Genomic DNA, 72089 nt, shown 5'->3' with positions numbered 1-72089 from the left:
ACGCCACATAGTTTTATTGTGTCCAGAGTTTGCGAGCTCAGGCTGAACTCAAGCAGGATTTACCAATGAACCACTCTAAGCGATCCATTATTCGCAAACACAAAGCAGCGTACTCTGTTACGATCCGTTCTACCTTAAAATGGACCGCAGCGGACGCTACGAGCCATCGGAGGTAAATCAGTTCCGAGTGTGTGACACGTGACATGCGCTGAGTATGGCACGAGGCCAAATGAAGCGCTCGCAGCGCTGCATTGGCTGGAACGACCTGCAGCGTCCGGTGTGGTCCATCCCTGGGTATACAGAACATAATCTTGTACCAAAGCAGTATGTCTGACTTCTCGGATTACCCCGAAGACATCTCCAAGCAGCTCACAAAAGTGTCATTGTATATTGTCAGAATGTCGAACCGGACAAAACCATTATCATGGAGTACCTTCCGCACAGGACAAGGCGAGGGGTTAAGTGCTCGCTCAAGCGTTGTGAGAGCCAGTCCTTTGAAGACAGGATATAAAGCTACGACCCTCGTGAGCCAATCGGGGCATCGGAGCAAAGCACTTGAGGATGTGCCATAGAAACACGATCCTCCCACGGATAGCTGTCTCGTGCGTCGCTCCCTTGCTCTGATTGGCCAACGGGGATCGTAGCTTTCGCCGTTTACCAAGTTATGGTGAAACGGAGATACACTCAGTCCGTGTAGCTTTTCTATCTGATCGTTTTTTCTGTTCCACGTATTTTTAAAGTTCAATGTCACGGTTTGAGCGGAGAACGAAACGTGGCTTTTCGAAGCTACTGGAGAATCCAGTGTATGTCTGTTATCTGTTTCAACGGTCGTTTACTTACAAAAGCAAGCCGGGTCTTCCTGACAGAATAAAGTGCTCCTCGCCGACATTTACGATTCTGCCCCATTCCATGATTAGTTTAAGAAATAATCCAAATCCGAAAGCCCCGTTTCCATACCCCTGCCGCAAACCCCCGCGTTTTGTCACACATCTTCAAGATCCCCGGCTTTTAAAAACCAACGCCCGCTTAACAATTTTCCAAGCTTCTCCCCTTATATTGCTATCACCGCGTTTCTTCCTACGCATTGTATACATGATTAAGCAAGGAATGGAGTTGACAACGCGACCACAATTACTACTTTTGTGTACTTGTTTATCAAATGCGCTCTCGTGGCCCGAAGTCGTTATAGAGCGGAAGGTAAATACACTGCCAAAATAGTCTGTACATCTGTAACAAATAATTACTAATAATAAACAGAAACAAAGAAGCAGGTCACGGGCCACCGCAAAAACGTCACTGATAGCATTTATAATAAAGTTAGGTCATTGATATTAGCAACCAACCAGATGAGGTGGTTTTATCCGTGGACTGAGCAAGGGAGGAAAGCTTAACTCGTATTTCAAATTAATGCTGGTGATTGGGTCCGGACACTTCATCGAACGCCGTCTCATCGAAGCCATTTAATCGAACGTTATTGAATCAAACGCCATTTGATCAAAGCCGTTTAATTGAATGCTTTAAAATAGTATTTGGAGATCGTTTCTCGTTTTCGGAAATAGTTCCTTTTGCATCGAAGGACAACTATATTCTATGCCATATTTTCAATTAAATGTCAGGACCAAGAAAAGAACTGCTTTTCTCCGGCAATATAATGGTAGTCGCATGAGGACAAACACGCGTACACTATGCAGTGCTGACTACCCCGCGACAACCAGAAAGTTTCTGGCTCAGTGACTTGGTGTGCGCCGCCTATTTGTGTCACACTTGTGCTACTAAGCTTGTCTAAAATAGGGAACACCCAAGATCAAAATTGTTTTAAAGATGTCATTTACGCACGAGAAAACCAGAAAGTTTTAGATGAGGCGATGAAAGGGATAAAAAAAGGGTACAAATATTTTCGGACATTTCATTATGCACGTAGTTCGTAGCTCAGGCTCAAATCAATCACGATTTGCACAAGAAGCTGTCTGGTTTTCGAAGCTTTCTCCCAAGCCTCCCCGTTATTTACAGACTTGGGCTGGAAACATTGAACCCGAACACAAGAAAGAACGCAGTGGCGACTCCTCTCCCCCCCTTCCCCCTCGAGCGCCTTGATACCATGAGACATTGGAGGTGACTCAGTGCTGGGAAAAATGACACGTGGCATTCGGATTTGGTGCAGCGATGCGCGCCAAGGAGCGAGAAGTCGTATGAAACCCTCACAGCAGTGCATCTGCTGGAACAGCTTGTTGCGTCCGGATGTCCTACTTCCATCAAGCCCCACCTCAGCGACCCGAAGGAATTCCGCAAGCAGGCTCTAAAGCGACCCATTGTGCGTTTCGAAAACCTTGAACGGGCAATAACGTTATCACAGAGTTCCTGGTATACTGAACAAAGAAGAATGATAAGTGCACCCCTCCCCCCCCCCCCCCCCCCCCCCCTTCCTCGCTTTCAGCATGAATCACACACACCCCGTTCCAGTATTGCTTCTTTCTTTTTTTTTCATTCAATATTTTCAAGCGCGGGAGGCATGGGGTAGTGCGAGAGCGCCCTGTTTCAACGACTGCTCTTGTGAAAGATTGCATAAGTTTTGTTTTTATATATTATTATGAAGCCGCCAGTCGCTGCAGTTATGGCTTAAATCTCTGATGAACCCGGATACTTGGCGTTTTACAAATTTAGAAATATACAAGGAGAGTCAAATGGCTCTGTCTTTATTCGCAAGGTTGTTGGATTCTTCATACTGGGGATCCGAACAATTCAGTGTAGGAAGTTTCGGTGTAGGTCGTTTCGGTGCCGACATTTCGGAGCACGGACTTTTCGGTGCAGAGACTTTTTGCTGCATGGATATTTTTGTGTAAATACACGTTTGGAAGTTCAAATAGCTGAGCTTTCCAGCAGGCATTGCGGACGGCTAGCGGACATTTCATCGAACACCGTTTCATCGAACACCGTTTCATCGAATGAATGGACATTTCATCGAACGCCATTTCATCGAACGCCGTTTCATCGAATTGCTTAGGGCCGTTTCATTGAATTTCTCTGTATCGAGTTTTGAGGCATAACAGTGCTTTGTAGATGTTTTACCTTACATTTGTTAAGACTAAGGTAGTCACTTAAGAAACAGTCTTTAGGGTGGAGCCAAATTACTAGAAATAAAAACCATTGGTATAAAAACAAATGGGTATGCGACTTACTGAAAAGTTTTACTCATGTACCTGTCAGAAAACATGGTACTGGACGTAAAGGACCGGCAGTTAAAACACTTTTGAATGTCTGTCGTTTTTTTACCGGCTGTCCGGGGGTTTCGGTAATGTGCCATTCACACCAGCTCATTGGCACACTTACGCTTAGTTGAAGGTTTATTCACGAAAAGCATTTAACTGCCAGGGCAGCACGCTTATAATAAAACGATGCTCTGCCAGGAGAGCACACGAAATAAAATATAATGATACTCTGATTATCAGCTTTATGCTCAGATTGAACGTTTCTGTTTTTTTTGTTTTTTTTAGTTTTCAAACTCTACAGAGTCAAAAGCTGCACAAAGTGTCAGCCAACATGGTTTGGGGCTACACCTGGACTGGAACCACCTCCCCTTCACTGTCAACTTTATTACCGACCCTTTTGCCTATTATGAATCATCTTCAGGACGCTTTCTTAGAAAGGCCAACCCGCACCAGACAATAGTAAAGCCCTGGGTGAACTCTGTCACCCTTTCGGATCCTCACATAACCCAAGGTTACAGGTACACGCTGTCAAACAATAAAACACTACCCGCTTCCCAGAAAGCACATCGTGCTTTCTGTTTCTTTTTTTTTTTTTTTTTGTCTCATTTTTAATTGTTTCATGTGACATGAAGAGGGGTCATTGTTTTATGGAGGCTTTCTTCTCGAAGCAGGACATGTTCACAATGGAACTTATCTCGTCACTGCATACTGTGATTTAAATAAATGGAGAATTAGATGACGTTGTGTATAAAAATCAAAATAAATTGCAAAAATATTGCAAGCTGTAACAGCGTTCGATGAAAAGGCGTTCAATGAAACGGCTTCTATGAAACGGCGTTCGATAAAACGGCGTCGATGAAACGGTGTTTGATGAAACGGCTTCGATGGAACGGCGTTCGATGAAACGGCGTTCGACGAAATGTCCGGACCCAATATAAGGGATGTAATTATCGAGATGTCTTATTTGACTATGTTTTTCCCTCTAATGAAAATATACGATAGGTGTAATCAAGCAATTATTGGCCTGTGTGATCCTGTGAGGACATGTTCATAGAAGACGTAAGGTACACGGATATTTCGGTGTAAACGGCCCGTCATTTCTCGCAATAGCATGCTTTAATATTTTAAAGGTTAGAATATACGTCTAGGACACCTTTATTAAGATTTGTCATAATTATGTCCGGATGATAGGTATGTAACGTGCATAAGCATACGCATATGAAGTTATTCGCATGTGTGGCTTGATAATAATATATTCCCGAAAGAATGCCAGTTTCTAGCCCTCCCAAACACTATAACGGCCACGTATCACAAGTGAGTTGTCGTATACGTAATAAAGTCTGAGGCCAGCTGCCTTCAAAAGAAATATAATCATGCACAAAGGGTAATGTGGGCCCCTTTTATTTACAAAACGCGTGTGCTCACTGCTCTGTGACCTAATCGGCGTTGCTAGCAACGCCCCTGAGGAATCGTCGAGCACCATTGCAGTCCCTGATCCTAGCTTCCCAAAAGACGCTACACGGGGATGCAAGTTTATTCATTGTGGTCGGAGGCGAGAAACACATTCTCTAACCCCCGTGGGGCGGTGGTGTCTGCTAAAAAGTCGAGCAGAAAGAGAAGATGACATTTTTTAATGAAGTTCGGGCAAAAAATAATCGTAAAATAAGGACAAAAGCGACTCTTTGCGTCGCTTTGTGTTCCACGACCATGCAACAAACACTCCGCACACCAAATATTTCGAGCCCCGAAATGTCCTAGACTCTTCAGACTGCTAGATGAAGCCTAAAACAAACCATTGTACTATACATGGGCTGCACCTACGCCACAGAAGAACGTCGCACGCCGGTTTCGACCATGCTGGTGGTTGAGACGACCGTGATTTGCAGCGGAGCTATGGAAGACGGTGGTGCGTTGGGCTGCAGCAAGCGCTCGCGCAACAAAAAAGAAGCGGAAACTACACGGCCAGCTTCTACCGTACTCCGGCGATCGCAACATCGGTGTGCACTGCGACGGAGATGCTGTCCAGAAAAAGAAGGCACGAATGGCATGCAGATCCGGCTCAGGACAGACGTCGATGATGCGGCCGCTCATTATTGAGCTTGCGGGGCGCATTTATTTGTTAGCGGTGTGTGACGCACTTTCATAACGTGTTTGTGAATGCTCTCAGGGCCTATACGACACCGACGCGCTAAAGTTAGTGGCCCAAGTGATGACTTTCCACTACACCACAAGTTTGTGTGGTAGAAAGAAACAGTCTAGTGAGGTGAACCTTGTGTTGTTGAGCAGCGCTTCGCAAATATGGAACTCAGAAAATGTGGTTATGGTTGAGTTGGAAGTCACTTCCTAATGTACACAACTTCACCATTCGAAATAACATTCAATCTCGGCTCCTGCACCCAGCCGATCGATCGTCAAGTGGTTCTGTGTGCTTTAAAGTGTTTGCGTACAATAAAGCTTCTTTTTCGGACAAGGTAATCAATCTCGTGACATGCGCTCTACTGGTCATGCGCTCTTGTGACGTGCACTCTAATGGTAAGCGCGCTCCTATCGCAGCGCTCTCGAGTCGCGCGTTCTAACGTCGGCGCTCTAGTTACACTGAACTAGAATATAGGGGCAGTGGAAAAAATATCGGCGGCGTCCCATCGGCCGTGTGAAGCCAGAAGTGCAGACTGCCGCGAGTGGCGCTGTTGTCGAAATCCGGAGGACATGGCTACTGTAACATGGGATATGGCGTCGCGTACGTTCTCGGATGGTTTCTGTAGTGTCTATGGTCGTTTTTGCAATTTGTTTTTGTGATTATCAAGTGCTTGGCATTGTGATTACATAGGTTCGAGTTTTGTCGCTATGCAATGAAAACGAGGAGAAAGAAGACGGATGCGCAGCGCTACGCGCCAGCATGCAAGACTGGTTGCCCCAGTTTTCACTAAATTGCGGAAGTAAGCTTTAACCAATTTATTCATACACGTTGAAACACCCATGAAGCATTCAAGGGCCACACTAATGAACCGCTAATATCAAAAACAGCTACGCTTGGCGCGAGCTTCGCTGGCAGGAGTGCTGCGGAATCGAACACCAGCGCCACCTGGCAGGTTCTACAGGGTGTCACAAAAGAAAATTTACACGGTCTTTTTTATCGCAAAAATAAACTAGGCATCGCCGAACGTTCATTCTCCGCCCAAAGTTAGAGCTAGAGGTCACAACCAGATGCCAAAGTTTCAGGCCGATCCGACAACTTAATCAAAAGTTATAAGCGATTTTCTGAAAATTTCAATGGGAAAATGGCGGCCGACGGAGTTTTCAAACACATGGGGCTCTATGGCACCAGAAACCGAAAACGGGCAAAAATGGGCTCCATTTTCCCATTGAAATTTTCAGAAAATCACTTATAACTTTTGATTAAGTTATCGGATCGGGCTGAAACTTCGGCATCTGGTTGTGACCTCTAGCTCTACCTTTGGACGGAGAATGAGCGTTCGGCGATGCTTAGTTTATTTTTGCGGTAAAAAAGACCGTGTAAATTTTCTTTTCTGACACCCTGTACACGAAGCGCCTCACCTGGAGGCCGGCTAGTGTCGTGCGCTCGAAAGGGCCTCTCCCGTCTGAGTCCACCTTTGGAGAGCGATAACTAAATAAATTCTGGGCCGCTTCAAAAGCACTCGGGCATACGCGTCATAGACCTAGAGGAGATTCTTTGTAATGAATTACAGACTGCTGAGTGTCGCCATTGATGGTACAATTGACGGCGCGTATGCCCAAATTTGTGGGGAACGCCCCCTTTTTGGCCGATTTTGACGTCTGAGGCAACATTTGGAGAGCGATAACTAAACAGATTCTGGGCCGCTTCAAAAGCACTCGGGCATACGCGTCATAGACCTAGAGGAGATTCCTTATAATGAAGTACAGACTGCTGAGTGTCGCCATTGATGGTACAATTGACGGCGCGTATGCCCAAATTTGTGGGGACCGCCCCCTTTTTGGCCGATTTTGACGTCTGAGGCAACCTTTGGAGAGCGATAACTAAATAGATTCTAAGCCGCTTCAAAAGCACTCGGGCATACGCGTCATAGACCTAGAGGAGATTCCTTATAATGAAGTACAGACTGCTGAGTGTCGCCATTGATGGTACAATTGACGGCGCGTATGCCCGAATTTGTGGGGAACGCCCCCTTTTTGGCCGATTTTGACGTCTGAGGCAACATTTGGAGAGCGATAACTAAATAGATTCTGGGCCGCTTCAAAAGCACTCGGGCATACGCGTCATAGACCTAGAGGAGATTCCTTATAATGAAGTACAGACTGCTGAGTGTCGCCATTGATGGTACAATTGACGGCGCGTATGCCCAAATTTGTGGGGAACGCCCCCTTTTTGGCCGATTTTGACGTCTGAGGCAACATTTGGAGAGCGATAACTAAATAGATTCTGGGCCGCTTGAAAAGCACTCGGGCATACGCGTCATAGACCTAGAGGAGATTCTTTGTAATGAATTACAGACTGCTGAGTGTCGCCATTGATGGTACAATTGACGGCGCGTATGCCCAAATTTGTGGGGAACGCCCCCTTTTTGGCCGATTTTGACGTCTGAGGCAACCTTTGGAGAGCGATAACTAAATAGATCCTGGGCCGCTTCAAAAGCACTCGGGCATACGCGTCATAGACCTAGAGGAGATTCCTTATAATGAAGTACAGACTGCTGAGTGTCGCCATTGATGGTACAATTGACGGCGCGTATGCCCGAATTTGTGGGAAACGCCCCCTTTTTGGCCGATTTTGACGTCTGAGGACATTTGGAGAGCGATAACTAAATGAATTCCGGGCCGCTTCAATAGCACTCGGGCATACGCGTCATAGACCTAAAGGAGATTCCTTATAATGAATTATAGACTGCTGAGTGTCGCCACTGATGGTACAATTGACGGCGCGTATGCCCGAATTTGTGGGAAACGCCCCCTTTTTGGCCGATTTTGACGTCTGAGGCAACATTTGGAGAGCGATAACTAAATGAATTCCGGGCCGCTTCAATAGCACTCGGGCATACGCGTCATAGACCTAGAGGAGATTCCTTATAATGAAGTACAGACTGCTGAGTGTCGCCATTGATGGTACAATTGACGGCGCGTATGCCCGAATTTGTGGGAAACGCCCCCTTTTTGGCCGATTTTGACGTCCGAGGCAACATTTGGAGAGCGATAACTAAATGAATTCCGGGCCGCTTCAATAGCACTCGGGCATACGCGTCACAGACCTAGAGGAGATTCCTTATAATGAATTATAGACTGCTGAGTGTCGCCATTGATGGTACAATTGACGGCGCGTATGCCCAAATTTGTGGGAAACGCCCCCTTTTTGGCCGATTTTGACGTCTGAGGCAACCTTTGGAGAGCGATAACTAAATAGATTCTGGGCCGCTTCAAAAGCACTCGGGCATACGCGTCATAGACCTAGAGGAGATTCCTTATAATGAAGTACAGACTGCTGAGTGTCGCCATTGATGGTACAATTGACGGCGCGTATGCCCGAATTTGTGGGAAACGCCCCCTTTTTGGCCGATTTTGACGTCTGAGGCAACCTTTGGAGAGCGATAACTAAATAAATTCTGGGCCGCTTCAAAAGCACTCGGGTATACACGTCATACACCTAGAGGAGATTCCTCATAATGAATTACAGACTGCTGAGTGTCGCCATTGATGGTACAATTGACGGCGCGTATGCCCGAATTTGTGGGAAACGCCCCCTTTTTGGCCGATTTTGACGTCTGAGGCAACCTTTGGAGAGCGATAACTAAATAAATTCTGGGCCGCTTCAAAAGCACTCGGGCATACGCGTCAAAGACCTAGAGGAGATTCTTTATAATGAATTACAGACTGCTGAGTGTTGCCATTGATGGTACAATTGACGGCGCGTATGCCCGAATTTGTGGGAAACGCCCCCTTTTTGGCCGATAATGACGTCTGAGGCAACCTTTGGAGAGCGATAACTAAATAAATTCTGGGCCGCTTCAAAAGCACTCGGGCATACGCGTCAAAGACCTAGAGGAGATTCTTTATAATGAATTACAGACTGCTGAGTGTTGCCATTGATGGTACAATTGACGGCGCGTATGCCCGAATTTGTGGGAAACGCCCCCTTTGTGGCCGATTTTGACGTCTGAGGCAACATTTGGAGAGCGATAACTAAATAAATTCTGGGCCGCTTCAAGAGCACTCGCGCATACGTGTCATAGACCTAGAGGAGATTCTTTATAATGAATTACAGACTGCTGAGTGTCGCCATTGATGGTACAAATGACTGCGCTTATGCCCGAATTTGTGGGAAACGCCCCCTTTTTGGCCGATTTTGACGTCTGAGGCAACCTTTGGAGAGCGATAACTAAATAAATTCTGGGCCGCTTCAAAAGCACTCGGGCATACACGTCATACACCTAGAGGAGATTCCTTATAATGAATTACAGACTGCTGAGTGTCGCCATTGATGGTACAATTGACGGCGCGTATGCCCGAATTTGTGGGAAACGCCCCCTTTTTGGCCGATTTTGACGTCTGAGGCAACATTTGGAAAGCGATAACTAAATAAATTCTGGGCCGCTTCAAAAGCACTCGGGCATACGCGTCATAGACCTAGAGGAGATTATTTATAATGAATTACAGACTGCTGAGTGTTGCCATTGATGGTACAATTGACGGCGCGTATGCCCGAATTTGTGGGAAACGCCCCCTTTTTGGCCGATAATGACGTCTGAGGCAACCTTTGGAGAGCGATAACTAAATAAATTCTGGGCCGCTTCAAAAGCACTCGGGCATACGCGTCATAGACCTAGAGGAGATTCTTTATAATGAATTACAGACTGCTGAGTGTTGCATTTGATGGTACAATTGACGGCGCGTATGCCCGAATTTGTGGGAAACGCCCCCTTTTTGGCCGATTTTGACGTCTGAGGCAACATTTGGAGAGCGATAACTAAATAAATTCTGGGCCGCTTCAAGAGCACTCGCGCATACGCGTCATAGACCTAGAGGAGCTTCTTTATAATGAATTACAGACTGCTGAGTGTCGCCGTTGATGGTACAATTGACGGCGCGTATGCCCGAATTTGTGGGAAACGCCCCCTTTTTGGCCGATTTTGACGTCTGAGGCAACCTTTGGAGAGCGATAACTAAATAAATTCTGGGCCGCTTCAAAAGCACTCGGGCATACGCATCATAGACCTAGAGGAGATTCTTTATAATGAATTACAGACTGCTGTGTGTCGCCATTGATGGTACAATTGACGGCGCGTATGCCCGAATGTGTGGGAAACGCCCCCTTTTTTGGCCGATTTTGACGTCTGAGGCAACCTTTGGAGAGCGATAACTAAATAAATTCTGGGCCGCCTCAAAAGCACTCGGGCATACGCGTCATACACCTAGAGGAGATTCCTTATAATGAATTACAGACTGCTGAGCGTCGCCATTGATGGTACAATTGACGGCGCGTATGCCCGAATTTGTGGGAAACGCTCCCTTTTTGGCCGATAATGACGTCTGAGGCAACCTTTGGAGAGCGATAACTAAATAAATTCTGGGCCGCTTCGAAAGCACTCGGGCATACGCGTCATAGACCTAGAGGAGATTCCTTATAATGAATTACAGACTGCTGAGTGTCGCCATTGATGGTACAATTGACGGCGCGTATGCCCGAATTTGTGGGAAACGCCCCCTTTTTGGCCGATTTTGACGTCTGAGGCAACCTTTGGAGAGTGATAACTAAATAAATTCTGGGCCGCTTCAAAAGCTCTCGGGCATATGTGTCGCAGAACTGGAGGAGATGCATTATTATGGCTTATAGAGTACTGAGTGTCGCCATTGATGGTACAATTGGCGGCGCGTATGCCCAAATTTCTGGGACACACCCCTTTTTTGCCTGATTTTGACGTCCGAGGTTGTGATGACTTAAGAGATACTGGGCCGTTTCAAAAGCTCTTGGGCGCACGCGAAGCAAACCTACATAAGATTGATTAATTAGCAGTAACAGCGTGCTAAATGTCGTTATAAATGGTACTCTTCATGTCCCGTTTGCCAAAGTGTCTGGACCACGCCCACTCATTTTGGAATTTTTATTTTTAATACCATTCTTGGAAGTGGAATAGCTGGTGAAATGAAATTCGGACACTTTGTAAAAGATAGTTCGGATCAAAAAACGCTTTGACTCCTTAATTATTCAGCGCTTAAGTATAATGTATTTGAGCTAATTACGCGATAAGAACAAAAAAAAAAAAAAACAAAAAAAAACCTGCATTTAGGTTTTGTGTTTATCAATTAAGAAAATATTCAGTGTAGTTGCCGTTTTGTTATACATTACATATGTTGCTAAAAAAATGTATTTAGGAACGCAACAACGTCACTGAATCCTCGAGTCTCCTCACCAACTGCGGATTCTTTTTGGTATTTAAAGCCCTGGGGAACCACTTTAAATTTAAGTAATTTGAAAATAAAAACTGTTTCCATGGAGCTAGAGACATTGGCTATATATATAGCAAAATGCAACAAAATTGATCGTGTGGTTTTCTTAGGGTTTGCATCGAATGTTGAAAAGACGTATGATTTTTCTGCGGTTCGCCATAGGAACCAATGAGTAAAAGTTTGGTTGCATTTTGGCCAGACTTAATATAAACCCAGGACCACGAAAATTCTCGTGGAGGTTGAGGGCAACGTATTAAAACGTGACACAAAAGTGCAAAGGGATTGAGTGATTAGTTTTTTTTGTATAAAAAAAGATCGCTTTGGTCCATTGAGTTACGGGCGCCGGCGCAGCGGCGGCCGATAGATGGCGTAAGTAGTAACGGCGCTCGCCTGTCCGAGAATCTTGGGGTTGGTTGTTCTAGGCCTTTTCTGGACACAATATCTTTCCTCGAGATCAGCGCGACCTATAAATTGATTAACTAGTCAATATAAAAGAAAACTTAAATCGAAATTATTTTAATTGACGCCAAGCCCTACTCCACTATAGTGACAGTAAGTGGTCATTTAGTTAATATATATATATATATATATATATATATATATATATATATATGTGTGTGTGTGTGTGTGTGTGTGTGTGTGTGTGTGTAAACAATCATTGTGTACAAATTCATAGCGCATAAATGTACTTTTGTAAACCAGCAACACTGTCCATTCGTTGTTTATTTTTCAGTTGCTACAAGACGTTAAACTGCCGTTCGGCAAAGACATCCGGAGGACATGGGAGCCAAGATTGAGGCATTTACAGCTTCTACACAGGTGCTCCTCAAAGGAAAAGAACGTCACTCTGAACCTCGAAGAGCTGTTTGAAGGTATACTTTAGTTGGTGTTTTTGTAATCTAGCACAAGTTTCAGACTGCGACGACGCAGAGGTTTACCTTCGTCCACCATAAATATGCTGGGTTAACTTACTACATCATTACGAACTGATGACCGCTTATCGGGGCCATTCGTTTAAGACAGGGTTAACTTATACTCAGAAACAACTTCTGTGGCGTTTCTGAAGTGAAGAGTGCGTGTGCATAGCCTTGATTGCTTAAGATGCGCGGGCGTTTTTAACTTCGACTACACATTGCCAAAAAAGTTGCCCAAGTCACCCCCGAGTATAGTGCATTGTCACAGATGGTAATGCAAACTTGTCAGGGTTATATCTTCAATATACGAGCTAGTAATATAAAACATATCCTTGCTTTATTTTCTAAAAATAATATAGAGAAAATATAAGCGACTAAAGTCAATGACAGGTTAAGAAAAATCTAAAAGAAGAAAGCCGATGGACGCTTGAAATGGAGAGAAGGTTTCTCCTCTCCCCTACAAGCTTCTGTCCGCTTCCTCCTCTCCAGCTCGTAGATTTTTTCTTAACCTGTTACTGACTGTAGGGCAAGAAGGATTAAATATGGGTAGAACCAACGTTTCTAGAAACATGCTTAAAATTCCTGTGCATCTACTTCCCGCAGAACACTCGAGAAGCCAATCACACCAATCCACGAAGAGAGCTCGGCGAATAAAAAGGCCAAAGCATGTTTAGACATATGAATGAAGCGAGAGATGTCACTGAGCATGGCGGTTCACGTACTGACTTCATGCTCAGTGTCACGTTACAGACTTCATTTTTAAGTCAAACATATTTTCAGCTTCTCCATTGGCCGAGTTTTCTTCGTAGATTGCATTGATCGGCCCCTCGAGTGGACGCACGGGCATTTTTAAAAGCAGAGAAAATTCGGTGGCACGTTGGGCATTGTTTTACGTGTGTACTGCACATATATTGTAATTCATTGACTTCCGATCTTCTTCCTTTTCTACTTCTTGGATGGAAAGGGAACGCTTGATGCTGCGTACCATTTTTCGCTTTTACACATTGTTGTAGCGAAGGGGGCTTCGAAGGGGACGCTTCGTCATCCGCTGGTCGCGCTCTCTAGATCCCACTGATTGACCCACTAAATGTTTTGAAGGAAATCATATCTGCGGGTATGTTTTAGAGCGTAAGGCTAAACGAGAAATAAAATGCTTAGTGAAACCTATACAATTATAATTGATCTGAAAGCGCGGCGAATGAGCAACTCGCAGCATAATAATACAGAGGAAAATACATGTGTTCATATTCTTGCTTTTTTGTTGTAGGAAGTCCGGACACTGATGCCACTCATCCATCTCCAGGAAAATGAATTTGACAACTTTTTGGACGGTGTCCTGACAGTGAGCGACATCGGAACGACAGTAGAAGCTGTGTGCACATTGCTGGCAGTGATACCCGTCTCGTCTTGAAACTGTTTCGAATTTTGTTAGCTTTTTTACTGCGAACAGAAGAATCAATTTTTGCTACTCCAATAAAGTATATGATTGGACATGATGTTTACTGTTCTGTCTGTCACCTAGTTAATTACGTACAGGAATGAAGTGTGTTGACTCTGGCCAGACTGATGTTTGTCAACCTGTCGAAAAGGCCCAGTGCTAGCGATTAATGAACAATCTAAAGACACTTTGGTTGGTAGAAAAAAAATGCACCTTGTAAAGCAAGAAATACGAAATACGATTTACTAAAAACTAACTAGGAATGTAAAAAAAACTCATTTGTCATAAGAGAGGGTTAGAAGTACAAAATATGGTTTACTAAAATAACGCCAACATAATCTAAAGAACTCGGGATTTATTAAAAGAACCAAGGAGGGTTCCAAATAAAACATGAAATAGGGTTCATAAAGAAAAACCAAAGAAGGAACCGTAAAGAACCTCGAAATAAGGTTCATTAAGAGCACGAAAAAGGGTTCTGGAAAGAACCCAAATGGGGTTCATTAAGAAGAACCAATAAAGGATACGAAAAGAACCCTGAAATAGGGTTTATTTAGAGCACCAGAAACGGTTCTGGAAAGAACCTGAAATAGGGTTCATTAAGAGCACCAGAAACGGTTCTAGAAAGAACCCGAAATGGGGTTCATCAAGAGTACCAAAAAGGGTTCGGGAAATAACCCGAAATAGGGTTGATTAGGAAGAACCAAAAAAGGATCCTAGAAGAACCCCTAAATAGGGTTCGTTAAATAGAACCCAGAAGCGTTCTGAAAAGAACCAAAAATAGGGTTCATTAAGAAGAACCAATAAACGATCCGAAAAGAACCCCGAAATAGGGTTCATTAGAAAGAACCCTTTTTGTGGGTTCTTTTCTGCACCTTTAAGGGTGCCGCCCATTGGACAAGCGAAAGAACCCTAAAAGGTGCTAGTTGGCACGTTTTTTTCTTAGAGTGCAAGGCAAGATTCTATTCTGTCGCTATCAGATACGGTGCAGTTCCACCGGACCTACAAGGTGTGTTCGGCTCAGCAAGACCATCCCAACATCATGCCAGGAGGGTCTGCAAGATCGTCCGCGCTGAGCTGTGGAGGCAAGTACGGTTTTACCGAACGTGCCTCTGGGTGCTTGCTGGCGGTGGGGATCCTGGCGGTGGCCAAGGGCGACGACACAGGTCCTTCCTGGATGCAGCAAGTAGGGCGACGGAATTCCTGTGGTCGTCTTAAGTACCACTCATAAAAGGCCTCCGAGTACAAAACACCAAACGGAAAGGAGAAAGAGTGACCTTGGTGGGAGACACCATTCTACCCGTAGAATTAAGCAAGATACTTGAAAAAGGACCGAAGTTTTGCACAGCCCCAAAACGCCAGAGAGTTCAGCTGTTGTCTAACATCCACGACATAGCTAATAAGGCTCACGAAAGTGAAAGAACCCGATGTATTGAGGACAGTGTCGACGTGCTCTTACGATCTATGCCAGATAGCAGTCGAAAGAAGATGAACATGTCTCGTTTAGTTGAATACTTCATCGCAAACGACTTAAACCTGCTGGTGTCTGATAAGGAAGGGGGCTTTGTGGTTATATCGAGGACAAACTACCTGGAAAAGGCAGGAGTAGCCATAGACAAGAACTTTAACCATCTAGAAGTCAAAACCAAAAAGGTGAAGGCCATGGCGCTCCAACTGTGCACCAGGCTTGAGTTGATGCAAATGAAGAAGCTAATATCGACTACCAAAAAAGATCATTTAGACATGTTTTTCACAGCCAAAACCCACAAGGACGGTTGTCCTTTTCGGGTCGTTGTCACTGAAAAGGGTTCATGGCAAGGGTTCATGTCACGCTTCTTACTTCGTCACCTTTCTAACCTCGTACTGAATGATCCATTTCTGATACCAAACTCCGAGGAAGTTATACAGTACCTTCAGCAGGATACATCGACAGTCAGGTACGGATTTTCGCTCGATGTTGAAGACCTGTTTTATTCGATCCCGCATTCAAAATTATTTGCAGCCGTCAAAGAGTCTATTGAGGCAAAGGGAACCACGTCCTTTCAAAACGACTGTGGAATTTCGGAAGAATCATTTCTAGAACTTTTGCAATTCTACCTTTCTGCCACGGTCGTTGCGTTTGAGGGCAAGACTTACCTGCAAAAGAAAGGAATTTGTATAGGGTCGTGCGTGGCTCCGGTCCTCTGCGATATTTTTCTATCGCAGTGTGATCGGGCAATTGCTAATGCCCTCCCCGTCGGCCAAGTCTCCCGTATTTTTAGGTACGTGGACGACTACCTGGTTCTCCTCACACAACGTCCGGCAGACAACGAATTACAAATATTTGACACCATACAATCCACCTTCTTTGAAAAAGGACAAGGGCTCAAGTTCACACATGAGTTACCTGTTAACACCGTCCTTCAATTCTTGGATCTACGACTGTCTTTCTTTGAACATCATACTTGTTGGAAGTACTCCCCAAGGTCCAAGAAAGGCCTCCTGCAATACGATTCGGCACATTCGAAGATTATTAAGAGAGGAATTGTAAAAAACTCCCTAAATGCGGCGCTAAAGAAATCCTGTGTACATTCAGCGGGGGAAAGCTTTCAGGATCAAGTGCAACGTCTTCAAGATTCTGGCTACCCGAGTTCCATCTTGTATGACGTCGCCGAGTCTATTATCACCACACGGGGACGACAGACGATACAAAGGGACACAAATATCCGACCGGCTGTGCTTCCATACATTCACCACATTTCCCACAACCTTAAAAAGATTGCATCGAAGTATAACGTCAAAGTCGTGTTGTCTGCACCGGACAAACTAAAGAAGTTGTGCCCGAAAATTAACAACAAGCAGCAGCAGCAAGATGGGTGCGGAGTTCAACATCAACAAAGATACGTCGAATGCCAATGTGCGGTCGTTTACGAAATATCGTTTACTTGTGGGAAAGTGTATGTGGGTCAGACAGGAAGGTGTGTCAACGATCGTCTAAGAGAACATGCCGTGTCACTAAAGTCGTCGCCATCAGGCCACTTTGCCATACATGTCAGGGACTGCCAGTGCTCCGCCTTGTTCAGGAAAACAAAAATCCTGAAACGTTTAGGGGAACGACGAACTCGCGAGCTCTACGAGGCACAGGTTATTCTGTCCTGTGGGGATGCCTGCGTAAGCGCGCCGTCCGTGGCCTTGTCACAAAAAGAACTTTACTTTTTAAGTCGCGATCTTTAACGGTCCTTAGATTCGGTGAATATTTTAAACGTAAACTTCCTCTTTCTTTTTTCTACCAGAATTTCTATTCACGTCGTCCCAGGACTCACTCGATTTTAACAAGTCATTTAAGCGACCAGCTTAAAGCTTGGTATTCTTAGCAATTCATTTTCAGGCAACTCAAGCTATAGCATATGTTTTTGCGGGTTTTCATTATGCATGTTTTAAAAAGCATTCTTCGATTCTTCTTCCTCTTTCTCTTTTTATTAAACGTCAGTTGTTAGTTCAGCGCTCTATCCTGTCTCCCTTATCTCTCCTTCCTGTCGTATTTGCGCTGTTAATTCAACAATATGATCAACCAACTAGCCCACCAGATGATCGTGATGCAGTTTCTTTCTTCTTCAATGGGCCCTTTTCCGTGTGTTTCTCCGATAGACTATGTTTCTTTTTATATCAACCTGATCGCCATCTCAACATGCAAGGCAAGATTCTATTCTGTCGCTATCAGATACGGTGCAGTTCCACCGGACCTACAAGGTGTGTTCGGCTCAGCAAGACCATCCCAACATCATGCCAGGAGGGTCTGCAAGATCGTCCGCGCTGAGCTGTGGAGGCAAGTACGGTTTTACCGAACGTGCCTCTGGGTGCTTGCTGGCGGTGGGGATCCTGGCGGTGGCCAAGGGCGACGACACAGGTCCTTCCTGGATGCAGCAAGTAGGGCGACGGAATTCCTGTGGTCGTCTTATGTACCACTCATAAAAGGCCTCCGAGTACAAAACACCAAACGGAAAGGAGAAAGAGTGACCTTGGTGGGAGACACCATTCTACCCGTAGAATTAAGCAAGATACTTGAAAAAGGACCGAAGTTTTGCACAGCCCCAAAACGCCAGAGAGTTCAGCTGTTGTCTAACATCCACGACATAGCTAATAAGGCTCACGAAAGTGAAAGAACCCGATGTATTGAGGACAGTGTCGACGTGCTCTTACGATCTATGCCAGATAGCAGTCGAAAGAAGATGAACATGTCTCGTTTAGTTGAATACTTCATCGCAAACGACTTAAACCTGCTGGTGTCTGATAAGGAAGGGGGCTTTGTGGTTATATCGAGGACAAACTACCTGGAAAAGGCAGGAGTAGCCATAGACAAGAACTTTAACCATCTAGAAGTCAAAACCAAAAAGGTGAAGGCCATGGCGCTCCAACTGTGCACCAGGCTTGAGTTGATGCAAATGAAGAAGCTAATATCGACTACCAAAAAAGATCATTTAGACATGTTTTTCACAGCCAAAACCCACAAGGACGGTTGTCCTTTTCGGGTCGTTGTCACTGAAAAGGGTTCATGGCAAGGGTTCATGTCACGCTTCTTACTTCGTCACCTTTCTAACCTCGTACTGAATGATCCATTTCTGATACCAAACTCCGAGGAAGTTATACAGTACCTTCAGCAGGATACATCGACAGTCAGGTACGGATTTTCGCTCGATGTTGAAGACCTGTTTTATTCGATCCCGCATTCAAAATTATTTGCAGCCGTCAAAGAGTCTATTGAGGCAAAGGGAACCACGTCCTTTCAAAACGACTGTGGAATTTCGGAAGAATCATTTCTAGAACTTTTGCAATTCTACCTTTCTGCCACGGTCGTTGCGTTTGAGGGCAAGACTTACCTGCAAAAGAAAGGAATTTGTATAGGGTCGTGCGTGGCTCCGGTCCTCTGCGATATTTTTCTATCGCAGTGTGATCGGGCAATTGCTAATGCCCTCCCCGTCGGCCAAGTCTCCCGTATTTTTAGGTACGTGGACGACTACCTGGTTCTCCTCACACAACGTCCGGCAGACAACGAATTACAAATATTTGACACCATACAATCCACCTTCTTTGAAAAAGGACAAGGGCTCAAGTTCACACATGAGTTACCTGTTAACACCGTCCTTCAATTCTTGGATCTACGACTGTCTTTCTTTGAACATCATACTTGTTGGAAGTACTCCCCAAGGTCCAAGAAAGGCCTCCTGCAATACGATTCGGCACATTCGAAGATTATTAAGAGAGGAATTGTAAAAAACTCCCTAAATGCGGCGCTAAAGAAATCCTGTGTACATTCAGCGGGGGAAAGCTTTCAGGATCAAGTGCAACGTCTTCAAGATTCTGGCTACCCGAGTTCCATCTTGTATGACGTCGCCGAGTCTATTATCACCACACGGGGACGACAGACGATACAAAGGGACACAAATATCCGACCGGCTGTGCTTCCATACATTCACCACATTTCCCACAACCTTAAAAAGATTGCATCGAAGTATAACGTCAAAGTCGTGTTGTCTGCACCGGACAAACTAAAGAAGTTGTGCCCGAAAATTAACAACAAGCAGCAGCAGCAAGATGGGTGCGGAGTTCAACATCAACAAAGATACGTCGAATGCCAATGTGCGGTCGTTTACGAAATATCGTTTACTTGTGGGAAAGTGTATGTGGGTCAGACAGGAAGGTGTGTCAACGATCGTCTAAGAGAACATGCCGTGTCACTAAAGTCGTCGCCATCAGGCCACTTTGCCATACATGTCAGGGACTGCCAGTGCTCCGCCTTGTTCAGGAAAACAAAAATCCTGAAACGTTTAGGGGAACGACGAACTCGCGAGCTCTACGAGGCACAGGTTATTCTGTCCTGTGGGGATGCCTGCGTAAGCGCGCCGTCCGTGGCCTTGTCACAAAAAGAACTTTACTTTTTAAGTCGCGATCTTTAACGGTCCTTAGATTCGGTGAATATTTTAAACGTAAACTTCCTCTTTCTTTTTTCTACCAGAATTTCTATTCACGTCGTCCCAGGACTCACTCGATTTTAACAAGTCATTTAAGCGACCAGCTTAAAGCTTGGTATTCTTAGCAATTCATTTTCAGGCAACTCAAGCTATAGCATATGTTTTTGCGGGTTTTCATTATGCATGTTTTAAAAAGCATTCTTCGATTCTTCTTCCTCTTTCTCTTTTTATTAAACGTCAGTTGTTAGTTCAGCGCTCTATCCTGTCTCCCTTATCTCTCCTTCCTGTCGTATTTGCGCTGTTAATTCAACAATTTGCGCACGTCGTTTTTATGTTGACGGATTCTCTCTCTAAAGTTCTTCGTTTCGCCGATGTATGAGGCCGCGCAAACCCCGCACGGAATCTTATATACAACGCCTTGGGCCCTTTCTTTACCAGGGCGATCTTTTGGGCGTGGCATGAGTCGTCCAAGGGTAGACACAGGTTTGTGCGCTAGTTGGATACCCTCTTTCGCAAGCACACGTGCCAGTGCCTCGCTTGTTCCGTTGATGTAGGGAACGCTGATGCGGGAGGTTGGACGGAAATTCGCACTTAACTGTTGCTGCACGTGTCGTTGGTTTCGACCTACACGGCGGGCAACGCGATGGATGAAGCTGCTCGTGTAGCCGTTTTTCTTAAGGTCAGCAATGACGGTTCGTTCCTCCTTTCTTTTGTCCTCTTCTGATGAGCAGATGGTCTTTGCCCTGGTTAAGAGTGTCCTGACCACCGACGCCTTATGATTGACTGGGTGGTTGGATTGAAACTGGAGGTAGCGTCCAGTGTGCGTCGGTTTTCGGTATACAGAGAATTTTAGCTGTTCCTTGTGCCGTTTTACTAGCACGTCCAGGAAAGGTAAGGTGCCGTCCTTTTCGCGCTCCACAGTGAACTGGATGGCAGGCTCGATGATGTTGAGATGCGCCAGGAATTTGTCCACTTCAGATTTTGCCAGGACGCAGAAGCAGTCATCTACATACCGCAAGAAAATCTTGGGTGGTGTAGATAATGACTGCAGTGCCTTCTGTTCAATAGCTTCCATGCAGAGGTTTGCCGTGGTGACGGAGATGGAAGCACCCATCGCGGTTCCACTAGCTGGTCTGCTTGAAGAACTCCCCCCTAAAGCTGAAATATGTACTCTCGAGGCAGAGCTCAAGGAGGCGGCACAGTTCATCCACGCTGAGGTTCGTTCTGTCGCTGAGGTTTTTGTCTTTTTCTAAAGCGTTCCTAGCCGTGGCGACTGCCAGGGGAACAGGAACACTTGTAAAAAGCGAGATGACGTCGAACGATACCGTGGTGTCCTCAGCGCTCAACTTTAATAGTGCAACCTTCTCTACGAAATCGCTGGAATTGCGCACATAGGTCGTCGTATTTCCCACAAGAGGAGAAAAGGTGCGATGAAGATAGTTGGAAAGAGCACGAAGTGGCGAGGTGGTAAAATCTACAATAGGCCGAAGAGGAACGCTAGGCTTGTGAATCTTCGGAAGACCATACAAGCCTGGAGCAGATCCATTCCTACAGAGAAGTCGCAGGTGGAGGCTTCTTGAATCAGGGTGCTTCTTGAAGATGTCCGCTAGAACTTTGTTCATTCTTGCCTGGACTTGTGATGTAGGGCAAAAGGAACAGCTAAAATTCTCTGTATACCGAAAACCGACGCACACTGGACACTACCTCCAGTTTCAATCCAACCACCCAGCCAATCATAAGGCGTCGGTGGTCAGGACACTCTTAACCAGGGCAAAGACCATCTGCTCATCAGAAGAGGACAAAAGAAAGGAGGAACGAACCGTCATTGCTGACCTTAAGAAAAACGGCTACACGAGCAGCTTCATCCATCGCGTTGCCCGCCGTGTAGGTCGAAACCAACGACACGTGCAGCAACAGTTAAGTGCGAATTTCCGCCCAACCTCCCGCATCAGCGTTCCCTACATCAACGGAACAAGCGAGGCACTGGCACGTGTGCTTGCGAAAGAGGGTATCCAACTAGCGCACAAACCTGTGTCTACCCTTGGACGACTCATGCCACGCCCAAAAGATCGCCCTGGTAAAGAAAGGGCCCAAGGCGTTGTATATAAGATTCCGTGCGGGGTTTGCGCGGCCTCATACATCGGCGAAACGAAGAACTTTAGAGAGAGAATCCGTCAACATAAAAACGACGTGCGCAAGTTCGATCACGAGCGTAACGCGGTTGCTGAGCACTGCGACGTCCAGGACCATCGTTGACTTCGACAACGCATGCATCGTTGACGTTGAGACAAATCCTCGAAAAAGACTGTTCCTAGAATCATGGCACATTCAAACAACGCCACAGAACATCAACAGATCTTTAGGGGCTTTACCATCCGCCTATGTGAATGGGCTTCGTCACATTATTGAAAAAGGCAGAGCCGTAGAAGAAGACCAGACACACGCCGTAGAAGAAAAAGAAAAGGACACTGCTCCTCAACGGCCATAGCCGTAGTCGCCCCTGAAGAAGAGGCCGAATTGGCCTTGAAACGTTGGGTCCCTACAGAAGGGCTTGGTTGGTGTTCGAATTTTTTAATATTAATTACTCCCAACCAGACAGATCTCTGTCAAATGTTTACTTTTAAAAGTTGAAGTTGTTTTGAAGGTGTGAATGGCTTTGAAGCTTCGGTGTTTGTGGAGAATAACAAAGAGGACGAAAACCGGACGACACGTTTCTCCGCGTGTCGTCCGGTTTTCGTCCTCTATGTTATTCTCCACAAACACCGTAATTTAACCAGCACGCTCCATTTCCTCGAGACTTTGAGGCTTGTTATCGTAACTTTCTCTTGCACTCTTTCAACGTGTCTGGGCGCGCTTTCTCTCTCTCCGAACCCGCGCCTCGCGCCTCGAGATGCGCTGGATTTCCGTCATGGATTTCCGTCATCACCACACCACCTGATGTGCCAAGTGGGGAATGACTGCCGAAAGCCGGGACATCAATGGTTTCAAAGTTCCAATGGACGTGCGGTACGCTCTTTCGGTCTTCTCTTGCTTAAGTTTCTGATTAGATGTTTGCAACAAAACCTAGCTGTCGCAGTGGTAGTGAGTATTAATTGTTTGATTTTGGCAATGGCTACGATGGTTTCCAATCACAAAACCAAATCCTATCATTGTTCAGGATTGCTCTTCACTCGCCGCGAGAAATATGTCACTTTCAAATTACTGGAGACTTCTGTGTCATATCAAGATCGAGCACATATGTTCACTTTAAAAGATGGGAAACTTTTTGCTGTGAGCTGGTTTCTTTTTTCTTTTTTTGGCATTGTTGTCAGCGATTTACGTGTCTGTTCGCGAGGAGTGAAAATCAGCCTAAATATTTTTCGATTAACTGAGGATGAGCGATGGAGCGATTCGCTCCGGTTTCCCGTTTCGTTTAGCAGTGACGCACTCCTAAATTTAAGTGATAATATTAAAAACGAATGCAGGTTCTTGATGAAGACTCAATACCAAAGAGCTCACCTATTTTTCTTGACCTCAATGCCTACCCTACTGAAAAAAAACCATTTGAAATTCAAACCGGTGGCAAACAGGTAAATCAAACGGGTGCAAACTTGTCGACCCGTTTGGATCAAACGTGATTATGGGATACGGGTAGCCGTTTGAAACGGTACCCGCTCGAAACGTTACCCATTTGATACAGGCGCCCGTTTGATACGGGTGCCCGTTTGATATAGGTGCCCGTTCGACCTTGCACGTGACCACACGTTTGAACGTGCCATTCGAATCGGGAAATTATGCGCTAGCCTGAACGGGGATCGTCTGGTAGGTTGGTTATCTTAAACTTATTTAAGACGTTCCGAAACTCGTATAACTATTTATAACATGGAGGAAACACGTAGAACAAATGTACTCACGTAGGTGCTTGCAAATGGACAGGAAAACAGACACAAAAGATTGTTTTCAATTCTCCTCAAAGTTTATTACGTCTTCTGTAGACAAGTACAAACGTGCAAGCGATCTGTGAAATGTGAGAGGCACTCTAAGCTTGTATACAACTGAGAAGATAGCAAACCAAACAAGAACCGAGGTAATTCTAGACTATGAAGGTAGACTTTCGGGAAATTATTCGCCCGGCTGCCGCGAGAATAGTGGCTGCATAATTATATAAATAATCTGGAAGAGTACCAGTAGAAGAACGGTCAATCGTTGCCAAGAAGTAGGTTGCAGTGCACTTACCATAAAAATAGCGGACTTGAAAGATGTAATCCGTGATATTTGTCGACACGGTCAAAGCAGGACAACCACACAAACACAAATGAGAGGGAACGGCTTCTTGGAAGTTTCAACACGATGTGGCGCACAAGCTGTCAGTTGCCGAACCCAACCAAACCGCAAGAATTCCTGAATTCTTTGAAGAATCATTTGTTGCCGATATAGACGTAGGACTTTTCGAACACTGATAGCTTTGGTGCACATCCAATACGTTGTCCAGAGACATCCTAATAAGAGCGCAGGGTTAGGCGACAGATCGAAGCAGGTGGACGCGCGAAGTTCGAGCTGGAACTGACAACAAGCAGAAAAGGAAAAAAGCGGCTGCTAGGCGCACCCTTCCGGATCTCGATGCTTATCAGCGTGTAGCTCGCGCGCGGCTCTTCGGGTGACAAGAGAGGAGGGAGGGGGCGAGCACCACAGGGAGAGCCCCTCTCCCTCTCCCCAGGCATTCCAGAGAAATGTGTTTTTGTAACCTCGAAAAAAAAAAGAAAAAAAACACGCGCGCGCGCGCGCGCATTTTAGCGCGTTTGAACCTTGGAAATGGCGGCGGGGCGGCCAGAAACTCGGCTTGCGCCCGAGCTACAGTGCCCGTGCGAAGAAAGTACTCAGCGCGAGCTCGTAGTTTTACTGCTGCAACGGCGGGCGTGCTCTCGCAATGCTTGATGTTCTTGCAGCCGCGTGTACGCGTGCTACCTTCGCTGCGTTTTGAATTAAAGTGAAACGGAGTCTAGACGTACATTCTTTCACGCGGTCGCGTCTTCTGCGAGAGAGATTCGAGCTGAATAAGTAAATTGAGGCAACAAAGATGGACAAAGCTTTAAAGTTCTGTCAAAAATATCGGCTCACCAACGTCGCGCGTTCACGTAGAAAAAAAACAAACAAAGGTGTTAGTTTTAGTTGCAGTATAAGCGAACATCAGCGCAATTGAAATATAAATATAATTACTTGCATTACGCGGACGATCTGAAATCGATGAACCGGCGCTCCCAGCCTTCAGGAAAACATATTGGCTGCCATGGCTGAAACGCTAGGCGTGTCCACACCGCTGATCTGTACGTTCAATATCAAACGGGCTCCGGGGAGCGGTTTGATTAAACCGGTGCAGTTTGCTACATGGTCACCGGTTTGAGCAAACGTGCGACAACTTTGCCCAAACGAGTGGCCCATTTGCCCAAACGAGTCGCCCATTTGCCCAGACGAGCGACCCGTTTGCCAAAGGAGTGACCTGTTTGTCCAAATAGGTGACCGTTATGGCTCATACGGGGGACCCCTTTGAGCCATACGGCCGACCCCTTTGACAAACTGGTGACCGGTATGGTTAAACTGTTACCGGTATGGACCCGTTTGTTTTCATAAGGGCGCCAAATGGTTTTTTTCAATAGGGTAGTTTCCTTTAGTTGCAAGACACCGTCGTCGCTCTTTACTTATATGCTTACTAATATAATCAAATTCGAAATGATTGTCAATTTAGCGTGGAGGCATTTAAGTCAAGGAGAAGAAAAATAGAGGAGACACGAGTTTTTAGTGTCACAGTGTTGAACTCCAAGTACCGTTTTTTGAAAGGAGGCGCAGAAACTTCTCGCTGTTTTCATATGACCCTATCATGCACGTAATGGCCAATCAAGCAATTCAACCTTTTTTTGTAGGCTCCACGCCTGTGGCTGGGCGGTGTAAGGCTTGTGAGTATACGCCAAGAAGCTCGAAAAGGATCACGAACCTAGAGATTTTATGCAAATTTAGCGAAGTGTTTTTGCAATGACGCATATCATCACCTCGACGCACGTAACCTTAACGTTTTATCCTGTTTTGTTGTTCATTTCTTTGATTCTTGTGTGCAAAATAGTGAGAAATTTCGTCTGTATTTTCTACTGTCTTTTGAATAAAAATGAACGCAAAAGGACAAGCATTGCATATTTTTTGTGTGTGTGTCACTTTCGTTGCTTTGCTAGGTTTCTGCTGCTTTGCTGCTGGTCTCGCTTTTCAGTGCTGGCTTGTGTGCGTTTCAACGCACATTAACCAGCATTGAAATGCGAAAACAAGCCGCAAAGCAGCAGAAGCCTAGCAAAGCAACGCGCAAACCGGGCAAAAAATAAAAAAAAAGCTACAACATCAGTCAGTCAGATGGACCAAAACCCTTTTAAAACAGGGCGGGCGCACCTAGGAGTGCCTCTGTTACCGTAAATAAAATAAAAAAATAGTCACTTCTGATGTGCACTGTTGAGGTTGTTCAGGCGTTCCATTCTAGGCAGGGTGTTTCGCGGTGCGGCAAAGTCGCTTCCACGTCACCAGGCGGCGTTTTGTTGCGTCCGTCGAATGCGTGCGGTTGTTACTGGTTGTTACGGTCACCGTCGTCACCGCTGCCCTCCTCGGCCTCTTCTCCGTAGCCAAAGGCCTGTTCTACACCGCACTGCAACGCGCTTTGCCCTTTCTGGTCGATGCTACTGCATTGTCCCAAGATGTGTTCGACAGTCTCCTCGTCGCCGCCACAGAGCCCGTAGTTTGGGTCATCTCCATAGAGCTCAAATCTGCGTCTCTGGGTCAGTAGGGAGCCTGGAACAGCAGCGCGCTGGCTCGGTCTCCCCGGTAGTGTGGATAGGGTGCTGGTTCTTTCCGGAGTCATGCGGTTTAGAGAAGCTCGTTTTAGCGAACGCCGTTTTACCGACCCCAGTTTATCGAATCCCTTTGTAGAGAACCCAGTTTAGAGAAAATGGCGATGAGCTTCCTTTTAGCGAATTCGGCCGCCGCGAAGCGGCGTGTACGGGTAAATCAGGCGAGTTAACAATTTTGTAATGAGCCGCCGTAGACTGCCGCCGCGAAGCGGCGGGAGCGCAGCAGGGGGCTTGGGTTAACACGCGCACCAGTGATGCACGCGCGAAGTAGGAAAGCCGTTTTTAAATATTGTTCCCTTTTCGATAAACGGCGTTTCTCTAAACTCAGTCTCTTCTTTCTCTAAACCGTGCTTCGATAAAACGAGCCCGTTCTCTAAAACGTGCTTCGATGAAATGGCATTCGATCAACTGTAGTAAACCCGGTTCTTTCTTGTGTTTCCTGTACAGTTGGAGGCTCTGTTTCTTCTGCATTGTCCTTCTCCAGTCCTCTATTCCGGCCCGTGTCACCTCTGTCCGTATTGTCCTCGCCCACTCCCGTTCCGTCGTCGCCAGATGCCTTATTGTGCCCCCACCGTACTTAGAATCTATGGCCTTTATTCTCTTCATCCAGCCTGTCTTGAACCCCTGATATCGGATGTGGTAGTACTTTGGTAGTACATCCTTCTGGCGTAGCTCTCCTTGGGAAGGAACTTTAGTCTGCCTTATATATATATATTTTTTTTTTAAATCTAGGTGGCGCAAGCACCGTCCATCCATCCAAACACAATGGCGCTGCCGTGCAGTTTCGGTTTTGGTTTCGCTGTGCCGCCATATTTATTTTAGTACAGCCACCAGATACCAGGGGATTCAAATGGCGCTGCGGCCTCCAGGGTTTTCCAATTTGCGTTCCATGGGCGGTATAGAAAGTTGCACTCCCCTGTTTTGACAACTAGACACGTGACCTTACCAAATCCTGAGGCTTTTACTCAAAACTAAGACAACATTTGTACTTTGATCGCTGTAGAAAACATGATAATCTGGTGAAAAGTTCAAAGGTTCGTCGAACCGGTTCGACCCAGTTGAACCCCGAAAGTTAGACCAAAAAATCTGGTTCGACAAAAGTTCGCGACACCCGTAGGTACAACACAAAGTGAAACGGAGTATAGACAGGGTTTCCGATTGGGCTTGGTGTTTTGTATGCAAAATGCATAACAGCAACAATCAAGTTGGTGATGACTAGGGGTGTTGCGAACCGGCCGAGGTTCGAGTTCGACCAGGTTCGACTTTTGCTAACCTCTTGTGAAAATTTCGACGAACCTTGTATTGAGGTTTGACACGTGTGCGCATGCGCGACAGGCTGGCACTTTGGATTCGGATTGGATGGTAATGGCTAAAGGATGAATTAAGGGCACCGCTGATTTGTTATTTCTGTTAATACAGTACAAAAAAATTATGTTATTAATGCCTTCAGTGATTAGAATTGGTTTCTTTTAATTGCAAGTGCTCATAAAATAAAATAACCCTTTGCATAAAAATAAATTCTCCAAACCTATACATGCGTGTATCAAGGTCTGGCCACACTGTCCGCAAAGTCGAACCAGTCGAATCTGCATGGTGAAAAGTTTCGAAGGTTCGTCGAACCCCGAAAGTTCGACCTAAAAATCCGGTTCGACAAAAGTTCGCGACACCCCTAGTGATGACGTGTGGTTACTGAATTCGTATGTGAAGCTAATAAAAAGATTATTTAAAAAAAAAAAATGTGGACTTTTGGAGCACGAAAAAATGTACGAAGTGTGTAGCGTTACGTCAGACGTAACCGAAGTTACGTCCAAATCTCCGCCTTCCCTAGGTTCACGGGCGAGAGAGAGGAGGTAGGCGTTTCAGTGCTCCGTCCGGACGTAGCACTAGCCACAGCGAAAAACGTAATGTGTTGAAATGTATTTTTTAACCAGAAGTAAACTAATGATAATAAAAACAAAACTGCAGGTGAACTGGGGAACGTTTTTCATAAAGTAATTAATCTGAAACGGAGACACGAAGACGAGAAATTAAATGCAGAAAAGACTAAAAGAGGCGAAGACGCCGCCTAGACCGAAGCGCACAAGTTTTGATTTAACCGAGTGCAGGCAAACTTAGCAAACTTAAAGCATAATTTTCAGTAAGGGACACATGCAGCTGTGAAAGCTTCATGCACACATATACTTGCATTCATTCACACTACGAATAGAAGCTTCAAATTGTATATTCTCAGGTCGGCCCACTCGTCGTGAATCTGTGAAGTCGCAACTCACAGCGCTGCAGCCTTTGCTCTAAGTGGTGTTGACAAAGCCCTTTCTGGTGGGGGCGTCGTCTGCTAGGCTATTCCGTTGACCACACACAGCCCTTGCTTTGTAGCAAAGGAGGGCAGGGCGCTTGCGATGTCGAAGTGCATGGGCGATACGCCCCTCCTCTTGAAATGCGTTCAAAATCCTATTGACATTAGCCTGTGTAACCCCGACTTTTTTCTATATCCCTTTGCGTCATGCCGCCCATCGACATTCTCACAATGCGTTCCCGTGTTTTTATGGGCCCTCGAGGAGGCATAAAAATGTGCGCACGCCCACTGGTCAAAGAAAACCAACCTCGTTGAAGAAAACTGTGACTACTTGGCTACATGATGACAGCAACAATGCAGTTGATTATACAAAACACCAAGCCAAATCGAAAACCCCGTCTATACTCCGTTTCACTTTGTGTTGTACCGCAGCCGACGCTACGAGTGTTATCTTGGCCAGTTCATCGCTAAAAGTGTGTCACGTGGCCTTCCCATTGGGTACAACTGCACGGGAAAGTACAATGTCACGTGTCAGGGTGAAAGCAATGGATTGGTTTTGATGCCTCGCAGCATTGTCTGCGGTATGTAGTTTAATTTATCGTTGCATTCAGTTTGTCGTGTCACTGTATTTTTCATTTTTGTTGGTGTTCACAAAAGTAAACACAAACATGAAATGAACAAAAAAAGTAAATTAAACTCAAGATGACACACGGTTTATGCCACGCCTAAGCAGTATCACACAAGCAAGCGCTGTTCAGATCTTTGCTTAAAGACTGTTAGCTATGCCAGCAGATAATGAACAGGGGCTGTGTGCGGTCCACGGAATAGCCTAGCAGACGATGCTCGCAACAGAAAGAGCTTTACGAGAAAGCGCTTAATCTCTCCCGTGACGCCGCATTTCTTCGCGGCACAGCGCTGGTTGTCCCGGCAGTCGACGCTGGCTTGAAATTATTAAAAATTTGGGCCATTGCACATGTCCATTTCAAGACGCGCTGCACGCCAGTAGCCGAGTTAAGTTGAAGGGAAAAATATACAGTGGAATAGAAATAATATGTATGAACTGGATGTGTCAAATAATGTGTCTATAATATTTGATATAATCAACGCGAGAAGAAAAATGTGCCATATACATGCCACAACATATATTTGATGTTTGTGTTTATAGTGCAAGGTCAGCCTACCTTTGAGGAGCGGCGACACTGGTTTGTTCTGTAGTGGAGAAAGTTTGGCAGTGCTGTACCCACTTGCTAGCCTGGGGTCTTTAATGTGCATTACACAGGAGCAGGATGTATGTTAAAGTAGTGCTGAAGACAAAACATACTAATTGCATTAACGTTTTTGCGTGGTATTACCGACTCGTCCAATTAATCGCAGTGCAAGTGCATTGCGACCTTGCGCTTTTAGTGTATGCATATGTATTGTGTAGACTTCCAAGCTCCATGCTTTGCACAATGCTAAGGCTTGTTCAAATAGGTGCTATAGAGCCGTGAGGAATAATACAACTTAAATTAACTTCTTTAGCTGTTTCCTAAAATATGAAACAAAAATGTTGAATGAAGCTCCAGAGTAGCAATTCACTAAAACTTCAGAGAGCACCCAAGTCAACAAATCACTTGGGACCATTTTGTCCAGCTTTACGCTTGGTACCATACTGTCCAAAACCACTTTGTCCTACACCCGACGCCGGCATCTTGGTGCTTAGTACAGAGCAGATGCAACTGCCGATCGTCGAGATTCGAAAGTGCGACTTCCTCAGCATTAGATTCGGTGTTAGGAAACTCGTGTAATATTACTTTGCTCAGTCATGAACTGTTAAAACATTTGTAGAGGACGAAAAAGCATTCTTTTGAGACTTCAGATAAAGCTTCAGGTAGCAACTAAGATTTTTGAGCCCCAAGATGGGCAAGCATTACTCTGAAGCATAGCTTTTGGTGGCTCTAGTCTAGAGGATGCCATCCTTTGTTGTACCCCATGCTGACAGCACATGCTAAAAAAAATTCAAAGAAATCTCCGTAAAAAAAATGTCGCCATACCACAGTCAGAGCGAAGAGTGCGTGCAGGGACAGATTTTCACAAGCTTCAAAACAGAGGAAGGAAAATAAGCGATCAGAACATTAACGACCAGATGTCATCACCCTAAGCAAAGCGCACATAAAGGCACCCCAGTTTGATGGACTTTTCACATTCGTGCCAGACTGGCGATGAACAAGTATTCAAATATATATATTACTTATTCCAAATTACGAGTTTACCTTCTAAAACGAGCATGGGTGTTCTGGGCTGTAGACTTGCAGGTTTCGAAACCATGTACACGAACAGAACGAAGTGGTACCATGTTTTCTTATACTTTTTATTCTGCACGTTTAAAAATTCACATATATAATCTAAAAATAAAATGACAGTAAAAATCCTGGTATAATAAATACCAGTCCAATTGGCTTGAAGGCTGCATGCTTACAATAGGAGCAGCGACAGGTGTATGCGAAATCGGATCAGTGCGCAGTTCACGGAAACAGGTTTTCCTTATGAGAAGCAAGAGGGGGCTTGAGAGAGCAACGTTTGACTTCAAGCTCCAGCTTTTGGATCAGCTTCATCTGCTTGAGGTTTTGCTCCTGCAGTTTGAGGACCCCCTGCAAGAGCAAGAATATGGGCATGTGAGATGGCGTTTCAAACCAAAATAGTCAAGGCACGAGACACACAACACCTCTGAAATTCAAAGCAGATTATGATTACCAAATCCAGACTTTCTTCTTGTTTTAAGTGTATTTACAAAACCTTACAACCTTTTGCCCAACCATGTTGCCACCTGGTGGAAGACTGGATTCCAGGATTTTGAGGACGAAACAATGTGCGCATTAGGAAGAAGAGGGCAGGAAAGTTTTTTACCCATTTCACACGGCAGCTTCAAGGTACTTTTAACTAAGGATCTTTTAGTAAAGAGAGCTGGAGGCCGTCGCATGGCACATAAAGGTCCCTTTAACTAAGGGAGGGCTTATGTTGAAGGGAGCTCTCGCCAACTCGCCTCATCGCTTCACCCATGAACTCGAAATAAAAAAATGAGTGATATATGCTGTTGAGTGCTTTATAACAAATTGAATATTTCCAAGTAGCAGTTATTGGATTAAGCCTGAACACAAGCACGGAGCAATATGCTAGTGAGAAACACTCATGCTAGCAGATTCAGCCACCATGTATTCTGTTGAACGTGTCCGTTTCAATATTACAGCCAATTATACAACACAACGGCGTACGCAAATCCAAGCATTGGCATGTGCCTCTCATTTTTAAACGTCTTGAAAGGAGGCATTTTATATTAGAGTGAATCTGTACAATGCCTGCTGCCAGTGGCTTCTTGTATAGCAAAGCAAAACGGTAACTAGAACAAACTAGGTAACGATTTTCGAAGCAGTATTTTACCAGTTCTTTGAGTTTCAAAACACCGTCTGAAACCTTGGGCCCACCATGCAGCTGCAATGCACTGCCGGTCTGAGGAGGCCAAATGCATAAGATTGCGAACCTTTTACAGGACAGCATACGCAAATCGTTCGTGGACAAACCTTTCACTTCAAAACAATACCTCAGCTTCTTCATTGGACCGCCTCAAGGTGCGCTTTGCACCACTCGCTCCAAGCTCATCCGCCATGTAGAAAAAGGCTTTTCTTCCTCGTTTATGCTAGTTCACGAGCTACAAATCGTTACGACAAGGCCGATACAAAAAGTATGGCCAGTACTACCTATTCACACATTCATCCTCCGTTTATTCACCGTGTGATACTGAATGCCATTTACTAAAGTACCTTTAGCTAAGGGACCTTAGCTAAAGGTAGATACTTGCTGCCGTGTGAATGGGGTATTAGAATTAACTTGGGGGCAAAAGATAAGCCACAATAGGAACAAAGGGGACTTTGGGGAAGCCCAATCTAGGTCACTGCTGGACAATGGAGCCAGCAGGGTGTAGGTACCTCAGTCGAAGCAGTGCTTGCGCTTGTTTGAGCACATGCTCGCATTTTCATACCAGAACCTCTTAAACTGGCGATTTCCTAAAAAGGTCAATTAATTCTGCATCGGCTAAACCAGTGGTCCTCAAATGGGGGTCCGTAGACCCTTCGGGGTCTTTGAACGCCTTCTTAGGGTACTGAAAGCCCTCAACCAAACAATATTAAAATTATGCTGACCGTCTTGCATGGACAGCAAGTGAGTATGGTTCTGTTCTAGTACTTCAAAGTAAGTTTGCATACATCGAGTTCTTTATTTACACTTTTGTTATCCTAATCGTCCATTATTTCCCCGTCCTCCCCAGTGGATGAGTCCCCCATCACTTCTGCCAGCAAAGAGGTCCTTAAACATGAATGGTTGAGAACCAAACTATAAATATTAATAGCCTAAAAGATACAGAATTTTTCGAATCTGGATTTCAGCATGATATGTTTTGTAAAAACCTCTAGGAATCCGCCATGCATAGGTAGAAGTTACGCAAAGTACAGAAAAAGGCATGGGTGCCTAACCCTGGGGAGTACTCAATTAAGCACGTGATTCATAACTCATTGACAAAAGAGCGGTTATTGCTACAACACTGAAAAGGCTACTTGCCACCTGGTAATGCTGCCGTTCTTCGGTGACTTTGGTGAGGTAGTGGATCTTCTGCTTGTGGTTCTGGTGACCCATCAGCTCAGAGAACTTGTGGTGCAACTTGGACAGCTCCGATTCGGTAGCCTGGTTTCTCTCTGCCAGGTGGCGCCTCTCAACGTCATAAAGCTCCAGCTGCAACTAGAAAAAACGAAGTGCCACCGCACATCGTCATTGTTCGGAGAAAGAAAATGAGAAAACTGTACCCATCAAAATTTTGGGGTTTTACGGGCTAAACCGACCAAGGGCATCTGGCACACCCCAGCGGAGGGCACAGGATTAATTCCGACCCCCCAGGGGTCTTGATGTGCAACTGAAATCTCAATTACCGGTGCCTTCTCTGCCAACGAGCCTTCATCAAATTGTAAGCACCTCGGCCAGGATTTGAACTCTCCGCCTGGGGATTCGTAGGCCAGCGCTTTTGGAGCCAGGCTCCAAAAGTACTGGTGTGAAGCGAGTTGGCTCAAAATGCCTACCCACAACGGTGGAAGCAATTTTATCTGGTGTTCAATCCTTCAGCTGCAATAGACCCTCTTTGAGAGTGTGTGCTCTCTGGTAACTGCTCAAGAGTGTTATTTTGGGCATGCATTGGAGACGAGTGCTGTGTCAGCCTCGGTGTGAGCTGAAATCTAACTGCACGCTTCACGCAGGAAACAATGACCAAACCATGGCGGCTGCGGTGTTGCACAATGAACCTTTGGAAAGGGTTTGTTGGTTACTGCCAGAAATTATTTTTTCAATTCAAGGGGAGGGGTGAGAATGCATTCCTTTAGAATTTCAGAAGGTGCTTTTACCCAAGTCAAGCGCTAAATAAGTAACAATCCCAAGGCCCCATTTGGTTCTGAGTCTATTCCTTGCCAAGTCGGAAAACACCATGTTGCGAACCTTCCGATCGTTATTCTGGCAAAACGCTACAGTCCTTTCCCACTAACCTGGAAGGGTGCGACCCTGGCCTGCAGCAATTCATAGTCGTTCTTCCACCTGCATACAAAATACAAAATGGAAGGAGTGAGCATATCAGCTAGCGGCACAGAATTCATTACAACGAAAGTGCCGTATCCAGTGCATCACATAATGTGTGTTAAATTCTTGTTTATGTATATATATATATATATATATATTTTTTTTTTTTGCAATGTGTATCCCTCTACAATAGTACCCCGAAAAGGTGTTGTAGGTATCGAATAAACAAATGTCGGCAAATACAAGGGGAAACCCTTGTATTTGCCGGGGAAACCGGGAGAAAAGTGGTGTAGAATTCAGCCTACAGTTCCGCTCGCAGAGGTAAACGTTTTTATGGCTTTAACCAAGTGCCGAGTTGCACGCTAAAATATAGCGCATTGCGCTTGCCACATAGCATTTATCCAAGTTAAAGGCCATTTCAGAAAGTGTGCCTCTCTTTAAAATCCATGTATAGTGCTTTAAGGCAGAGACATATTCACCTTTGGGCTTCTGCACAAGAGTCCTCGAGTCGTTTCTGGAGTATGCTCACCTCCCTGAAAACAATATAAAAGTTAAAGGGGTCTGAAAAATTTTACCACAATTCTGAGCGATTTGTCTATCTGGAATCCTTGTCCTTTATGATGCAACCCACATTCATTCTTTTGGTTGTCTAAGTTCATTTACTAGCATAAAAGCGAAAATTTTGGCCTCCCAGAGAACTTCCCTCTCGGTCCTAAAAAGACATCCAACACAATGCTCAGATACTCTTAAGATAGTTGTCTGACTGAGCTCTAGCATCGCCTATTACACCGCGGTCAACTTTTAGGTGTCGAGCCGTACGCCTATACAGTATGGCGCTTCAGCTACGTGACGTGCTACAGAGGAGTTTAGGAAATTGCTCGCAACATCAATTGGTCGAGCTGCAACCCGATACGATCGTCAAAGGACGAGTTGTGAATATGCTCTCACTTTGACTAGTCAACTGCCGATCTGCCTTCAGGAAAAGGAAAATAAAAATGGAAATATGAAACAATCGCCTTTGCGTACAGGTTATCACTAAGAAGGTTGCGGTAAAGAAAAATTAATGGAAAACTCTCAACCATAAAGACGGCCGTGGGGGAATTAAGACGTCCTACGACTACATCCATGGTAAATAAATGGCACAAAACGTATGTGCCAATACAGTGCAACCCACTTATAACGATGCAGTGTATAATAATGAACAGCTTATTACGATCAGTTTCCAGAGTTTCTAGACTGGAAATGATAAGTTTCTAGTCCAGATACAACGATAATCGGTTCTATCGATTGAAATTTCGGGTTGTCATTATCGTCATAAGTGGGTTGCACTGTAGTTGAGAGGACACCTGTGCCCGGGCAGCAGTTCCTTCAGCCCTCAGGTTAACCGGGCCCTGCCTACACAAATACTTTGACCCCCTCCGTACCCGAAGTCATGAATATCCCAGCCCAGCTCAGCGCCCCCGAAAAAAATTTCTGGCTACGCTACTGGGCAGGGAGCCGGCTACGCTACTGGGCAGGCAGGGAAGGGGGTGGGGGGGGACAGTTTCTGGCCAGTCTTCACAGCGCGGTAACACTGTGCCACTGATATTAAACTGTTGACGCCTTGGCACGCGAGTCGTGGTATTAGCATACACGTACGCACGCAAGCACACATGCACACACATAAAAGGACCACGGCACCTCGATTCGCTTTGTGCCGTCGAATCGAGGGGGCGTGAATTATTACACCTCTACATTACGCTCTGCTAAAAGCAAACTAACGCACATGCACAAAAAGATACGTTCGACGCAAGAACTATAGGCGGAAATGAAACGTCAGGAAACTAGAAAACAGCGAATGCAGGAACAGAAATGGTCATGAGAACGCTGGCAGCGTTCGTTGCCAACGAACGCTGCCAACGCACGCATCCCTGCCCTGCCCCCCCCCCCCCCCCGGTTCCGGAGCCCCTGTCACAGCGGGCTCCGTGGTCTTTCGCTCGGATCGTTACGCTGCAAGGGTTCGCTTCGGCGCGAGGAAAAGCGCGCTAGAGCACGCGAGAAACATCCGTCGAGGCGAAGGGTGTACTTACATGTTCGCCGGCACTCCGTTGTCAATAAAAAGTTAAAAAAAACGTTAAGATAAAAATAAATAATTAATAAAAGGTTAAAACAGCGCAAAAGACAACGGACAGGGTAAAGAAAGACACAGACAGAGCGCCGACTCGCAACTAAATTTTTAGTTGCGAGTCAGCGCTCTGTCTGTGTCCTTCTTTACCCTGTCCGTTGACTTCTGCGGTACGGACAGGGTAAAGAAGGACACAGACAGAGCGCTGACTCGCAACTAAAAAATTAGTTGCGAGTCAGCGCTCTGTCTGTGTCCTTCTTTACCCTGTCCGTTGACTTCTGCGGTACGGACAGGGTAAAGAAGGACACAGACAGAGCGCTGACTCGCAACTAAAAAATTAGTTGCGAGTCAGCGCTCTGTCTGTGTCCTTCTTTACCCTGTCCGTTGACTTCTGCGGCAACCCCCGGTCACAGTCCCAGTTTCGCGGCGCTGACATTAGCGTCGCCACCATCAGCGGCGCTGTGCATAGCGTCGCCACCGGCAGCAGCGCTTAGGTGGTGGGAACTCTCATTAATACAAAAATACATTATAAAACTTTGTCCGCTAACAGTAATTTCAACAAAACGTCTTCACCGCACCATGAAAATAAAATGCAATTTATTTTATATATTTCTTTCTGTTCGTTCTGTTTTCGGTCTAAAACCAAAACTCTAAACCGACCCGCTGGCCTCGCCGGTGCCCTGGAAGGCGCCGCGGCGCGTATTTCCAAAACCTGGCCATTCCAGAGCTGCCGCGGAGCGGCGTGCTGCGATTGGCCAGATTACCGCCGGACAAAATATTGACGGCGACGCACATACGACGCCGGTCGCCGGCAGGAGCGTCTGCTACACTCCGGCGGATACTTTGGTGCCGTGGCCCGTGGCCACGGCACCAAAGTATCATCTGCCAGTGCATATCCATTGAGTTATTCCGCATATTACGCGCATAAAAGTCGGTAGCAGAAGTTTCGAGCATGCCGATGTCCACAGTTCGACTGCTCCAACCTCGGCGATTCTCTACCCAAGCTCGAATGAGGTAGGCCTCGCTGCTCTGTTCCGCAATTGAAACCGTGTACACGTGGAGTGCTTGCAGTGCTAATGCGCAGTGCTTTTCAACCGTAATTCAAGAAGCGAGAACGATAGCCCTGCACAGCGTGTGTGGCTGGTGTCAACGTTTTCCGTGTGACTCTTATCAAAGTAAGCCTTGTCGCCTTCCTACGCGCCCGCGTAGCGCCCGCAATGCTGTCAATCGTACTGCTCAATTAATTCGCCGTTTTTCTTGCTCTGAAACGCTATGCAGATTTTATATCCACTTCAATGCTTCACAGCTGAATGAACACTTGTTTGTCGCTGAACAAGATTGCCACGAACGGATTTACTTCCGCGGTTTTACGCCCCGCAAGTGTTTACTTTTTCTGCCGTATTTTCACGTTTTATTGCACAGACTGCTTTGATTTGTACCAGTTTTAGGCTATTTGGCGCATACCAAATTTCGTGAAATTAAAAGGACGCGAATTGGTTTCAAGCTGTTTGTTTCTTACGCCTATCATGATTTCACGTCGTGTTATTTTGATCAGCACTGGAGGTGAGCAGAGAATAAAAACCCATACAGAACTCGGTTTCAATAGATGGGGGCCTTTTCGTGGTGCCTTTTTGTTCACTGTTCCCTCCTCTGCACTTGATACATAGGTATGTCACCTGCCCTTTCAGCCTGTGGAGGTCCATGGGAATTAGAACGGAAGCATTAAAGCCATCTTCAGAATTACTTGTGCATTAAATCCTGTTACCCACGGGACATTCTTGTGTGAATCCAAAGTCCATGCTATTGAGAGCTTCTCTATGGTAGTGATAGACTCCAGCTACAATCTAGTTTTGTCATCTTTATTTCGGTCCCATCAATTTCCAGCTGCTGATGTCATCACTGTGTAATGCTGAAGTTCTAAAGGTCCCATAAATTACAGGCAGATCCAGACAATCCAGGACACTGAGCACAACGAATGCAATGCTGCTGGTTCTTACGACCAGCGACTTATACGCACACACCCCTAACATGCCCCAGGCCGAGTCCCTAATAGCCGCGTCCCACTAGAGCGACAAACGACAGCAACAGACGACAATGAGCGATATACAACACTGACAAACAGCCTCTTTGTCGGAGTCCTCTGTCCCACCTGGCAGACACGGAGCAGAACACGGGGACAAGGAAACTTCTTTCCTAGTGGGACTAGAGTTGTCAACAGCACTTCAAAATAGACAAACAGAGTATGGCGACGCGGTTTTCTTGTTTTGCTTTTTGGGCGTCAAATGCGCCGACAAACACAGTGAAAGTGGAGACGATGACTTTATTCCTTGTTTAAAGGGATACTACTACGAAATTTCCGCGCTCATTTTTTGGTCTATATGTGTTCAAAAAAGCACCGCCAAATCGAACATACCAATATCGTGTTAAAAAAGTCATGAAAAGGAATTTTAAGACGAATTAAACGATTAGCAAAGAGCACCTGGTGGATGTCGCTAACGCCTCGCTTGTAATGCCCGTCTAGCAACCTTGGCAGCTAGTGGCGGAGGTTGTCTCGCCTCCGGCCACGACGAGAAGAGGGGCAGGGGGAACTCCCCTCTTCCCGAGAATGCCTTTTGTGTGTCACAGAAGTCGCTATTGTCCCCCTACAAGATTATAGAAGATTAACCTGTCACTCAAAATTTGTACAAAAGCAGCCGCTTCGGTGGCTGGAACAAGCTGGAACAACTAGGCCATCATCTCGACGGCAGCCTCGCCGTAGCTTTGCTCGTCTTGAGACGACCTACGTCACGATTGCGTTGGATGTCACATGGTCTCCGCTGGGCCTTCTCCGAGCGCTTGCCAGAGTGGGCCGTTTATAACGAAAAATACAGCCACCAGGCTCAAAATACAAACGTGTGATTGTCATTTACGGATATTGTGGATCATATTCAACCTATTTTTGAACACGACGGAAATATTTCAAATTTCGTTGAAGTATCCCTTTAAAGCTTCCGCTTGCCTTCATTTGCCGTTGGCGACTTTCCGAAAACAGTCGTGACAATCGACACCCAACTTTTTCCGAACTAGAATTCCTGAATCGTTCCTTTTTTTGGGTCGTTCGAAGCATTCCAGGTGCGCGCCACGGAATTTCACGGGAATTTCATTGTTCCCCCATAAAACGCCTCCAAGGGAAGGCGTTTTATGAGGGACAATACGGGGGTAGTTTTATTAGGGACAATCACAGAACGGATGACAAGTCTCTCGTTTTGCCGGAATGGCTTGCCGCAGAACTGATGGAACGTCGTGTCCTACTTCGTGGTGAGCGGTCTTACTTTGGTCAGTCCTCGCACATGGGTGTATCCATCCTGATGCAGGGGTGTAGACTTCGGCATCTTGAAGCACCAACTCGCGCACCAGGTTTTCGCGAGCAAAACCAGCCACAGCAAATTCCCTTTTGCAACACGACATCTAGCAAGCAAGCCGTGCCCGCGACCACTACGAGCAATCCAGGAATCGAAACTGCGGGAGCAGGAACGATCAGTGGCCGCCAAGGACTGAGTCACGGCAGGAATGGGAGGGTGGGGAAGACAGCAACAGAAGGCAGAAGTGGGTAAGAAAATTAAGTTTGTCTCCGAGAGATGTTCCTCGGTGGGACTGCTTGCTGCGCTTCAAGTTGAACAACAGACAACAACTCGTCCGTCGTTGATGGTTTGTCGGCGCTTGTAGCAGATGTTGGTCGTTGCAGTGGAACAGCATCAGCGACACAAAACTTCGTGCTGTCGCCGGACGAAAATCGGCGTTTGTCGATCTAGTGGGACAACGCTATAAGAATTTTCTACTCAAAGTACACAAATCTATGCTATACATCCCTCGCGAGGCCTTTCCCAGAATTAGCAACACCTTCCCAGATAGACAATCATGGATGAACCCCTGGCCTCAATCCTGGCAGTGTTACAGCAGAGGAACGCGGGCACCGCAGATGCCTGTTCTGCTGCGGCTCACTAGCATGTCAGTCGAGGGAGACTCAAAGAACTCCAAGTTGGGACGTTAGCACAAAAGCAACATTTTCCCCCTCTGCTTGAACTTCTAGAGCGAGCCACACCGGGATCGAGACAATCAGCACAAGTACATGGTGGCTCCTATGACGCATCTTGTAACGCCTTCATCTCAATCGCCATTCTGCAGCAGTTCTTTTAGGCACAGTCTTCAGAAGGTAATCAAATGAGCGTGCACAAGCTACATCAGAGTTCCAGGTGCAGTTCGGGGTCTTGCATCCGAGAAATATTTCTCGACAGTCACCACATATGTTGATGAACACCAGTGTTGCAGGCAATCATCTGCCAAGAAGCCACACTTGATCATGCAGACGCTTGCTTCCCAGAGGTCGATTGCATAGAACTCTATGGAGCAGCCCGATCCTGCCCATCAACCAGGCCTTTGGCACGTTCCCTCTGTGTAGCATTGCAGATGCTTGAAGTAGACTGTAGACTGCCTGCCTGATGGGGAAAGGAAGACCAAGCACTCAATCCAAGCCACTCTTGAACCAATGTGCAGAAAAGGAAAAATTCAAACGTGGAGATATGAAACATGCTGTATGCACGACAGATTGTAGGTCGCTATGCTTGTTCTGGGAGCGTCCCAATCAATCCATTGAATGGGAGTGGGGCACTCGCCTTATTAAAGGGCCCCTGAGAAGACAATCTAGTTTAACAATCTAGTTGAAACACACATGTCAAAAAAAAAAAAAAATTTATGTGAAAAAAATATTTTTTAGAGCAATATTGACGGCGCGAGACGCAATTTAGTCGGCAGTCACGTCCGATTTAGTCGGCAGTCGCATCCTTACCACTTGTTTTCTCTCTTGGCATTTCAGGAGCGTGGAGGGGAGGTCGATCGCCTTCGCCTTTACGATCGAGATGGTCATCTTGGAATGACCCGTGACGTCACGGACTTCGCAAACAATTTCAATTAAATCTCTCCCAATCAATATTGCTCGGTAAAATTTCTTTTTTAACACATGTGTCCCAACCAGACTGCTTAAAAAAAACATTTTCTTTTTCTTTTCAGGGGTCTTTTAAGTTAGCCACAAAGTTACTTCCCAACCAGCAAGTTATCCCTTAAAGTCCTGCTGCATGCTACCTAAGGAACAAAGTTTAAGATGGGAAATTTGGATCGGAATGTGCAAGAATGCCTTCCAAGGGGAAAAGCATTGACGTGCATGCTCCGCCAAAGCTACATTTCACCAAAATGTAATGAATTTATGCCTACACTACACCATAAGGGAGTTTTCGTTTGTATCTACCGAAACTAATAGTTCAGGCGTCGCAGTACTGCCAGATTGTTCCTGCAACATTGTGTGAATCGCTTAGAACTTCCGGTTATTGCTTAGAATAATGTGTGATTTGATTTGATTTACACACCGAACATGACTCAGTTCTCGGATGTTTCGTGATATCTCTCATTGTACGTGGTATGTTCGGGCAGTCTAATTATCTCCGTTGAGTGCGCTTCTCACACCACACACTGGTGCACTGCCGAGAAGCTACACCCGTGGAGTAGGCATTGCAATTCTGCTTATGTCGCTTTGCCACAGGGCAGCCATGTCTTAAAGGGGCACTAAAGTGCTTTTTGAGAGCCTCGTTTTATTGTTATAACTCAATCTACGAGCACTAACCATCCTTAAAAAGCAAAAATTACATTCATCTGCGGCCGATTTCCATACTAAAAAAATCAATCAAAATTCTCGACACTTCGCGTCAGCGCAGAATGGCAGATGGCGCTACCGAACCTTCGTGAATATGGTCAAACAACGGACGGCACGTGTCGGCTACTCGCGAGCGATGGAGTCCACCGTGGACAAGCTGCCGACCAGTCGTGCTCGTCCACGCAGGAACCCATCGCTCGCGAGTGGCTGACACGCACCGTCCGTCGTTCGACCATATTCAGCAAGGTTTGGTAGCGCCATCTGTTATTCTCTGACGATGGTAAGTGTCTGGAACTTCGATCACTTTTTTAAGATACGAATTTGCAGCAAATGAATGTAATTTCTGGTTTTTTAGGATGATTAGTGCTCGCAGATTGAGGTATGACCATAGAACGAGACTTTCAAAATACACTTTAGTGCCCCATTAAAGGGATACCGAACCGAAATTCGGATTACGCAAAATAAGGATGCATGAGCGTTGAACAAAACGCTAGGAACTCCAAGACATGACTTGTACATTAGTATCTCAAACAGATGGCCGCTCTTTTGAAAAAAAAGTGCGGCCATCTGTGACGGTCTTTGACGTTGTTGTCCTCCGGCAGAATTGCAGAATGAGGGGAAGCAGCCTCGCTTCTCTCCTTCTCGCTTCAGTTCACTAGCTTGAAGGGACGTAGCGAGAAGGAGAGGGAACGGGAATCGTGACGTGACTTGTCTCGTCGGCCGTGTTCACTCGCACACTTCTTTTCCAAAAATACAGAGATCCGTTAGAGATATCGCTGTATGAGTGTTGTTTTGGGGTTTTGCAGCGTCCCGCCTATCCGTTTACCCTTGTTTTGTGAGCTCGAAATTTCTGTTCACTATCCCTTTAAGGGTAAAAGCACTATTCCAGGGTGAAAGGTGGACAACAAAGCATGAATTAGAAAAATATATATATATGTGAAAGAAAAGGAAACTTGGTGAATGCTGATGTGATATTTACCTTGCAGTAAACTTTGCTAAATAAAAATCTGGTTAGTCTATATGATAGACTTTGACACCTTGAAAATATTACACACAATTCCTTTATGTGGTTAGCATACTTATTTAATGATGCTTGCTTATCCAAGGTGCTCATCAGTGAGTAAATAATACAATCGTCCCCAGAGTCCGACCTGTATTTCTGGGGGCATGCTGTGTAGTACGTCATTTATATATGTCAAGACTGACCCTAAAGCAGAACTGTGAGCTACAGCTGAATATGCTGGCAGAGGGTTTGCAACATTACCGCTGCTTTCCACACTTTGGCTTGAATTTGTTAGGTGGGAATCAATCCAGTTAGTTTCTGCTGGTTCCATCTTAAATGTTTTGATTCTGGCCACAGGTCTCCAATGTGGCACTCAATAAGAGGCCAGATATGAGCCTACATATCATATAAACCTGCTCTGTGTCATTTAGTGCTAATGCAATGAGCTGTTTCCTATGCTCTGTTCACCACCAAGTTGACAGTGCGATGGGAGCAACACATTCACTGGACCTATCGACCGCCTTCCTCTCGTCACCGGACCCTGCTCCTGGCGCATGGATGTAGGCGGGGATGTCTGATCAGATGGCAAATGATGGGCGTACAACTGGTCCAGCAAGCACGTAGCTTCCAATGCACCATCAGCTTAGGGGTGAGCGGAGTATACCAGTTGTGCGACGGTACATAGGCCAGGTCAGGAAATGAGATACATTTAATTCTCTCATGAGCTACAAACAACGGAACTAAATAGCCATAAAACCTTTATCCAAGACGACACATACGTAGCACCCGAAACGAAGGTGTGGGATGGCGATAGGTGATACCATGAAATGACAAAGCAGTACAACATCATGCTTGTGTTTAATATCTGTTAAAGCGCGTGGCGGTTCTGCAATAACCCGCACATTAAATTGAGAAAACTAATTCGCAACTAGCAACATGGTTTTGTAGAAATCAAATATTGTTTGGAATTTTTGTGTGACGCTTCATGTCCCCAGTATTTAGGTTCATCAAAATTGAGTGCTGAAAAAACATTAATTCAAGGCTTTTACAGTACCTCTATCCTCATTCCATTTCATTGAATGGCAGTGACAGCACCATAGGAATTGAACAAAGAGTGAAACCTGCCACCTTGTTGACAAACCTACCTGCTGAAGGTGGCCACGAGATTCCCTTGTCACCACTTGGTCACTTGAATAAGCCAATAACTATTGTATCTAGAGGTACTGTGGCAGCAATGTTGTAGCTGTGATGCTCATCGGGCCAGGTCTCTTTCAGATGTGCATGTTCCCGTCGAAGAGTAGCCCATCGCCATGGCAGCTGGTATTGACAAGAGTATAAATACATTAGTCGAAAAATTGAACAGTCAGACAAGCTAGTCTACATGCCACACAATTCTACACATGGAGACTAAAAAAAAAAGAAAGCAATGCGACATTGTCTTTACAGGGCTTTGCATCTCAACTCTCTTCCCTAGCCCTGCGTTGACCAAGACGTTATGTGTGCATAGTTGCAAGTTCAGACAAAATGGGACAATCTACCTGCGTCGATCTCTATAGTTTGCATTGCAAAAGCAAACCATGTTTTTTTATGTCGGCAGTGACAAGGTATAACACACGCATTACAACCATAATCTGATTTTCTTTATCTTTTTTTAGAAAATAACAATTCTGTAAAGCAAACCCACGTTACAGCCTGTACCATGTCTAAGTGAGGTGACTTAAATTCTGGTTGCTCTCCTGAATATCTATAATAAAGCACTATACACCTAGCTGTGCTAGAGCATTTCTTTTTCAGAGGCTACCCAGCAGCACAAAGCAAGTAAGGGACAGAACTTCCTTCAGTTGTCTAAGACCGGAGAATGAACCTCTCGCAGGGGTGAATGTGCACGAAAAACACTATTTAGAAATGTATAACAATGAGTGCGGGCCGGATGTAGGTAATACGACAGATGTATAATTTATGGCGCCATTGAACGTATGTACAGTCAGCACGGAATGAAACCCGAACGCCGCAGCGCGTGGCCATCGTCACAGGCTGCTCCACCTGGAGGGCTCCTGAGAACTAATGAAAATGCACCGAGGTGCCAGGGTGCGTGTCCTACTAAGCTGTGCTCGACCCTCGACCACCGGCGAAACGCGGAAGTCCCAGATATGTCGCGCGAGAGTCGAGCACACCTTAGTAGGACCTGCACTTTCGCTCCAAAGCACATTTTCATTAGTTCTCAGGGGCCCTCCAGTGGAGCAGCCTGTGACGATGGTTTCATTCTGTGCTGACTGTACAATGTCTAGACATGCGAATTTGCTGTCCAGGCAAACGTGTTCCCCACTGCTTTATTCTGAGCGACGATTGCTACTCAATAACGTCACTGCAGCGTGGTGGTTTCAGACGGTGCTGTGTCATTAGCTATTTTCAGACGTTGGATACTTAGCAGCAGACGGAAAAACTACTGTCGCAACTTCTACATCCATTTAGCCCAACTACCTGACTAGATAAAATCATAACTAGGGATGTCGCAAACCTGCCGAGATTGCAGGAGTTAAGGTTTGAATTTGAAAAGGTTGCGAATTTCAAACCCTGCTGTGTTTCGAATTTGAAAAGTTTGATAATGTAAAGTTTCTGAAAGTTCAAGTTTGAAGATTTCAACTCTCTTTACAGATTGAATATGAAAAGTTTGAAAATTTCGAATTTCTTCGCTATACATGTTTGAAGAATTCAAATTTATGTTTTTGAATCTCAAGGTACAAGATCAAATACCACAATTTAAAATAAAGTTTATAAGGGCTCATCTAGAAAAAACTTGAAAGTGCTACAAAGTTGACTAAAAACGCTGCACATTTTATTTTGTGCCATAAACACTACTTTCTTCTCGGTACCGGGTTCTTAGGATACTTCTCGTTATTTACTATGATTAATGAAACAAGCCTTGAGTTGGTTGGACGGTTCAGCGACAAGACTTGAGGCGGTCTGGTATGCATCAGGAATGGCTACCTCTTTGCAAACTGGAAGCAATGCGATTGAATACCCCTAAATGAGATGCTGGCATGAGACAATGAAATATACAAGTTGATGCGTGCAGACAAAGTCGCCAAGGCAAGACATCTTGCTTTACGAAAGTTTGTAGTTGCTCTGGGCGTTTATTTCCAGTGGAATGGCCCGTGGGGCAGAGAAAACACTGCACGCAGGTACAGCACCCGACAGAGCTCAAGGTCAAGAAGCATGCAACCAGACAAGCTCATAGGTCCCCCGGCCCCCCAAGATACACCTGATCAGGTAATGACCGGTCATGCATCAGGCTCACTACACTACCGGTTTCTTTGGCATTTCAGTGGCTCCAAGGCAAGGCACCGGCCTACAAACCCCAGGTGGCAGGTTTTAATCCCGGCCCAGGTGCCCGCAATTTGACAAAGGCTTATTGCCGAGAAGGTCATGCAATCAAGCTTTCTGTTGCACGTCAAATGATCCCCAGGTGTTCCAAATTAATCCTCAGTCGTATGCTGAGGTGTTCTGAATGCCCGTCGTCTGCTTGGCTTGTAAAACCCTCAGATTTGATTTTGCATAGCTGGTTCTTCGTGCTTTCCTTCTTAGAAAAATAAGAAAACAAGTGGAGATATTAGTCGCTTTTAAAATACAACTGGATAATGACGATAATGGATCAAGTGCCTATCCAGTGTTGCCTCTCACGAATCGGTGTCACTTTCAGTGCACGCCTTTCCCCAACCAGCCACAACACGAGGAGATTGGGCAACTTGCATTCAAACACAGCCAGGGTTATGAACAACCATGAATGAAGAAAGAATAAAACAATTAAAACAGGGACAACACAGCCACATCTTTCAACTAGCAACAGACGAGTAAACTCTCCACAGCGAGCAGCCAACTATACCCAGGAGGGAAAGGGGGGAGAAGGGGAGATAAAAAACGCAAAGTGCAAATCAGAGAGGTGGGTTTATCTCGAATTTTAGAAATTCAACCTCAGTTTTCATCAGCAGGAAGGAAGGGTTTGACACGTTTTTACAGCAGCAGGGAGATCATAGAGTCATTCGCCATGAACACAGCAAAAAACAATGTGTCAAACCCTTCCCTCCTGCCGACAAAAACTGAGGTTGAATTTCTAAAATCCGAGATAAACCCACCTCTCTGATTTTCACTTTGCGTTTTTTATCTCCCCTTCTCCCCACTTCCCCTCCTGGGTATAGTCGGCTGCTCGCTGTGGAAAGTTTACTCGTCTGTTGCTTGTTGAAAGATGTGGTTGTGTTGTCCCTGTTTTAATTGTTTTATTTGTTCTTCATCCATGACATGAACCAACACGCTCTTCTCCTAAGCAAGCTTATGAACAACGCACCAGTAATGTGCCTTCATCGGATTTCAAACCTGCAGACAAGGGACCTAAAGTTTACTTTGGGGCAACCTACGCAGTTTTACACGGTACGACTTTCAGGTACGAGACCAGCCGCCACTACAAGCGAGTCGTTGGTAGCACCACCACATCTTTGTATTAATAATATTTAAGACCTTATACGATTAAACTTTCTTCACACTTTGTCAAATTTCTGTTCAAAAGTTCGAAATTCGTCAAAATTCTGTATGTTTCACTTTGAACAATTTTTCCCCTTGAAGTGGAAACCTCAAAGATTATTTTTCGGTTTCATTCCAATATGAAGAAAATTATCATGTTTCGGTGTGATTCCGGTTTGCACACGAATAAGTTTTTTTCTGATGTTTGGTTTTCTTTTCCATTCAATGCCCTGGTGCCCAACAGCTCATTACTCCTCAAAACCTTAATCCCCCCCTTTTTTTTTCCTTTATGAAGAGTTGTGTTATCATTCCATGTGACTGCAGAAAACAGAGTGAGGGAAGCCCTGAGCGACAGTCTCGAGATTACGAGTCACAAATATTCTTTTTAATGTTGGGACCTTCTTTGTAGTGTTTCTGTGAACTCCGGAAAAACGTAAACACCCTGGTGCTTTACGATTCGAAATACGATAACATAATCAATGGCTTAAAAGAAACAATATTTATGTCATCTTCAATGTTATCGTCTTTTGAATTGTAGAATATAAACTCTTTGTCACTGGCCCGTCAGGTGTACTAATTTCAGGGAATTAGGTGCCAAATGTAAGAAAATAAGAAGCACAACCGTGCTTGCAACGTTACATCGCGCAAAAGGTCTCCATACCAACACAAGTCTTTAGTAGAGTTGATAAATACAACGTCGTTCGTGTGCTAAGCTTCTACACTCCGCATATTACAACTCGTTCAATTTTGTCTTTCGGCACCGTCGAACAATTCTATTCGATCCGAACGTTTCATTCCCCTGTGTAGCTTCCATTATTTCCTTTTTTTAAGGCCGCTTAAGATGATGAAAACGCCCTGTGATCCATGCTTTAAGGAATATCTTCTGATACATGCACAAGAAATCTTCATGAATCGTGAATACATACCGTTGTGTTGCAGCGGGCGACTGCTCAGATTCAAATCACTTCACTCCCAAATGTATTTTCAGCTCTAATTAAATAGAAGGGCACGCTACCGTTTTATTTATAGCATGTCGACTTTTCAGAAATCTCGTGTCGAATTATAGTGGTGTACGAGCTTACAACTAAATACAGTAACGTAGAATGCCGTTAACTTGACCACTGCAGCTTCAGCAGCCTCAACTGGTCGCAGGCATTTTGCTTGTTGTCGATTTCGTTTCTGTTCGTTCGTAGTCGTTAGGTTCGTTAACATTACGTTAACGTATTAAAGCATTAAATATATTACGATAAATGATAAATAACAATTTTAGTTAAATGTTTTGTTTTGGTTTACTTATAACGAACATAATAAACAACCAAAGTTGATGTGCGAAACTTTCTGCATCATAAAATTCAAACAATAGAATAACCCACTGATCTCTATGACAATTGCTGGATCGCGCTTCCCCGCTTGTTCGCTGCAGCGCAAGTGAAGCCACCGGGCTTCACTCGCTTGGGATACGATTTGCCGTTTTTGCTAGCCTTTGCTGCGGTTTTCCAGCGTGCTGACGACACGTTTTCTACTCGTTTGTCGTCATTCGCCGAAGAAGTTTTTTGAAGACTCTGTGTATTGTTGAGACTTTCCGTTGTGAACACGTGGAAAATTTTACGAAAGTGCAGTGTCGCAGGAAAAAGGCACAACGCGTCGAAAGGAAGGGCTGGCGGCGTGTTCAAAGCATCCTTGGCACGCCGAAGTGCCGTGTCTCTGTGCCTTCGCACGCTTGGATACCGACCAAGAACCGACGCCGTGTGTATGTGTTCAGCGAGTGCAATGTGCGTGAAGCTGTTCGTGCCTCTGGATCAGCGTCTTTTCCCCTCGCGGTTTAGGAACGAGCTTAATCCAGCGTCCACTAGCGACGGAGGATGGGGAGAAGGTACGTCTTTTTTTCGTCCTTAGACGATTTACACAATACCGTGCACAACAGCTCCTCATCACTGATCAGTGCTGGCTTATTATCAACCTACGCGACTCGCCTAATTGTAATTGGTCAACAGATTGCACACGACCATATCGGCCGCGCTTCAAAGATTTTCATTCTCGCCGTCTTGTACTTTTGCTTTCGAAAACCCCCCTGGCTCCACGTACAACGTTGCCCTATTCGTGCTCCCACGGAATCTATTAGAGTAGATTTGGGACATAGCCATGGTTAATATAGAACATAAGAATACGTACAGATCTCCCTCTTTTATTGATAGCAACTCACCGGAACAGCTGGACGATCCAGAACTCCGTGGCCGATATATATAAATGATCTAAAGGCATCTACGCGCGACACACGTTCAGAACTTTGGCGCGGCGTCAATTCTTGACCGGTATCCAAGCGTGCGAAGGCACAAAGATGCATCACTCAGCGTGCCAAGGAAGCCTTGATCACGCCGCGACACCGGCGACACGTTTTCGACGAGTTGTACCTTTTGATACGGCTTCACGCACATTGCACTCGCTAAACACATTCACACGGCGTCGGTTCTTGGCCGGTATCCAAGCGCGCGAAGGCACAGAGACACGGCACTTCGGCGTGCCAAGGATGCTTTGAACACGCCGCCAGCCCTTCCTTTCGACGCGTTGTGCCTTTTTCCTGCGACACTGCACTTTCGTAAAATTTTCCACGTGTTCACAACGGAAAGTCTCAACAATACACAGAGTCTTCAAAAAACTTCTTCGGCGAATGACGACGAACGAGTAGAAAACGTGTCGTCAGCACGCTGGAAAACCGCAGCAAAGGCTAGCAAAAACGGCAAATCGTATCCCAAGCGAGTGACGCCCGGTGGCTTCACTTGCGGGAGCGGCAAGCGCGATCCAGCAATTGTCATTGAGATCAGTGGAATAACCACTGATCTCAATGACAATTGTCATAGAGATCAGTGAGAATAACTGTCATGGCTGCGCCCATCGTCTGTCTGGCTACACCACGACGGAAGAAGCATTTCGTTTCTTCCACCGTGGGCTACACCAAGGAGGGCTACGTGAACCTACGTCGCCTGCGGACTGCGTCCCTTGGCAAGTCTGCTCCTATTGCTTATTAAGTGACGCTATGCTCCGATATATGTGAAACATTTTTATGTAACCTTTGGGTACGAGCATAGGTATTACCGTATTGATGTCGCTGGCCTGTAATAAGGCGGAGCCTCCGGGGCAATAACGGGGGCGCGCGTTAACCCACCCGCCGCGCTGCGCTTTACGCCGCTTCGCGGCGACAGTCTGAGGTGGCTCATTACAAAAAATATGAACCCACATGTGTATGTGTATTGGCCCACACGTGAACGCCGCTTCGCGGCGCCCAACTATTCGCTAAAGTATCATTCGGTGAACCGCCCCCTCAGGAGGCTCCGCCTTATTACAGCCAGCGACATCAACACCCGAGCATCAAGTCTGATTTTAGCCATATAATGAGTACAGAAACAATCGTGGTGCGCATTTCGCATGCCGATCAAAAACAAATACCCAAATAGCAGGCTGCCAGCCTTAATATGATTAAACTTCAGAATTTGTTGCGGAGTTTCTAACGGGCAGAAAGAGATCGGTATAGCCCCGTTTGATTTCATGTTGCTGAAGGCAGATTTCGAGGCAGTGACACATTTTAATTCTAATTTCTTTGCACAAGAGATTGGTGCGTACACGACAACGCGCAAGGCTAGGCAGAAAGGTTGCAACCCTTACGCATGTGTGACTGCTAGCCGGCCACCGTGTACGCTCGAGCCAGTACATGGATCATATTAAATTTTCCAGGATAGAAGAATACACATAATTAATCAGGTGGCATGTACGATGACACTAGTATCTCAGACCAAATTACTTGAAAACATGCTTATCCAGGTGTCAGTTTTGTTATCAGTGCCTAACCCACGTTTGCAGGTCTCGTATCTGTGTCTGCAGACTTTGTATACATGCCTTGCTGGGACTGGACATTTCATTGAACTCCGTTTTGTCGAACGCCGTTTCATCGAAGCCGTTTCATTGAACGGCGTTTCATCGAAGCCGTTTCATCGACCGCCGTTTTATCGAACGCCGTCTTATCCAACGCCATGGTGGCGGTCTCGCTTCCTGAAGCTGGTCGGAGGTGCCCATTTCAGGTTCTGGAAGTTTTTGACTTGCATCGCCACAGAACATCAACTGACGGTAGACAAGCTGGAGGCGATGCTGAGTTCCCAAAAGCCTCCTCGCCAGAAGATGGCCATAGCGGCAAGGGATGAGAAGGTCCGCCTTTTTTATGAGAACTGACGGACCATGGCTGTGGGGAACTTTTAGAGAGCAATCGCTCATCATTTGAAACGGTGAATGGCTGTCGCACGAACACATGAACCCCCGAAAGTTTTCAAATAAAATTTGATGTGACATACTTACTTTTGACTCGACTGAGTCTTAAAACTAAAAAAAGAAAACAATGTTTCATTGTAGTTTCATAAACATAGCACCTCAGCTTTAGCAACTGCAAGCTTCGGGCAGTAAAAAAGCATCAATACAAAGACATGAGAGGCTAGGAGGCTTACATGGCTAAAGTTGTTGCGCCTCTGGAAAACCTAAGTCGCCTTCTGGCCTCCATGAGTTGGAGTGCGCTCTTACCGGGAGTGCGACTTTTTATTTATTTGTTACAATACCCTCAAGGGCCATCGGGTAATACAGAAAGGGTGAACAGATAAGCACAATCTTCAAAACAAACATAAAGATCGGTACAAATATCCTCATGGGTTACTTGCCATAAAATAAATTGTAACAGCTACAAGTTTGGACATTAAAAACCCTGACGATGAAATGGGTGAATGAGACGAAAATGCACTCGATCCGTGCATAAAAGAACATCTTTCACACTTTTTATTTAAAAGACATTCAATGAAACTCCCATCAGCGATTCAATGAAACGTCCATTTTTTCGATGAAACAGCGTTTGACGAAACGGCGTTCGATGAAACAGTGTTCGATGAAATGTCCGGGAACCATGCCTTGCACGGGGCGTCATATGGCACCATACCAGCTGCCATTGCTGCACCGTACCTTGTGCAGCATAGATTTCGCACCATTCAATTTGTTTCTTTCGGCAAGCCTTGCCCAGAAGACAAATTTGATGGTGTCAAATGTATGCTGCAGAAGGTACAGAAACAGGCGCATGGTATGGAGCAATGGCAGCTGATGTGAGGTCAATGCAAGCCATGTATACCTGGGCGCATGTGTGAACTCAGAGAGAGGAGGAAAGGGAAAGGCACCATTTTTGGGGGCTCTCTCGTCCACTCAGTCCCTCAGACAGGATTGGTTTGGCTTGACTACCTCCGTTATTCTCATGGCTTGGCTTCATAATTGTTATGCCTCATCACTGTGCAGCTGTAGGTTGTGCAAATAGCAGCAAAAATGGTTCAAATGAAAATTTTTATAAGGTTTCAGTAGCCTTTTGCGGGTGGTGCACGAAAGCACCCAATGTGAAGCACCCTGCCCCTTTTGCCCTGCTTTCAAGAGCTCGTGTTTCAGAAGCCTATGACGCGAATCCCCCGTGTCAGCTGGCCGGGTCCTCAATGTGATAGCGGGACATTCTGCTTTTACCCAGAAGACAGCTGGCCGGGGTCACACTGCTCATACATCATACAAAAGACAGTCTGCACATGCAAGTCACCGCAATATGTGTGGTTCGAATGTTGCATGCTAAGTTTCTCCTTGAACCCATTGCCAGGCTGCATTCGAAGCATGGATCTCACGGTGACTTGCCCTCAAATCTGTATGCAGACTGTCTTTTGTATGATGTATAATCAGTATGACCCCAGCTCAACGTAATCAAGCTATACCCGGTACTTAAGTAAAGAATGACGGATTAAGCTTTTCGTTCTTAAGGTGTGCGCTATACTCATTCACATCTTGCCACTTTAAAACTACTATGAAAAAAAAAGAAAACAGAAAATATCAGTTACTGACAGAACCCCGTAACGGAATGCCTTGAAAACCAATCGTGAACTCTCCTGTTCGCAGGGCCAACTTCGTTGGAGGTTCGTAGATGTGCTGAATTCAGAGAAAGATTGTTTCTAACATATTGTTCCTTATTTTTTGACGGTGCAGGCGAGCTTTCGTGATATCAAGACCGCCCGGATTTCACCCGTCCAAGTTTGCTTACATGGCCCCGGTTATGGCGGTGCCTTATGCGCTCGCAACGCATACAGTACAATGAAGTTACGGAACGCAATAACCTTGAATAACTTATGTGCTCAAGGAGAGTGAAATCAGCTGTTTGTAATGGCCCCCCCCCGGCCATTCCAACCGGAGCTCACAAGCTCTGCACGAGGTGGATAGTTGGGTCGGGACTGGAACTGGTCACCATTACTTTCCTTACATAACACTGTGCCTTGAAAGCCGACCCCTTTTTCGGTTGCTTGCACGACATGACACTGAAGTGACGATTAAGTGACAGAGTCAACGGTACAAACTGATGCTGCGTTGGCGGTCTGTACATTTTTCAAGGTATAAAGACGAAAGAGGTCATCTGTATCGTAGACAGTGGATTTCATTAATCCTCCAGGGCATCTAACTGAAAAGAAAACCAAACATAAGAAAAAACTCCAATTTGTGTACAAACCGGAGTCAAACCGAAACATTATAATTTTTTTATTCTGGAAAAAACTTGAACTGGAAACCGAAAAATAATCTTTGAGGTTTCCAGTTGAAGGGGAAAAATTGGGTATGTGAAACATACAGAAGTTTGACGAAGTGTGAAGAAACTTTACCCAAATCGTATAAGGTCCTAAATATTATTAACACAAAGATGTGGTGCCAGCAACGACTCGCATTGGGGTGGCGGCCGGCGTCGTACCTGAAAGTTTTTTCTCCTGCTTTCGCACAGAGCCTCTACCGTGTAAAACTGTGTAGGTTGCCCCAAACTAACCTGCAGGTTTCTTGTCTGCAGGTTGAAAATCCAACAAAGGCACTTTTCTGGGGCATTGTTCATAACTAGGGTGTGCATTTTCCGGTTTTAACCGAAAAACACCGATAAACATCCGTCGGTGACTAAAATATAAAATCGGTTAAAACCGAAAAACACCAGTGGTTTGATATTTTCGCCCTGGTTAAAACCGAAAAACACCGGTCGTTGCTAGTTTCCGACCTAGCGAAACCCTTTCCCCGTAGAGGTTCGTCAAACATGTTATCTCGTGGATCCTGCATTCTTCCAGTGTTTATACATGGCTTGCAGGTGGCGTCAGTCCGCCCTCCTTTCTGGGGTCAAAAGCGTCTAGTGAACGCAGTGGAAGCTAAGCTCTCAATGCCTTTCCCCTATTGTGTCTCCCATGGCCCCCTTTTGTGGAAAAATTGACGCAGTGGAGGGTAGGCTCTCACGTGCCTTTTCCTCATTGTGTCTGGCCAAGTGATGTTGGTGCAAGCCATGTATTCAGAGGTTGCTGTGGTTCCTGGAAGACACTGCCAACGTCCGTGTCGTACAGGACCGTGCGTTTTCATAATTGCGGGTTGCGAACCGCAAGGAACGTGCTGCCATGAGGGCAGCACGTTCGTTGCGTGTAGTAGATGCAAGCATGAAAGTATGCTTGCATCGACCATAATAACCAAGTGTGAGAAATAGTTTCTTCCAAGAGAAGAAGTGTATGAACTATGTGAATAAAATTGGAACTCCCTGTCTCTGATCAATCGCCTTTTTTTCACCGATAATCACCGATTTTAGCCTCGTCGTGAGACGTTCCACCGAAATACGCCGGTGTTTTGAAAATAAATAAACACCGAAAAACATCCGCCGATTTTTCTCACAAATAAACACCGGAAAGTACACACCCTATTCATAACCCTGGCTGTTTTCGAATGCAAATTGCCCAATCTCCTCGTGTTAGTGGCTGGTTGGGGAAAGGCGCGCACTGAAAGTGACACCGACTTGTGAGAGGCAACACTGGATCGGCACTTGATCCATTATCGTCAGCATCCGCTTGCATATTAAAGCAACTAATGCATCCGCTTGTTTTCTTACCTTTCTAAGAAGGAAAGCGCGAAGAACCAGCTATGCAAAATCAAATCTGGGTGTTTTACAAGCCAAACCGACGAGAAGCATTTGGAACACCTCAGCATACGACTGAGGATTAATTTGGACCACCTGGGGATCAGACGTGCAACAGAAAGCTTGATTACAAGACCTTCTCCGCAATAAGCCTTTGTAAAATTACGGGCCCCTGGGCCGGGATTAAAACCTGCCACCTGGGGTTTGTAGGCCGGTGCCTTGCCTTGGAGCCACTGAAATGCCAAAGAAACCGGCAGTGTAGTGAGCCTGATGCATGACCGGTCATTACCTGATCAGGTGTATCTTGGGGGGCCGGGGGACCTTATGAGCTTGTCTGGTTGCATGCTTCTTGACCTTGAGCTCTGTCGGGTGCTGTACCTGCGTGCAGTGTTTTCTCTGCCCCACGGGCCATTCCACTGGAAATAAACGCCCAGAGCAACTACAAACTTTCGTAAAGCAAGATGTCTTGCTTTGGCGACTTTGTCTGCACGCATCAACTTGTATATTTCATTGTCTCATGCCAGCATCTCATTTAGGGGTATTCAATCGCATTGCTTCCAGTTTACGAAGAGGTAGCAATACCTGATGCATACCAGACCACCTCAAGTCTTGTCGCTGAACCGTCCAACCAACTCAAGGCTTGTTTCATAAATCATAGTAAATAACGAGAAGTATCCTAAGAACCGGGTACCGAGAAGAAAGTAGTGTTTATGGCACAAAATAAAATGTGCAGCGTTTTTAGTCAACTTTGTAGCACTTTCAAGTTTTTTCCAGATGAGCCCTTAAAGACTTTATTTTAAATTGTGGTATTTGATCTTGTACCTTGAGATTCAAAAACCTAAATTTGAATTCTTCGAACATGAATAGCAAAGAAATTCGAAATTTTCAAACTTTTCATACTCAATCTGTAAAGAGAGTTGAAATCTTCAAACTTGAACTTTCAGAAACTTTACATTATCAAACTTTTCAAATTCGAAACACAGCAGGGTTTGAAATTTGCAAACATTTCAAGTTCAAACCTTAACTCCTGCAATCTCAGCAGGTTTGCGACATCCCTATACTCCGCGACAACTATTCTTGGCAATGCAGCGGAAGGTATGTCCCGCATCCCCTCTCCCATTTTGAGTGTACGCAGGCTCTCGTCCTCCCCCATTTCCGAGGAGAGGAGGAGAGCCGACATAAAAAACATGGTTTGCTTTTGCAATGCAAACTATAGAGATCGACGTAGGTAGATTGTCCCATTTTGTCAACGCAAGGCTAGGGAAGAGAGTTGAGATGCACAGCCCTGTAAAGACAATGTTGCATTGCTTTCTTTCTTTTTAGTCTCCATGTGTAGAATTTTGCGGCATGTAGACTAGCTTGTCTGACTGTTAAATTTTTTGGCTAATGTATTTATACTCTTGTCATACCAGCTGCCATGGCGATGGGCTACTTTTCGACGGGAATATGCACATCTGAAAGGAGACCTGGCCCGACGAGCATCACAGCTACAACATTGCTGCCGCAGTACATCTAGATACAATAGTTAACGGCGTATTCAAGTGACCAAGTGGTGACAAGGGAATCTCGTGGCCACCTTCAGCAGGTAGGTTTGTCAACAAGGTGGCAGATTTCACTCTTTGTTCAATTCCTATGGTGCTGTCACTGCCATTCAATGAAATGGAATGAGAAAAGAGGTACTGTAAAAGCCTTGAATCAATGTTTTTTCAGCACTCAATTTTGATGAACCTAAATACTGGGGACATGAAGCGTCACACAAAAATTCCAAACAATATTTGATTTCTACAAAACCATATTGCTAGTTGCGAATTAGTTTTCTCAATTTAATGTGCGGGTTAGTGCAGAACCGCGATGCACTTTAACAGATATTAAACACAAGCATGATGTTGTACTGTTTTGTCATTTAATGGTATCACCTATCGCCATCCCACACCTTCGTTTCGGGTGCTACGTATGTGTCGTCATGGATAAAGGTTTTATGGCTATTTAGTTCCGTTGTTTGTAGCTCATGAGGGAATTAAATGTATTTCATTTCCTGACCTGGCCTATGTACACTCGCAGAACTGGTATACTCCGCTCACCCCTAAGCTGACGGTGCATTGGAAGCTACGTGCTTGCTGGACCAGTTGTACGCCCATCATTTGCCATCTTTATCACATTCCCCCGCCTACATCCATGCGTCAGGAGCAGGGTCCGGTGACGAGTGGAAGGCGGTCGATAGGTCCAGTGAATGTGTTGCTCCCATCGCACTGTCAACTTGGTGGTGAACAGAGCATAGGAAACAGCTCATTGCATTAGCACTAAATGACACAGAGCAGGTTTATATGGTTTGTAGGCTTATATGAGGCCTCTTATTGAGTGCCACATTGGAGACCTGTGGCCAGAATCAAAACATTTAAGATGGAACCAGCAATAACTAACTGGATTGATTCCCACCTAACAAATTCAAGCCAAAGTGTGGAAAGCAACGGTAATGTTGCAAACCCTCTGCCAGCTCACAGTTCTGTTTTGGAGTCAGTCTTGACATATATAAACGACATACTACACAGCACACCCCCAGAAATACAGGTCGGGCTCTGGGGACGATTATTATTTACTCACTGATGAGCACTTTTGGATAAGCAAGCATCATTAAATTAGTATGCTAACCACATAAAGGAATTGTGTGTAATATTTTCAAGGTGTCGACGTCTATCATATAGGCCAGGGGTGGCCAAAGTGACGTGGGGTTAGAGCCGCAGACAAAACGACAAAGGTTCAAAGAGCCACAGGAAAGTAAAGAAAAGGAGACTACTTAAAAAAAAAAAAAAAAAAACTATATGGAGGGAACAGTGCTTTTCAAGAAGGGCAAGTATAATTGTTGACCACAACAAATAACAGCAAGCAGCAGAATGTTACTTTAACCGCTCAGCAAAAATGAAAGCTTCGGCTGGTTTGCTAGCCAGCCGCTGCCCCCGACGTCTGTTATGCGTATACGGTTCGAAATTTTTTCTAGAACGATAAAGGAAACAGTGTCACCGGACGCATTAATGTGTTAAAGACCAGTCCAGCTGTATCTACGTTGTGTAATACAAGGCTGCCAAGTCTGTGAGCTTTTTTTTTTTTTGAATTCTAAAAGTCTGTTCGGCTTTGGAACACAGGGGGGGTAGGGCGGCATGCTTACCCAAAACCAGCGAGCCACACTTGGACCCGTGATGAGCCGCATGCGGCTCACGAGCCGCAGTTTGGCCACCCCTGATATCCTTCCACATATATATTTATTTTTCTAATTCATGCTTTGTTGTCCACCTTTCACACTGGAATAGTGCTTTCACCCATAGAGGTATAGTCAACAGAAATTTCGAGCTCACAAAACAAGGGTGGACGGATAGGCGGGACGCTGCAAAACCCCGAAACAACACTCATACAGCGATGCCTCTAACGGATCGAATCTCTGTATTTTTGGAAAAGAAGTGTGCGAGTGAACACTGCCGACGAGACAAGTCACGTCGCGATTCCCATTCCGTTTCCTTCTCCCTACGTCCCTTCGAGCTAGTGAACCGAAGCAAGGAGGAGAGAAGCGATGCCGCTTCCCCTCATTCTGAAATTCTGCCGGAGGACAATGACGTCAAAGATCTCCCTTGATTGTGCCCTTTTTTTTTTCCAAAAGTGCGGCCATCCGTTGGAGATACTGATGTACGAGCCATCTTTTGGAGTTCCCAGCGTCTTGTTCAACTCTCATGCGTCCTTATTTTGCGAAATCCAAATTTCGGTTCAATATCCCTTTAATGGGGCACTAAAGCGTGTTTTGAGAGTCTCGTTCTTTGGTCATACCTCAATGTACGAGCACTGATCATCCTAAAAAACCAGAAGTTACATTCGTCCGCGGCCGATTTGTATCTTAAGAAAGTGATGGTTCCAGACACTTACCATTGTCCCAGAATGACAGCTGGCGCTAGCGAACCTTGCTGAATATGGTCGAGCGACGGGCAGCGCATGTCAGCCACTTGCGAGCGATGGGTTCCCGTGTGGACGAGCACGACTGGTCGGCACCTCGTCCACGGTGGACTGAATCGCTCGCGAGTGGCTGACACGTGCCGTCCGTTGTTTGACCATATTCACCAAGGTTTGGTAGCGCCATCTGTCATTCTGCGATGACGCGAAGTGTCGAGAATTTTGATTGATTTTTTTAGTATGGAAATCGGCCGCAGATGAATGTAATTTTTGTTTTTTAAGGATGGTTAGTGCTCGTAGATTGAGTTATAACAATAAAACGAGGATCTCAAAAAGCACTTTAGTGCCCCTTTAAGACAAGGCTGCGCTGCGGCAAAGCAACATATGCAGAATTGCAATGCCTACTCCACGGGTGTAGCTTCTCGGCAGTGCACCAGTGTGTGGTGTGAGAAGCGCACTCAACGGAGATAATTAGACTGCCCGAACATACCACGTACAATGAGAGATATCACGGAACATCCGAGTACTGATTCATGTTCGGTGTGTAAATCAAATCAAACGACACGTTATTCTAAGCGATAACCGGAAGTTCTGAACGATTTGCACAATGTTACAGGAACAATCTGGCAGTACTGCGACGCCTGAACTATTAGTTTCGGTAGTTATAAACGAAAACTCCCTTATGGTGCAATGTAGGCATAAATTCATTACATTTTGGTGAAATGTAGCTTTGGCGGAGCATGCACGTCAATGCTTTTCCCCTTGGAAGGCATTCTTGCTCATTCTGATGCAAATTTCCCATCTTCAACTTTCTTCCTAAGGTAGCATGCAGCAGGACTTCAAGCGATGACTTGCTTGTTGGGAAGTAACCTTGTGGCTAACTTAAAAGACCCTGAAGAGCAAAAAAAGTTTTTTTTTTTTTTTAAACAGTCTAGTGGGACACATGTGCTAAAAAAAAGTTTACGAAAAAAAAAATTTTTTTAGAGCAATATTGTTTGCGAGAGATTTAATTGAAATTGTGCGTGAAGTCCATGACGTCATGGGTCATTCCAAAATGACATCTTGGTCGTGAAGGCGAAGGCGATTGACCTCACCTCCATGCGCCTGAAATGCCGAGAGAAAACAAGCCATAAGGGACGTGACTGCCGACTAAATCGCGTCTTGCGCCGTCAATATTGCTCTAAAAAATATTTTTCCTCGCGTGAAATTTTTTTTGACACGCGTGTCCGAACTATTAGCCCCGAGAGCGAACGCAAGCGTCGCTGCGGTCGCCGCGCCCTGATTGGGTGAGGTGTACCGTGACGTCAGGGGGAGTACTCCGCTCCACGATCTCGCCTCGGCTCGCTTCCCAGCACCGGTTTCCTGGTTTGGCGTTCTGTGCCGCAAGCTCTTCGAGGAGCTGGACTTCGTTTACCCGGTGTACAAGACGTTGAGTTAGGCCGATATTGACGTGCTCCCGTGCATTTTACAAGCCTGCTCGTCCCTTTTACCTTTAAAATTGGGTTACAAATCCCGAAAGCTATCGGAGGAGTCAATTCCGCCGATGAACCTTCCCACCCGTCCACACAACACAAGGCAATCTTGCGAGGGGTCGGTGAAGCGGTGGCACAAGTGTTTCAGACGCTGGAATTCTGTTCCTTGCATGTTCATGATTCAGGACCATATTACATCCCGCTTTCAAGGCATTTGAAGTGGCATTTATAACATGGGCCTTTGAGTGGTCGGCAAATTAGCTCGCGACCCCGACTCTGCGCTTCCACTCTGCTTGCGCTGGTTCGCAGATGTTTTAAAGGTCCTGCGTCTGATGATCTTTGAAGTGCTCGTGGAACAGGGCTGTTTTACATAAATGTAGCTTCTTCGTGAATTAATTATATAGTTTATACACGTATGCAGGCATATTTCTTAGAAGATGCACAATTACTGAAAATTAGTTTTTATGATCGCAGCAAAAACGGCCGAATAGCCCCCAGATGCCTGCATGATATGTATTGAACTGCCCAAAATATGCACAGCAATAGTGCTGTAATTTGGAATGTTTTTACTTTTTCCTGACATTCTTTATTCCAGCCTTGGGTATTAAAAGATACACGGTTTAGTCTGACTTGTCATTTCCAATTAAAACAGACTGCTACAGGTCCCCAAAAACTTCCTCAGCCTTCAAACTCCCTACAGCTGAACTCTCTGACAACAGAGCAAAACAGGAGTAAAAGCAAGCATTCGAATGACTGTCCAGTGGTAGATGCAGCACTAGTAGCAGAAAATGTGGAACCTGTGAAGGGCGACAGTCTGCGTGAGAAAAGCTGGTATTTTAGCTTGAGGACACTTCGATTTAAGTAAAATCGAAATTTTAGGGCGTAAGGGACTAATAACGAGCTAGACACCTTCGCTTACGTTTGTTACACATTACTTGAGGGTTGATATAAACAAGTCCACAAATATCACCCGTGTAGTCCTTTGAAATACTATCCGAATCCAGCAAAGGTTAAATGCGAGCAATGTATATAATAAATGGTCCTTGTTTTTTTTTTTTTACTTTGCTCCTGCAGTTGGGCTGTCTTACTTGTGATTCTCTCCCCATGGCCCAGACTGTATTTAGCATGTTGCTCGAGGAGCATGCAGCTTTTCTGCTTCGGCGATCTTGTTTAAAAACAGAGATACAAAAGAAAAATAGTATACATAACCTGCCAATTTATTCACACCATCAACAGCATTTATTGTGCGAGATGTAAATCTGTAATGATGCTCCTGCAATTGTGGCCGTATTTCTTTATTTTCATATACCAGCTGCGATTCATGCGTTGCCTGCCCTGTCAAGCATGCTTAAAATGTTGGTTGAGGTTTCGCCTGTAGCTACAGGCCATACCTAAATAAAGGCTCATATAAAAATTTACACTTCCTACAGAAAACACGCCTAAAAAAATTAAATATAAACGAGCGCGCCGACAGCTAGCGTAGTCAGAGCCTCCACAGGGCGAGCGGGGCGAGTCGGGGTAAAATTCTCTCCTCGCCGTGACGTCACCCCGGTTCGCCGTAAGGGGGCGCCACGTGAACTTCTCGGGGCTAATAGTCGGTGACAGGTCAAGAACGAAGTGGAAGCTCCTCCCACCCCTTTCCACTTCAGCGGAGTAAACGGTGGAGAGAAGGTCGCCTCCTCTCCAGAGTTTGCACTGCTAAAGTGGAAAGAGGTGGGAGGAGCTTCCACTTCGTTCTTGACCTGTCACCGACTACAGATTGTTAAAAAATACACTTTTTTGTTTTGTTTTCAGGGGCCCTTTAAAAGGGCAAGTCTCTGACTCCCACTTAATGGATTGATCAAGACACACCCAGAGCAAGCATAGCGACCTACAATCTGTCTTGACTACAGCATGTTTCATATCTCCATGTTTGAATTTCCTTTTCTGCACATTGGTTCAAGAGTGGCTTGAATTGATTGCTTGGTCTTCCTTTCCCCATCAGGCAGGCAGTCTACAGTCTACTTCAAGCATCTGCAATGCTACACAGAGGGAACGTGCCAAAGGCCTGATTGGTGGGCAGGATCGGGCTGCTCCATAGAGTTCTATGCAATCGACCTCTGGGAAGCAAGCGTCTGCATGATCAAGTGTGGCTTCTTGGCAGATGATTGCCTGCAACACTGGTGTTCATCGACATATGTGGTGACTGTCGAGAAATATTTCTCGGATGCAAGACCCCGAACTGCACCTGGAACTCTGACGTAGCTTGTGCATGCTCATTTGATTACCTTCTGAAGACTGTGCCTAAAAGAACTGCTGCAGAATGGCGATTGAGATGAATGCGTTACAAGATGGGTCATAGGAGCTGCTATGTACTGGTGCAGATAGTCTTGATCCCGGTGTGGCTCGTTCTAGAAGTTCAAGCAAAGGGACCAAGCAGAGGGGGAAAATGTTGCTTTGGTCGCAACGTCCCAACTTGGAGTTCCTTGAATCTCCCGCGACTGACTTGCTAGTGAGTCGCAGCAGAACAGGCATCTGCAGTGCTCACCTTCCCCTGCTGTAACACTGCCAGGATTGAGACCAGGGCTTCATCTATGATTGTCAATCTGGGAAGGTGTTGCTAATTCTGGGAAAGGCCTCCCGAGGGATATATTGCGTAGATTTGCATACTTTGAGTAGAAAATTCTTATAGCGTCGTCCCATTAGAGCAGGGGTGGCCAAGCTGCGGCTCGCGACTTCACGTGTTAAAGTGCAGCTCGCGGTTCCCTCCCCCCCCTCCTTCCCCTCGCCCGCCTCCCTCCTGATCACACGAGCACTTCCCCAAAACAAGAAATGGAATGCGTTTTAAGTCGAAAGACAGGTTACAGTTTGATAGTCTTGTGCTACTGCTACCTTATGTACAGTTGTACTGCTTTTGACTCAGATAGATTGAAAGTAGTTCGAGCTTCGTTAATTGCTGTAGACAAAAGTCCCCCCCCCCCCCCCCCCCCGCAGCTCTTAAAAGTTTCGTAGTTTTGTTTGTGGCTCTTAGGCCGGGTTAGCCTGGCCACCCCGGCACTACAGCGACAAATAACGATTTTTGTCCTGCAACACCACAAAGTTTTGTGTTGCTGATGCTGTTCCACTGTAATGACCAACACCCGCGACAAACGCCGCAGCAAGCAGGCCCTCCGAGGAACATCACTCGGGGACAAACTTAATTTTCTCTCCCGCTTGTGCCTTCTGTTGCTGTCTTCCCCACCCTCCTCCTACCCTTCCTCCCGTGACTCAGTCCTTGGCGGCCACTGATCGTTCCTGCTCCCGCAGTTCCGATTCCTGGATTGCTCGTAGTGGTCGCAGGCACGGCTTGCTTGCTAGATGTCGTGTTGCAAAAGGGAATGTGCTGTGGCTGGTTTTGCTCGCGAAAACTTGGTGCGCGAGTTGGTGCTTCAAGATACCGAAGTCTACGCCCCTGCATCAGGATGGATACACCCATGTGCGAGGACTGACCAAAGTAAGACCGCTCACCACGAAGTAGGACACGACGTTCCACCAGTTCTGCGGCAAGCCATTCCGGCAAAACGAGAGAGTTGTCGTCTGTTCTGTGATTGTCCCCCCATAAAACTACTCCCGTATTGTCCCCCATAAAACGCCTGCCCTCGGTCATTCGGATATGTAATTAAAAACATCCTCAAATTGACTTGAAATTCCGTGGTGCCCATCTGGAATGCTTCGAACAACCGAAAAGAGGAACGATTCAGAAATTCTAGTTTGGAAAAAGTTGGGTGTCGATTGTCATGACTGTTTTCAGAAAGTTGCCAATGGCAAATGAAGACAAGCAGAAGCTTCAAACAAAAAATAAAGTAATCGTCTCCACTTTCACCGTGTTTGTCGGTGCGTTTTACGGCCAAAGAGAAATGCGAAAACTGCGTCGCGATACTCTGTCTCTGTATTTTGAAGTGTTTTGTTAACAACTCCAGTCCCACTAGGAAAGAAGTTTCCTTGTCCCCTTTTTCTGCGTCGTATCCGCCAGGTGGGACAGCGGACTCCGACCAATGGGCTGTTTGTCGCTCATTGTCGTCTGTCGCTGTTGCTCTAGTGGGACGCGGTTATTAGGGACTCGGCCTGGGGTATGTCAGGGGTGTGTGCGTATAAGTCGCTGGTCGTGAGAACCAGCAGCATTGCATTCGTTGTGCTCAGTGTCCTGGATTGTCTGAATCTGCCTGTAATTTATGGGACCTTTAGAACTTCAGCATTACACAGTGATGACATCAGCAGCTGGAAATTGATGGGACCGAAATAAAGATGACAAAACTAGATTGTAGCTGGAGTCTATCACTACCATGGAGAAGCTCTCAATAGCATGGACTTTGGATTCACACAAGAATGTCCCGTGGGTAACAGGATTTAAGGCACAAGTAATTCTGAAGATGGCTTTAATGCTTCCGTTCTAATTCCCATAGACCTCCACAGGCTGAAAGGGCAGGTGACATACCTATGTATCAAGTGCAGAGAAGGGAACAGTGAACAAAAAGGCACCAGGAAAAGGCCCCTATCTATTGAAACCGAGTTCTGTATGGGTTTTTATTTTCTGCTCCTTGGGGTTAAGAAGACTTATTGGAGCAGTCCTAGCTCACCTCCAGTGCTGATCAAAATAACGACGTGAAATCATGATAGGCGTAAGAAACAAACAGCTTGAAACCAATTCGCGTCCTTTTAATTTCACAAAACTTGGTATGCGCCAAATAGCCTAAAACTGGTACAAATCAAAGCAGTCTGTGCAATAAAACGTGAAAATACGGCAGAAAAAGTAAACACTTGCGGGGCGTAAAACCGCGGAAGCAAATCCGTTCGTGGCAATCTTGTTTAGCGACAAACAAGTGTTCATTCAGCTGTGAAGCATTGAAGTGGATATAAAATCTGCATAGCGTTTCAGAGCAAGAAAAACAGCGAATTAATTGAGCAGTACGATTGACAGCATTGCGGGCGCTACGCGGGCGCGTAGGAAGGCGACAAGGCTTACTTTGATAAGAGCCACACGGAAAACGTTGACACCAGCCACACACGCTGTGCAGGGCTATCGTTCTCGCTTCTTGAATTACGGTTGAAAAGCACTGCGCATTAGCACTGCAAGCACTCCACGTGTACACGGTTTCAATTACGGAACAGAGCAGCGAGGCCTACTTCATTCGAGCTTGGGTAGAGAATCGCCGAGGTTGGAGCAGTCGAACTGTGGACATCGGCATGCTCGAGACTTCTGCCACCGACTTTTATGCGCGTAATATGCGGAATAACTCAATGGATATGCACTGGCAGATGAAACAACCCGTCCGCTAAGTCACCACGGACCACGGCACCAAAGTATCCGCCGGAGTGTAGCAGTCTAGCAGACGCTCCTGCCGGCGACCGGCGCCGTATGTGCGTCGCCGTCAATATTTTGTGCGGCGGTAATCTGGCCAATCAGAGCACGCCGCTCCGCGGCAGATCTGGAATGGCCAGGTTTTGGAAATACGCCGCCGCGGCCCCCCCCCCCCCCCCCCCCTCCCCCCCCCCCCCTCCCCTTCGCTCTACCGTCGCCCAAATTTGAAACTTCGTAACGGCGGACGGCGGCGTCGCGTGGTTTTGTTTACCCAAGGGTCGTGCGAGCGTAGTTTCGCGCTCCGGCGTTCCGCGCGCCTGTCGAACTCGATGGATATTTTGGTGCGAACTTTCAGAGACTGTTGAGAGGTGCATTTTACGTGGCCATATCCCGATGGTGCACGAACAGCGCAAATGCCAAGACCACAAGTTTTTGTTTGTTCATTTTTTTTTTCAAGATAAGGCAGGTGAGTATGTATCTCCCGTACTCAGTTTTATTTGCTCAGCGAACTTACCATTAAACTTCTGCTGCCCATAGCTGTTAGTTTGCAGGCTCGTTCTCGCAGTAAAAACATATGCTTTCCCCCGAACAAGTACGGTTTTAATGAAGTTAATGGTATACACCTAGCTCCACTTCGATTTGTGCACAACTGCTTATTTAAAGTGTAACAATTGGGTTTAATCTTGAAAATGGTCTTTGGCGGTCCTCGAACAGACGGAGGATAATAAAACAAAAGAATGAGGCTTCCTATATATTAATTTGAAGTTCCATTTATTTCTGCATGGTTTCGGGTGCGACAATGGCATTATGTCATTAGTTTGTTCGCTGTAGATGGACATTTGTTTTGTTTTAAATCAGTTTAAAATTTTAAACATCATGACCACATTGTCATTAGATGCTGGGGCATATAGAACGAGCATTTGAACGTCGTCTCAAGAAGGAAGAAAGCTTCGGACACTTCGTGGTTCCCAACAAGTTATCCAGCCTGTTGAGTGCCAACATTTTTCGAAGCTTTATTTCACATTTTCATCTTGCTTGCGTGAGAAGCTTTGAATATGTAAAAATGAAGGTAATGATTGCTGGGGGCCACCTAAGTAGCTTATATTTCTTAAATCAGTGAACAACTTTACTTTCAGTGAACAGCTGATCCAACTTGGCATGTTGAATGCGTAATTATGTGGGTCAATGTGTACACTTGTAAAGATATATGTTAGTGACCATTCCCAAGAAGTGATAGTGATAAAGTTAGTGATAAAGCCAATTCCCAAGAAGGTGTGCGGCCAAGCATGTAATAATGAAGTGATGAGATCGTGCACAGATGACAGAGAGGTGCTGGCGATGTGCAACTGCAGCTGTGGGCGAGGTTGACGAAATGATTTTGCCAATGTTTTATTTTTGCGCGTATGCAGGTGCAGTGCTGTACTTAATTCCGTTTTAGCATCTGTGCAATAAATGTGCCTCGAAATATTTCGGTCGCAGCTGTGGATTCCTTACTGGACGGCGGGACGCCTCGAAACAGAAGAACAACGAACACACATGACTACGCACCTTATACAGCTGAAAGCGAAATCGCACATCGTATATTACGTTAGGGACTTTTAGCGAACTGTTACCGTGTTCCGCGTACTGCACTATCGGAGCCTTTGAAACATGCTTTATAGGCGCGCACCCGGAGTGATACCGTGACAGCGGGGCGCGCACTTAAAAGCATGCTTCAAAGGCTCCGATAGTGCGATACGCGGAACACGGTTTGTTAAAAGTCCTTATTTTTACACTACCGGGACCGGGCGTCATGCTCAGGAGCCTGGATCCAGGCTCCAGCACGACCCCGAAGCGATCCATACGAGAACCACATACTGATCTCTATGACAATTGCTGGATCGCGTTTGCCCGCTCCGCGAATGCGGTCACTGGCGGCCATCTTTAGGTAGAGTTATATCACCTCTAGCCAATGTAAGCTGCTGCAGCCGCTATCATCCATCCATGGCAGATAGCGTTTTGGCAGGTGGGTTGGCAGGCTGCGATCAAAATAGCGTGGGTGATATTGCGTGCTTGATTTATTTTTTATTTATTTACATACCCTCAAGGCCCTGGGGGCGTTACAGAGGGGAGTGAGTGAAAAAACAACAACAAACAGTAATAGAAGACATGGAATAGGTCACGGGTCACTTTCGCAAAAATAATTAGTAACAGCACTTTTAAACACATCTAACGAGGGTAATAATATTAATGACGCCGGAAGGTGGTTCCACTCTGGTGATGTCCTAGGAATGAAAGATTCGTGATAGGCTGAGGTTCGAGAATGAGGAATGCCGACTTTGTACTGATGATCAATGCGTGGAGAAACGTAAGGTGGGACGAGGAAGAGCTTTTCTTTAAGAATGGGGTTAGAATTATATATTTTATAGAAAAGACATAGACGAGAACACTTACGGCGCAAAGAAAGCAGTGGCAAGGAGAGAAGAGATTTCATGGATGATACACTAGCTGTACGGTGATAATTGTTAAAGGGACACTGACAGGGTATTTATGCTCGCTGAGGTTTTTAGTTTTACGTGACATATGAGAGCTCAACTACCCAGAACAGAATTTGCGGCTCGAAATTCGGTTTCTTTCCGCCCGAAAACCGCCGATCAAGAAGTGGCCGGTTCGAGTCTCGCTCACTCTCTTTTTCGCGGTCACGGGCCATTTTCTAAGGTATCGATGCGACCACCAAATTTAATCAAAGTCGTGGGTCACTGAAGGCACACACTCATTATTAAAAATAGAAAAAAATATGAAACCTATTTTTTGTGGCTTCTAAAAAGCTGTAAATACGTTGATTGAAAAAAAAAAAAAGTTCCACAGACAACCGGAAGCATTCTGTGCGTTCGTCGTTTGGCGTATCGTGGGACTCGCGGGGACGGCGATGGCAGCGAACGACGGGCGTGGGACCTCTATTTCAGAACTGTCGTTCGCGGTACCGGCGAATTCTGTCAACCGTTAAAAGAGAAATTTGGGAGTGATCAAAAGAATTGGTATTCATCCCGTACGACACTCCCGGCCACCAAGCCGATTTGCACGAAGACGTCGCCGAGCCGTCGATCCCTTCTCGGGGCTGAAGACATTGCTCGCGCAAACGTCAAGCACGACGTGTCTACTTCGAGTTCAATATGCACGCGTACGATTTCTTTACTAGGTGCGCATGTCCCCAAAGCGTGGTGCTTCCCGACTTCGACCCAGGAGTGCTTTTGCTAGAGAAAAATCGACAGCAAACTTTCCAACTTACAGTTTACCGGCTGAATTGTTACTAGGGAAAGAGATCCTCCAGAAAAGGTTCCGACGTGGGCGCGCGTGGGAGCGGACGTCTTTTTTTCCGCCCTCCCGTTCCCCCCACGCGAGCGTCTGAATGGCCAACGGAGCGGCTGCCCCCGTTGAGGGCGCGCATCAGGATACGAGCAACGCCGGAGATTCGGGCTACAAGATGCTGCTGCCGCCACTACCAAGTGGCAGCAGGCTTGAGAAGACCGTTTTCCTGCATGGGGACCCCAGAGGACGCCCCTACCGCACTCAGGACTTTGCCGATATGTTGCAGTCGACTGTTGGAATGAAGCACGTGGTTGGGCTGGGCGCCTTCCAGTTCAACCACGTGTTTGTGTGCACCCTGAACTCAACAGACGCTAAGGACAAGCTGACCGCGCTGAAGGATGTCAAGGTGAAAGGCCGGAAGTGCGTCGTGGTCGACCCGAACTTTACGGAGGTGGTGCTGCGGGTTCACTGGCTCCCCACCTACGTGACAGATAGGGAGGTCAGCGCCGCCTTCGCGGAGTTCGGGGTCGAGATCACCAGGGAGATGTGGAAGTCGCCGACCGACGACTACCAAGTCGAAACATCTACGCGGTCCGTAAGGATCATCCTAAAGAAAGGGGGCCGAAGGGATGAGCTGCCGCACCAGGGTGGCCGACTATCCCGTGCTCCGTGCCCGGCCGGCCTCCCATGTGCCTCCGGTAGCTATATGCGAAGGCAATGCAGGGCGCCGTGGTGTCGCGGCTGCAGGGGCTACGGACACGTCGAGGCCGACTGTGTCCCAACGTACGCCTCCAAGACGAGGCACGAGCCACTGCGCGAGCGGCACCAGGAGCTGCTGGACGACGGCGACACGGAGGGGGCCGCAGTAGTCGAGGTAAACGAAGCACATCCGACTCCGGAGCTGCAGACGCGAGATCGTAGACCCTTCGGCAGCCCTCGGCTGACATTCGCGTGGGACCACCGAACGAAGACGACTCGGGCCCTTCGGTCGGGGAGCCCGACCCGGTGTCGGCGGAGAGGGCGGCAGCTTCCATCTCCGAGCCCACGATGCCCACGGCTTCGCGGGAAGAAGCGGAGGAGGCCACTCCGCCAGCGCCGACAGCCGGGGAAAGCTCCCCCGCCGGAGCCCAACGCGCCTCTCAAGGACACGGGCAACACAACAGAGTGCGCGTAAAAAGTACAAAGACCTTCCCGAAATCCCAGCCTCGCGTCCCGTCGAAACGGATCCGCTGAAGAATGTGTGAGGAAACCCGGCACTTTCCATAATTTGGGTGAGAGTTATCTTTCCTCAACTCTGTCTTTTCTATTTTTACTCGGTAGTTGTGCTTCGTTGGTTTTCTTTTCGTTCTCTTAGTTGGTGTGTTTGTACCTTTCATCTCGTCTTATCACGTCTACATTTGTACTGTTGGTCTTGGCTGCTTCTTTGTGTTCTGTTTATATACAATAATTTTAAATGAAGTGTTTAAAAATAGCAACCTTTAATTGTATAAGTGTCACCGCCACGAAGCGTAAAAGTTTTTTATTAGATCTAATTAATGAGGAGAGCGCGGACGTCATTTTCATACAAGAGACAAAGATCTGCTCCGCTGAGAAAGCAAAAAGTTTTGTTCGTTTTTTTGGAAACGTTTTTTGGTGCGTTCACACGCTCACGGCTAGCCCCTCCGGGGGAACCGCCATCCTAGTCAGAAAAAATACTGGCATCCGAATGCTGGACCCCAGACTGTGCGCGAGTGGGCACTTTGCACTTGCCGATTGCCTCCTTGGAGACCAGCTGGTGCGCCTTATATCGGTCTATGCCCCTAGCCGGCCGGGGGAGCGCAAGGACTTTTTCGTCGGACTGCGCGCACTTCTTGACACGCCCGCCACGCTCGTGGTCGGCGGAGACTTCAACTGCGTGACTAACAGTCGCGATAGAGTGAGCGGGTCGGCAGTCCCAAGAGCCGACGTGGGTGCGGCTGCGCTTCGCGACGCCGTGCGCGATTTCGACCTTGTGGACGTGACGGGGACGCAAGTTTTCGCCGCGGTTCACGAGGTGGAGGGGCGCGTCGCAGGCGCGGCTGGACCGCGTTTACGTCTCTGGCGAGTGGTCCGGGAGCGTCGTGTCCTACGATGCGAAGATTG

General features: G+C 46.1%; 4 long non-coding RNA genes and 1 pseudogene across 4 annotated transcripts; 2 read left to right on the top strand and 3 right to left on the bottom strand.

Moving 5' to 3' along the window:
• Positions 1-31421: 31421 nt before the first annotated feature.
• Positions 31422-33261, bottom strand: LOC120842290. The gene is made up of 2 exons (XR_005715899.2): positions 33055-33261; positions 31422-31722 (listed from the first exon to the last, which is right to left on the bottom strand). It is a non-coding gene; the product is annotated as an uncharacterized LOC120842290 (long non-coding RNA).
• A 426-nt stretch (positions 33262-33687) lies between these two features.
• On the bottom strand, positions 33688-35252 carry LOC120842775. The gene is made up of 3 exons (XR_006077666.1): positions 35161-35252; positions 34651-34699; positions 33688-33859 (listed from the first exon to the last, which is right to left on the bottom strand). It is a non-coding gene; the product is annotated as an uncharacterized LOC120842775 (long non-coding RNA).
• A 2418-nt stretch (positions 35253-37670) lies between these two features.
• Positions 37671-41871, top strand: LOC120842284. The gene is made up of 3 exons (XR_005715897.1): positions 37671-37799; positions 41638-41760; positions 41832-41871. It is a non-coding gene; the product is annotated as an uncharacterized LOC120842284 (long non-coding RNA).
• Positions 41211-49001, bottom strand: LOC121047092. The gene is made up of 3 exons (XR_005798444.2): positions 48913-49001; positions 44617-44788; positions 41211-41260 (listed from the first exon to the last, which is right to left on the bottom strand). It is a non-coding gene; the product is annotated as an uncharacterized LOC121047092 (long non-coding RNA).
• Positions 49002-70128: 21127 nt separating this feature from the next.
• LOC120842281 lies at positions 70129-71212 on the top strand (annotated as a pseudogene).
• The last annotated feature ends 877 nt before the right edge of the window (positions 71213-72089 follow it).

The sequence above is a fragment of the Ixodes scapularis genome, unplaced genomic scaffold, assembly GCF_016920785.2.
Source record: "Ixodes scapularis isolate PalLabHiFi unplaced genomic scaffold, ASM1692078v2 PGA_scaffold13__105_contigs__length_92229423, whole genome shotgun sequence".
In the NCBI taxonomy this organism is placed as follows: domain Eukaryota; kingdom Metazoa; phylum Arthropoda; class Arachnida; order Ixodida; family Ixodidae; genus Ixodes; species Ixodes scapularis.
The sequence above is the reverse complement of the archived record's forward strand: the minus strand, read 5'-3'. Positions and strand labels throughout refer to the sequence as shown.